Below are 72,089 nucleotides of genomic sequence, written 5' to 3'. Positions count from 1 at the left end.
GGCAGGCTGCATCAACCACAAGGGCTTCCATTTGCTGAATGTGCAGCTGGTGTGCGACTACCAGAAACGCATCCTGCAGGTGTGCACAGTTTCCAGGGAGTGTGCACGATGCCTGCATCCTCAGTCGGTCACAGAGTCCTGGAGTCTTCCAGGGTCCACAGAAGCTGCAGGGATGGCTCCTCGGGAACAAGGGCTACCCTCAGAGGCCGTGGTTGATGACACCCATGTAGTGGCCTCAGGCTGCAGCAGAGCGACGGTATAGCGAGACTCGTGCTGCAGCTCGCACTTTGGTGGAGCAGACCATCAGGATGCTGAAGGTGAGGTTCCGGTGCCTGGACTGGTCTGGTGGAGCCCTGCACTACAGTCCAAAGAGGGTGTCACGCAACATCATTGTCTGCCGCGCCCTTTACAACCTGGCACTCCAACGGGGAGACGAGCTGGCTGATGATGAGATGGAGGAGCTGCACATCTCCTCCAATGAGGAGGAGACTGGGGATGAGGGTGAGCAGGTCCTCTGATGACGAAAAGGCCCTCGCACTAGTTAGACGAGGCAGTTGCGCTCGGGAGGCCCTTGTAGCTGCTAGATTTGTGGAGGATGATGATGACATGCAGTGAGGTGAGCCCGTAGATCCTCACATCGCACTTGTGAACATTTGACTCCAATCTGGCATGAAAACTCTCTCTGAGACTGCTCCTGTCACGGCGATGCAGTGGAGGTCCTAATAGTCGCTCAATTGCAGTGAGCACACTCCAAAATCTTCTCTCAGCCTCTGAGAATGTCTGACTCCTGTTTGGCCGAGGGCAGCTCACTTGTGCTCTGTGGCCAGGGTAATATCATAGAGAAGCAGCCAAGAGACTTAAGAAACATCTGATGCTTTGTTGCCTTCAGCACCTGAGCCCTTCAGGAGCTGGAGCACAGCATCAGTGTTCATAGATGCTGAAGAGATGGGGAACAGCCCCTCCTTAAAGGTGCTGAGAGCATATCGAGAGAATGAGAGAACTCTGTGTTGCCTGCCCATTACACTCTGAGACTGAGACACCTGCTTTTATTTTGTGTAGAAAGATTACACATCTGAGTGACACAAACTCATCAGAACAAGGACCTATAGGCAGGGAGACATTCTTGTGAGTTTATTGAAAATAGTGAACAGTATGTACAAATGACTAACACCCATGCCCAGGCTGTGCAACTAATTCTCAACTTTCCTAACCCTGCCGCTATGTCTTGGTGCTCCCCAGACATCCACAGAGGTGGAGGCAGCCTGCTGACTGCCTTGTCTGTGATGACTTTGGCGGGTGTCCTCTGGAGGCTCAAGACTTGGAGGACTCTGGACTGCTTTTGAGGTCCTGTTGTGTGGCAGTGGCACCCTTCTCGGCCTGTGAAGCTGGAGTTGCGAAGGTCACAGGAAGAGGGGATTCGGATGGGCCGCTTACTTCTGGAGTCTCCTGGGTGGATGGACCCGGAGTGTGCACCTGCTGATCCTCCTCCCTATGGGTGCCCAAGGGCCCCTGGCTGACATCTTGAGGAGAAAGGGTAGCTGGAGTGAGTCCGAGCTGCCCCACACCCTTCTCGTGTACACATTGTTGCAGGCCAACTATGGCGTCAGTGATGGAGTTAAGCCCATGCAGCAATGCAAGAGCGATGTCCTGGATTAAAGTCTCCATGGCAGCCGCCATTCTACCAGTGTTGACCTGGTGCATTGGCATGCTGGCACTATCACCTCAACCACTATCCTCCATCATGCCTTGCAATCTGAGGAGTGCAGCGAACATCCCTTCCTGATGTTCCCGAGTTTGCCTTTGCAGCTCCAGCGACTGTGACACGACCAAGTCCAGAGGCTTCTCATCTGACTTGGGCTCAGCAAATTTCTAGCCTCCAGAGCCCTCTGAATGCCGAGGACCTGGAAAGTCCTGCTGCCGCCTGCTATGGATCAGACAGTGCGATGTGCTCACCAGATTGTGATCCTGTGTCTATTCTAAAGCTCGGTCCCACCGAGGTGTGTGTCTTTGCGCAGGTGAAGGGTGTGGGTGAGCGCTGTGATGGAACTTTGAGGAGGGTGTTTCAGACTCCCCTTTAGAGGTTTCTTTGTGGCTTGATTGGAGGCCCTGGGTGATGGACTCTGTCGGCTGTTTGGCAGATATGCCTGTGAAAGCAAGGGGAGATAATTAGTGCATGGCAGTGGTCTGTGAAACAGGACACATCGCTCACGGCACGGTTGTTAGATGGATGTTGCACTGCTGGATCCTCAGTTGGTAGAGCAGCGCCGACCTCACCGTCAACACAGGACCGGTCCAGATCCTCACCGGCCAGCTGGATGGCCCTGTTTTCAAAGTCCGCGAGGACCTTGATTTCAGGCATTGCATCACCGGTCCGCGATCTCGCTCTCCTTGTTGGGTGCCAGCTCGTCCTGCATGAATAGAGATGGAGAAAGTGTAAGCAGGATGCCTGCCAGGCCAGATGATAAATGTGCTTGGACTGTGTGGGTGGTGAGTGGTCCCATGGATGAGCTGAGGACAGTGAAGGTGTGAGAGAGAGAATGAATGGTGATGCCCCTTGAATTGGCAGTGAGTGAGGGCCCTGTGGATATGTGCTAGTTTTGAGCGTGTGAGTTGAGAGTGATGAAAGAGTGGCTTACCCTGGCGGAACTGAGATTATTCATCCTCTTGAGGCACTGGTTGGCTGTCCTCTTCTGAATGGTGTTGGCGCTGACCATTGCTGCCACCGCCTCCCAAGCCGGATTGGTCACATTGCTGCCCATCCTGCGGCCAGAGCAGGGGTACAGGCCCGGCGGGTCTCCTTGGCATCCAGCAGTTCCTTGAGGAACTAGGCGTTAAACTGGGGGGGTTGGGGGTGGGGGGGTGCTGCAGTCTTTTTTTCCTTTGCTGGCCATGTCTCCTGGGCAGCAGTGGCAAACTGGTAGCGATGAATGGCATGCTGGCGGCTGCCTTTTAAACCTGGTGGCCGGCGTGATGAAAGGGCAAATGAGACCCCGCCCACCATACCCCGGCGTGTTTCCCGGGAGTGCATAAATAATGAGACAGGTTTGGGATGATATGGTCTGTAAACCCACCATCGCCATCGGCGGGTAGGATGCCATTTTGCCCACACGCTGCCGCACTTAGTGCAAAGTTGGGAAAATTCTGCCCAAAGAGTGGGTTTGGCACTAATCTCCAGTATGCACTTGATAGAGCACTTTTTTATGTCCATTGCCATCAAGCAGCTTTCTAACTATGCTGACATTCTCTTTTATAGCATTTGCTGAGTTTTCTTTAACACACGTCTTGTGAGATACCTTTTCAAATGTTTCTGAAAATCCAGATAAACCATGTTTACTGGCATCCCCTTTATCTATTCAATTGGTCACTTATTCAAAAAAGCTGTTAGTCAAACAGGACTTGCCTTTCACAAGTTAGAGCTGGCTGTCCTTGATTAACTCAAGCATTTTTAAATTTTGACTAATTTTTACCTTGAATCATTGATTTTTATAGATTTGAAGAGTTTCTAAACAAATGAATTTATACTAACTGGTCTATAATTGTCTACCTTATCTTGTCTCCATAAGACATAGGAGCAGAAATTAGGCCATTTGGCCCATCGAGTCTGCTCCACCATTCAATCATGGCTGATAAGTTTTTCAACCCCATTCTCCCACCTTCTCCCCGTAACCTTTGATCCCCTTACCAATCAAGAACCTATCTATCTCGATCTTAAATACACTCAATTACCTGGCCTCCACATCCTTCTGTGGCAATGAATTCCATAGATTCACCACTCTCTGGCTAAAGAAGTTTTTCATCATCTCTATTCTAAAAGGTCTTCCCTTTACTCTGAGTCTGTGCCCTCGGATCCTAGTCTCTCCCACTAATGGAAACATCTTCCCCACATCCACTCTATCCAGGCCTTTCAGTATTCTGTAAGTTTCAATCAGATCCCCCCTCATCCTTCTAAACTCCGAGTATAGACCCAGAGTCCTCAAACGTTCCTCATATATTAAGCCTTTCATTCCTGGGATCATTCTCGTGAACCTCCCCTGGACCCTCTCCAGGGGCAGCACATCCATCCTGAGATACGGGGCCCAAAATTGCTCACAATATTCTAAATGTGGTCTAACCAGAGCCTTACAAAGCCTCAGCAGCACATCCCTGCTTTTATATTCTAGTCCTCTTGAAATAAATGCCAACATTGCATTTGCCTTCCTAACTACAGACTCAACCTGCATGTTAACCTTAAGAGAATCTTGGACTAGGACTCCCAAGTCCCTTTGCACTCCAGATTTCTGAATTCTCTCCCCATTTATAAAATAGTCTATGCCTCTTCTTCCTACCAAAGTGCATGACCTCACCCTTCCCCACGTTGTATTCCATCTGCCACTTCTTTGCCCATTCTCCTAACCTCTCTAAATCCTTCTGCAGCCTCCCCGCCTCCTCAATACTGCCTGTCCCTCCACCTATCTTTATATCTTCTGCAAACTTAGCCAGAATGCCCTCAGTTCCTTCACCTAGATCATTAATGTATAAAGTGAAAAGTTGTGGCCCCAACACTGACCCTTGCGGAACTCCACTAGTCACCGGCCACCATCCTGAGAAGGACCCCCTTATCCCCACTCTCTGTCTCTTGCTAGACAACCAGTCTTCTATCCATGCTAGTACTTTGCCTCTAACACCATGGGCTCTTATCTTACTGAGCAGCCTCCTGTGCGGCACATTGTCAAAGGCCTTCTGGAAGTCCAAGTAGATAACATCCATTAGCTCTCCTTTGTTTAACCTGCTCGTTACTTCCTCAAAGAATTCTAACAGATTTGTCAGGCATCACCTCCCCTTGATGAAACCATGCTGACTTTGCCCTATTTTACTATGCACTTCCAAGTATTCTGAAATCTCATTCTTAATAATGGACTCTCAAATCTTACCAACGACCGAGGTCAGGCTAATCGGCCGGTAATTTCCCATCTTTTGCCTCACTCCCTTCTTAAACAGGGGGGTTACATTAGCGATTTTCTAGTCCTCTGGGACCCTCCCTGACTCTAATGATTCCTGAAAGGTCACCACTAACACCTCCATTATCTCTTCAGCTATCTCCTTCAGAACTCTGGGGTGTAATCCATCTGGTCCAGGTGATTTATCCACCTTCAGACCTTTCAGTTTTCCTAGCACCTTCTCCTTGGTAACGGCCACCATATTCACCTCTGCCCCCGGACTCTCTTGAACTTTGGGGATGTAACTCGTGTCTTCCACCGTGACGACTGCCGCAAGGTACCTATTCAGTTCCTCTGCTATTTCTTCCCCACTACTATTTCTCCAGCGTCATTTTCCAGCGGCCCAATGTCCACTTTTGCCTCTTACCCTTTATATATCTAAAAAAACTCTTGCAATCTTCTTTTATATTATTGGCTAGTTTACCCTCATTTTTAATCTTCTCCCCCCTTATTTCTTTTTTAGTTGTCCTCTGTTGGTCTTTGTAGGCTTCCCAATCCCCTGGCTTCCCTCTGCTCTTTGTCGCATTGTATGCTTTCTCTTTAGCTTTTATGCTGTCCCTGACTTCCCTTGTCAGCCATGGTTGCCTTGTCCTCCCTTTAGTAAGCTTCTTCTTCCTAGGGATGAATTTTTGCTATGTCTCCCAAATTACTCCCAGAAACTCCTGCCATTGCTGTTCCACTGTCTTTCCTGCTAGGCTCATCCCCCAGTCAATTCTGGCCAGCTCCTCCCTCATGCCTCTGTAGTTGCCTTTATTCAACTGTAATACCATTACATCTGATTCCAGTTTTTTCCTCTCAAATTGCAGGGTAAATTCTATCATATTATGGTCACTTCCTCCTAAGGGTTCCTTCACCTTAAGCTCTCTTATCAAATCTGGCTCATTACACATCACTAAATCTAGAATTGCCTGTTCCCTAGTGGGCTCCACCCAAGCTGCTCCAAAAAGCCATCTCGTAGACATTCCACAAATTCCTTTTCTTGGGATCCACTACCAACCTGATTTTCCCAGTCTATCTGCATATTGAAATCCCCCATGATCACGGTAACCTTGCCTTTCTTACACACCTTTTCTATCTCCTGGTGTATCTTGTGCCCCACATCCTGACTACTGTTCGGAGGCCTGTACATAACTCCCATTATGGTTTTTTTTTTACCTTTACGGTTCCTCAACTCTACTCACACAGATTCTACATCATCTGACCCTACATCATTTCTTTCTATCGATTTAATTTCATTTCTTACTAACAAAGCAACCCCACCCACTCTGCCAACCTGCCTGTCTTTTCGAAAGGATGTATATCCTTGGATATTTAGCTCCCAGTCCTGATCCCCTGTCTCCGTGATGCCCACCACATCATACCAGCCAGTTTCAATCTGCTCCATAAGCTCATTTACTTTATTTCGTGTCCGCGTGCATTCAGATACAAAACCTTCAGTCCTGTATTTCCCATCCCCCTTCTAATTATCGTCCCTTTATCTGAAGTGCTTGAAGTTAGATTCCTAGACCTTTCCAAACACTCTGTCCTATTTTGTGTTCTGGGGACTTTAATAGCCTCTCCTGGGCTCTCCTTTCTTTTCAGTTTTTTCATAATTTTCCATGAAGTTGAATCCACCCCCCACATGCTAACCTGCTGCTTTGTTTCCCATCAGTCATACTTCTCGCAGTTTTACCTTTCCCTTCCCCCCACTTTCTAGTTTAAAGTCCTGTTGACCACCTTATTTCCCTCCTGAATGTGTTGTATTGGTGACTGACCAGTCTCACTGTGCTATTTGAGATTGGAAAACATGTGGTGGGAGCTACTTCTACCTCCTCTCTGACTTCCTTCAATAGTCCAGGATGCACGTCAACACGGCTTGGTGACGTATTGATCTTGAGATTCAGTTGCAGAAACTCCTTTTCTCCCTAACAGCACTGTGGGTGTACCTATACCAGGTGCACAGCAGCAGGTCAAGAAGGCAGTTCGCCACCACTTTCTTGAGGGCAATTAAGGATGGGCAACAAATACTGGCCTTGCCAGCAATGCTGACACGCTAAAAAATAATTTTTAAAAATCTCTATCAATTTAAATATAAGGCAGGGGATCACATTCTATCGTGGTACAGGCCCTTGGTGAGATTGCATTTAGAGTATAGCATCCAGTTTATGGTGAATGATTATAATGGCTTTGGAGAATATTCAGAGAAATGTCACAAGAATGATTCAAAGCTTAAAGAACATTAGTTACCCTGGATTTACTGAGCTAGGCCTATTTACTTAAGAATAGTGTAGATTTAGAGGTTATCAGATAGAGGTTTATAAAACATGGGCTGGATTGTTTATGCATTGATGCTATTTTACAGATTAGGAAGGACCAATGGCCATGCAGTGAAGTTACCTGGACAGGAATAGTATGTATAGTATTACTGCATCCTGTCTTAAAGGAAAATTATTATTTGATTTAATTTCCTGATGTGGATGTTCATTTTTTTAAAAATCCTTTACCCATTTCTCCTTTTTGTCTTGACGTTTTGGCACATTTTTGGTATTGGTTATAAACTAAACATCCTGAAATACACATTTCCAATTCACTTGTGATATGTTACGATAGGCAATACACATTTAAAGGGTGACCTTTGGCAGCAGTAAAAGTATTTCTATACCAATTTATCACTTTTTGTGTATAAGTGTTAAATTTTTTGAGGCAGGACTCAAGTATTTGTGAGTCTTCCCTTGTGAAGTTCAACATATTTTAAAAAATATAATATAAATTAGTCCATTTGCTGGCTATTTTCCAAGCGGGTAGTTGGGGTGGGGGGATGTGCGCAGGGGTTGTTAGGAAGTGTCTAATAATGATGCTCTAAGCATCAGAAATGAGATGCAGGTGTGGTGGGCCATTTTTTGTTCCTTGAAATTGAAAATTACTCTCCGTACTGTCATAATTGACACAGTAGCTGCACTATCACAGAAAGCAAACAGTCAGCGAAACAACAACTAATTGCACCTGTTTTCAAAAGTGACCTCATCTCTGCTGGAGATCTTTCCTCCTGCCTCCAATTTCAGACCTTCAATCTTGCACAACTGCTTCTAACTCCTTCCTGAGACCCACACACAGGACTGCCCTGATAGACCCATCATTGCAACCCGTTCTTCCCCACAAAACAGATTTTTTCCAATTATACTTTACTTCCCCTTTTCCCAGTCTTTTCCCATCTATATTCACCACTTGATTGACACCCTCCTCCACTTTCCCATTTCCTAGCCCTAAACTTCTCTCTTTCACCATGGACATCCAATCCCTCTACGCTTCTACCGCCCACCCCCCAGCAAACCAGGACAGACTGAGGGTTCTCCACCTTTTCCTTGAATGTAATCCCAACCAGTCCCATCCACCTCCCTCTTCTCTCTGGCTGAACTTTCTCTGACATTGAACAAGTTCTCCTTTGACTCCATTCTCTTCCTCTGAACAAAAGGTGTTGCTATGCGAACCCATATGACTCCAAGCTATTCCTGCCTTTTTGTGGTGTATGTGGAACATTCTTGTTTCAGTCATTCTCTGATCACCTTTCTTGCCTTTTTTTTCTGTTAGATTGATGACCTAATGAGTGTCATTTGCTGCTTTTGTTCTGAACTGGAAAATTTCATCAGCTTTGCTTCCTATTTCCACTTTTGCATCATGTTCATGTGGTCTATCTCCAACTCTTTCCTCCTTTGACCTTTCTGTTTTCATTTCTAGGAATTGACTATTGTCCAATGTCTAAAAGCCCACTGATTCCCACATCTGCTTTGATTACATTTCCCCCCACTTCACTTCCTCTAAGGACACGTCATAACATTCAAGGCTATGGGCCAAGTGCTGGTAAATGGGATTAAGTAGGTAGGTCAGGTGTTTCTCACATGTCGGTGCAGACTCGATGGGCCAAAGGGCCTGTTCTGCACTGTGTGATTATGTGACACTTCTATTCTCCCTGTTTTTCCATATCTGTTCCATCTGATGGTGCCACCTTCTGTACTCCACTGTGGTGGACAGGGACTTGTATATCCTGTGCTCCTGCTCTCGGAGCTCCCCTTTGTCCCAGACCACAATGAGATTCCTCTTGTTCTCTTACCTTCCACCCCACCTCTCAGCTTCCATATTCAATGGATCATCTGCTATCTGTTGTGGATGGGAGAGAGAGAGGCAAACTGCACTGGTTTCTTCTCACCACTTGTCCGCAAGCAGAAGATGTTTTGGATTATTTTTGAAGGTTGCATTGGCATGCTTTCCCAAACCCTCGGTTCATATGATCCAATTTACTAATAACCTGCAGCAAATTTGTGATATAATTAACTCAGAAGATTATTTTATTTCACATTCAAAACCGGGAGGGAGGAGTGTTCGCAAATTTCCACTATACTCTACGCGTGCACATACATACCCATGTGCACCCGTATGTTTTACAACTACAGATATTAACAGTAGAAGGACCACCAACGTGAATGTTGGTTCACATGATTTCCAGGGTCAGAGTCCAATGAAGGATTTTTTCATGTAGGCGTTTGAATTCAGCTGGCTGAAGATAGCAGTTGAAGTGGCAGATGAAATAGATACGCAGACTGGGTGGGTTCTGCAGATAATGGTAGAAACTCTTCCAGCAGAGATGGGCTTGGATGAGCTGAGAGATGGTGTCCAACTGCGTGCTCAGCTGGGCAGCCTGAGTCCTTTCTAGTTGATAAAACCGCAGTCTAAGGATTTCTCAGTTTTCAAAGACGTATAGCAATTTGAAAATGGTCACTAGTCATGTGACCTTCTTTCACCACAATGACCTCCAAGAGGGATGTTTATCCAGTGTCTGGAATTGATTTTGATTTCAGGGCTGATAATGTCCCAATCGCTAGTTGAAAGAGTTAAGATCCATATTGAGGGTCTGGTGTTGGGAAGCCTTTATCTAGGCAGACCCATTCAGTCCGCTAGCAAGGTGAGGTCATCAGATGCAAATGATGTCCCTTTGGTTACTTTTTGCAATGGAACTGGACATTCCCAAGTGTGAGATGAGTCTGTTGGCAGCTCTGCAGTTTTATTGTGAGTCTTCTTGTTTTTGTGATTACAAGGGGTCTGTACAATAAGGTGTGAGATACCACCAGCTGAGAAAATAATTTTTTTGTTCTTGTAACTCTTTGGCCATGTGACTTGTAGCAGCCATCTTTTTGGCTCAGCAGGAAATCCATTTTTTAAATAAATAATAGTGATAAAGTTATGGATTTATTTTCATTTCCCAGGGACCCAACAAATCATTTCCACCACTTACAACGTGGTGCCACTACCATACACAACTTCCTTTTCCCTTTCAGCATTCCAAAGAACTGCTCCCTCTATGACACCCTGGACCACACCTCAAGCATTTCTCCACTTTCTATAACACCTTTCTCTGCAAGTGCAGGAGATCAAACACCTACCTTTTAAAATATTCCCTTCTCTCTGTTCAGGGCCCCATGTACGCTTTCCAGATTAAGCCTTCTTTCAATTTAGTGTATTGTGTTCACTGCTCATAATGGTGTCTCCTCTACATTGGGGAGACCAAATGCAGGTTGGGTGATTACTTAGTGGAATGCCATTTAATTTATCCTGTTTCCAATCCTAACACAGACCTTCCCTTGTGTTCTTTCCTCCCCTCCCCACAACCCCTTCCCCCTAAAACTCTGTACTTGTTTATAATCTGTTCCATCTCTAACTTTTCCCAGTTCAGATGACTGAACGTAAGAAATAGAAACAGGATTAGACCATTTGGTCCCTCAAGCCTGCGCTGCCATTCGATAAAATCATGGCTGATGTGCTTGTCTATTCCCGATAACCTTAGATTCTTGTTAGGCAAGGGAATCAATCTACCTCCGCCTTAGAAATATTCAATGACCCTGCATCTGCTGCCTTCTGAGAGTTCCAAAGTTGCACAACCCTCTGAGAAAAAAATTTCTCCTCATCTATCCTAAAAGGGTGACCCCCAATTTTAAAACAGCGCCCCCTAGTTCTGAACTCACCCACAAGAGGAAATATCCTTTCCACGTCCACTTTGTCAAGGATGTTCAGGATCTGGAATACTTCAATCAAATCATCCCTCACTTCTAAACTCCGTTGGAAACAAGCCCAGTCTGTCCAACCTTTTCTCTTAAGACAACCCACTCATTCCAGGTATCAACCTCGTAAACCTTCTCTGAACCGCCTCCAACGCATGGTCATAGACGTGAAACATTTAGTTCTGTTTCTCTCCACAGATGCCACCTGGCCTGCTGAGTATTTCAAGCTATTGTACGGTAAGGAGTAGGTTGTGAGCAATGTGGATACAACAATAGCATTACAGTTGTCAGACTATGACAGCACTAAATGATTGAAAATATTTTCTTGTCATCATATGGAATACAGAACTTTTGCCATCAGAATGCATGGAAAGCTCTAAACAAATGAACTTCATTACAGTTCAAGGTCAGTGCTGTAAAGCTGCTGAGAACATTTCTCATTCATTACTCAGCATTGTTTGTTTTGATACATGCATTGGGGAGACTTGGAGAATAAAATTACTGGTTGACACAGCAACAGTGCTATTTTTGTTTCAGCATGTATGGGAATTTGTATGCTCCATTGCTGTGCTATTTTTAAATAGGCTTGACACAACTCGTGCTACATATGTTTATAAGTTTAAGCAAATAAAGAAGAATGCCACTTATTATGCTTCTCCAATAGCTTGGTGGTTGAATGCATCATATAAAAATCATGAATTTAATGTCCCATTTGTGTTCACAGTAATCAGTGCAATACATTTCTCAATAAACTTGTACTAATAATGGTCCAAGTTTGAACATCATTGTGTCAGTGCTGCAAGTGCTTACGTTAGTGTCAGCACAAAATTGCGGCATAACATAATAATAGAGTCATCCTGTTCAGGGCTGAAATCGAACTCTGAGGTTGATTAATTTGGCCTTGAAGCCCTCTAAATTCTGCAATTATATTTCTGCTTCAGTTTTAATTTGCATATTCTGCACGACATGTATGATATTCTGTATCACTGCCTTGGGCAAAGGTTTATGTAATTCTTCTTAGAAAAAAGCTGTTAATCAGTTTAACAAATGGATTTAATTTCCTTTATCACCCCACATCTCAACTGTTTGTCAGAAAGTATGTTTATAAACTAGCGTAACACTTTATATTGTGAGCAAAAGAAATGATGTGGCTCCAGCTTTTAAGTGCTCAAGTATTTCATAGGAGAAAGCATAATCACTGAGCAAATTTGCCAGGGAGATGATTGTATGCACTTACACCTTATTAGGAGTGTTTTCAGCTAATGGCTCTGCTGCATTGCCCTAAAGTTAAGAACTCAGTGACTGGATCTTAGCACAGTGATATTTACTGCCTATATTATTTGCCTATATCTAGTGACCTGCATATTAAAATACAGCAGCTTCTAATGTGGTGAGTAGTGCTGAATGTATAAATTTCCACGAAAAAGTTGAAGTATGACTAGGAATATACACTTTCCTTTCTAACCTTATTGATCTATGGAAACTACGCTTGAAGGCGGTGCTGCATGCAGCATGTGACATGATAGACAGCAAGTTGGTTTTGGAATGCAGTAACTGGTGTGTAGAGCAAAAGGAGTTTTGATTCCAGCCGAAATTTCAACCTGTTCTTTATTTCTAGCATTTTCTATTTTTTATTTCAGCAAGTTAAATATGATTGTTTAAAATGCTCCCATACATCATCAAGAGATTTTTTTTCTTTTATAACTGATCAGGCCCCAAAGAGCCTATTGTCTCTTGGGACCAATGAAATGATTCTTTCTCGTGGACCAAAAAGGAATAGCCACAAGGGAAATACCAGACAGGATCAAGTACTTGTATTTTCTACCTTCTCCTCCGATCCTAATGTGCTTGGTTCTTGAGCTGTCAGCATTTATTACTTTTAACCTGACATGCCTGGCACTCAAAACAAACTGACCCGGCTCAGAAGTGCCTGTGAAAAATCAGCTAACAACGGACACGTTTTATAAAAGAAGATCATATAAACAAATATACTGTCACCACTTTATGTAAGATGCAATTTTATAAAAACAAGTAGATACAAAGGAGAATCGAACAAGACCATAATCTTCCAGTGTTGTAAAGAGGGTTATTTATACACTTAGATGAACGTACAAACGTACAAAATAGGAACAGATGTATGCTGTTCAGCCCCCTCGAGCCTGCTCTGCCCTTCAATAGGACCATGGCTGTCCTGCTTGTTCCAAATTCCACATTCCCATCTACCCCTGAGGACCTTTGATTCCCTTGCCAAATGAGAATCTATCTACCTCCGCCTCAAATATTCAATGACCTCGCCTCCTCCGCCTTCTGAGGCAGGGATTTCCATAGTCGCACAATCCTCTGAGAGAAAAAATTTCTCCACATCTCTGTCCTGAAAGGGTGACCCCTGACTTAAAACAATGCCCCCTAGTCCTGGAATCACCCACAAAAGCAAACATCCTTTCCACATCCATCTTGTCAAAGCCATTCAGGATCTTTTATACTTCAATCAAGTGACTCTTCAATCTTCTAAACTCCAGTAGAAACAAGCCCAGTCTGTCAAACCTTTGCTCGCAAGACAGCCAGCTCATTCCAGGTATCAATCTAGTAAACCTCTGAGCCACCTCCAATGCAATTACGTCCTTCCTTGAACAAGGAGACCAAAACTGCACAGTATTCAAGGTGAGGTCTCACCAATGCCCTGTTTAACTGAAGCATAACATCCTTACTTTTATGTTTAATTCCTCTCCTAATAAAGGATAGGTGTTCTTCAGTTGTTCCTTGTTTCCATGTTCAACTGCTAGTTAGAGGCTGTCTGGGGTTGGACATTTTGTGGAGAACACCTCATATATGATGCTATCAAATTCCAATGGCTACATGATTGCTGTCCTCGGCCCATTACTGTAAATCGTTATGTGGAATGCTGAGATATCACATGGGAGAAGTTCTATACAAATTTCCAACTAATAGGTAGCTTAACATGCATTTTTCCCGGGTGCAAAATAGTACAATAATGGCAGTCAGTAATATTACTCATTTTTACTGAATTTGTGAAGTTCTTGGGAGGGAACAGTAAGATTCAGCAAGGAGCATTCAGGATCAGAACTGCACATGCAGTTAAAACATGGACTCCTTACTTTCCTCGAATGGTAGCATTAAGCAGAAAAAATGCACAATTCAATTTTCAAAACATTACAGCCCTCCTTCGTAAATGAGAGAGCATGTTTCAGTCATTTATTTTCGAAAGTGTAAACAATACAGTAAACTTGAGCATAACTAGAACATTCAACTTCACCTGTAATACTATTACATATTCTAACTTTTCTATTAATTTAACAATGCACTCAGTTATGTACAATAAGGTACCCTATTTGTTCAACTGAAAATAGTTCACTTCATAACATCACTTAAATATGGTGGATATCTCTCACGAATAGGATATTGTCTGACATCATGTGTGGTCTCAATTAACTCATGTTCTTCACCTGAGATGCCGATGTCTGATTCAATGATTGCGAATGGTTTTTTCAGTGCTTTGAAGAATGATGTGTTTTTTTGTGATGATTTGCAATCCACGCTGAGCAGCGTGGTCACAGTGAATGGCTGGATGTCATAGGGTGTTGTTTGCTTCTGGACATGATTATGTTTCATAAGCACTTTATCTCCTGGCTTCAGTGGTTCACTGTTTTGCCCCGCATTTATTTTCATTTGACCCTTCTGTTCTTCATTACTTTCCTGTACATGTTGGTCTTTAGTTCTGCTGGTAGCTGATGAAGAATGTGTGCACATTGGATGTGCAAAGACGAATGCAGCTGGAGGCTTTCCAGGAATTGTTGTGTAATTGCAAAGAAAGTGACACAATTCTTGCTTCCATGACTTGCTTTCAGCTGTAGCTGTACATATATATTTTTTCAATTATGTATAAATCTCTCGACTTCTCCATTAGCTCTTGGCCAATGGATTGGGATTTTTCAATGAGTGAAATCCAGGTAGTTCACCAATTAATTGATCTCATCGTTGTTGAAAAAGGGTTCATTGTCTCTTGTTACCATTTGAGGGACTCCAAAGCGAGATGCTGGTCAAGCTTTGTGATGACTGCTTTGGTTAAGGCAGATGTAACTATTTCTACAACTGGGAATCTGCTGTAGACATCTGTGACAAAAAGCAGGTATTTGCCAGTGGGCAAATCTGCAAAATCAATACTAACTTCAATCCATTAGCCTGGAGGTAGTTCAGTTCAGATACCTTGAGTGGATTATGAAGATTTGACATTGTGGTTACTTGACATGGCAAACACTCATTCTGTAATCTACAATGCTGTCAATTCCTTGGAACCATTCCTTTTCCCAAAGGAGTAATTCAGTTTTGACAATTGTCTGGTGACTTCACGTGCTGTATATACAGCATATTCTCTCAATAATTGTGGAATGACAATTCAAGCTGAAATGTGGTTGTAATGGTGAGCTCATTTCAAACATTGTGAAGACCTTTGTAGAGTGCAAGAGATTTTGTTTGTAGACACTTCCTTGGTCACATCTTTCCAGTTTCTTGATTCCACAGGCATCATACATAGTTTTGTTACTGCATTGATGTCAGCTAATTTTAGCACCACGTTTAGGCTTATGTCGTTACGATGTTGTTTGGCAATCTTTTCTTCATGACTAGTTGGACTGACTTGGTAACAAACGTCATGAAAGATATTTGAAACAAAAACAGAAAATACTGGAAAAACTCAGGTCTAACAGCATCTGTGGAGAAAGAAACGGAATTAACGTTTTGAGTCCTACAGATGCTGCTAGACCTGCTGATTTTTCTCTTTTTGTTTCAGGTTTTCAGCATCTGCAGTATTTTGCTTTTATGAAAGATATTTGGTTAGGTTGAGCTTGTGTGGCTGATACTCAACAGGGGACTTGTGCTCTTGTGGTTTGAGTATCCAGTGCTCTACTCAAGTAGGTGGTTTGCTATGTGACTTATTGAACGATCTATGACTTGTTATTACTTCAAACTTGATTCCATACAGGTGGAGATCAAAGTTTAGGATACTCCAAGTGATTGAGAGTGCTTCTCCCTGTTTGTGTATATAACTTTTGCTCTACAGGCATTAATGATCTGCTTGCCCTTACAATGATTGATGGGCTACCTGCTTTTCCTTTCTGCACCTAAGCCAACCAAGCCTGCATCCATGACTAGCTGGGTGGCTTTCTTAAGGTCAAAATAGGCACCTGTGCAACTTGCTGACAACCATTGTTTGATGTGGTGCGCAGCCTGTTTGTGAGACCACTCCCGCTAGGTGGTTTCTTTTGTCAGATTGTGTCAGGGGAAAAATAACGTAGCCAGGCCAAGAATGAAGTGACCACAGGACATATGAGTCCTAGCAGACTCTGGACTTCCTGCACGTTTGTAGGATCTGCAGTGTTTCCAATGGCTTCAAATTTCCATGGATCAGGCGATACTCCTTCACTGCTGAACACATAAGCGGAGAATTCAATTTCTACTTTCACTGAACAAGCACTTGTCTTTGCTCATCACTAAGATGTTGAAGGCATGCATGTAGCCATGTCTCGAGTTTACTTTCAGTGTGAATATCATCGGTGATATTCAATGTGCTTTCGAGTCCTTGAAGTCCAGACTGAATCATGTTCTAACATACCTCAGCTGCTGAGTTGACTCCAAAGTTGAGCCTCCTTTATCAAAAAAGTCTAAAGTGAGTGGAGACCACAGTAAGATACCTCAATTCTCCTGTGAGCTCACTTTTACGGTAGCCTCCATTGAGGTCAAGTTTAGAAAAGTGTTTAACACCATTCACTTTCTCTAAGATGTCAACGATTATTGTGTCAACTGTCTTTCTCATTGTATGGTTTGGTTTGGTGACTGGATACCAATGCAGGTTTTAATCTGGCTCTCACTCTTGGGTTTCTTGATGACTTGTATGGGTGAGACCCAAGAGGTAGGCTTTACCCCAACTTTCTCAATAATGTCAAGGTCAAGTAAGTGATAAAGTTTCTCCTTTGTCTGCTTTCTGACATGAAATGGCATTTACATGCAGCTTGCATGTAACACCTTTCAGTTTGCCAATACCAGTAAAATGGTCGCATACAATTCAAGAATGTTGTTGGTATGTGTGGGAATTGTGTCTGTGACTGCAATTACTCACAGATCAGTTGCTGTGTGGAGGCTGAGAAATGTGTCAGATTCAACAGGTATGACATAGAATATAGCATTCTTTCCGGTGTATTTTAATGAGGCTGGCATTTCAAAGGTCCCAAGGACTTTCAGTGGTTTGTCACTGTTGTCAGCGAAAATGTTCATATTCCCTGGTTTGCAGAGAACGAGGCTGTCCTGCAGTTTGGTAAACGTTTGGGGTCTCAGGACATTGACAGATGCTCCTGTATCGATGAGAGCGTCCATGTGTGAGCAGTCAGTGGTCACTGTCGCATGGAGCTGGTTGCTGTGTCTGAAAGAGAGCACAAAAGTATATTCACAGTGACCCACATCTACACTGATTATGTCCCCTTGCCCTTTAGCTGTGGTACTTGTACATGGCACATTTCGAGCGGCATAGGCATTAATAGTTGAGCTCGCTGATGAGTGACAAATACGAGCAAAGCAGTTGGGTTTTCCACAAGCTTTACACAGCAATGCCAATAGCAGGACATTGTCCGGTGTGGATGAGCACTGCCACCGTGGAAATATTCTTTGGACAAGTTGAAACTTTGCTTTTGAGACTTGTTGTTGATTGAAGGTGAATCCCTGGCCATGAGCGAAGAACAGTGTTCACAGGAGTTGAATTTGGTGTGTGATAGTTATTGTTGGCAATTTCAACTTCATTGGATATGGTCTCTGAAAGCAATAGTGATCTTACTAATTCCAGCAGCTCTGACAGCTTTCTGTCTTTCTTGAGTGCTTTTAGGCATAGTTGACTAGAGGGACCACCTTCAATTATTTGTGTATTGATTTCCCGTTCAACATGTTCAACATCACTGAAGCCACATTTGGTTGCTAGTTGCCTCAATTTCATGCAACATTAGTCAATTGTCTCATTTGCTTCTTGCTCAGTGTGTCAGAAGACAATTGTTTCTTATATTGTATTTTTCTTGGAGGTGAAATAGGTTGCTAGTGCATTTTTGGCTGAGTCGTAGTTGTCTCAAAAATATCTTCCAATGCCTCACCTCCATAGTGGAGAAGTAAGGCCTTTTTTCTTTTGTCATCTGTCATTGCAAAACCTGCCATTGCGACTTGGAAATGTCACAGCCACTTTTGTCAATATGGGAATACAAATGATAACACTGAATGCACATCAAAATGCGGTAGTTTTGAGCATCGAGAACATCATCTTGATTAGCAGTGCAGCAATAGTGAGTGATCAAGATTCAGGAATCCCATTCTTTTCAAAGAAAAACCTCACTGCAATGATCTGAGATTATTTATTTTTGGTTTAGGTGGTTATTTTGCTGAGATTGGTGTGTGTGTGTACGTTGCTAATCTCAAGCGGGAGCGACTCGTGTGTCCAACACATCCTCAATGTATTCTCTAAATCTCCAACTAAAATGCTGTCTGCAGAAAGTAGACAAACAAAATCAGAGCTGCATATGTTGTCAAATAATAGATTCCTTTATTCTCTTTTAGGCTCCCTCTGCTGGTATATGTGTATGACAGCCTTAAGTGAACAAAATGTGCAATGCAATTTTCAATACACTACAGAATTCTTAAAATATGTACGTCAATATACTTTATGAAACTATTGTACATTCTGGTTATGTGGTACTTGCAGTAGGTTTCTTGATGTGGCTACTTGCCCTAGGAGCAATGTAAATCTGATTTATGGCAGCTTGCTTCCTCTTCATTCTAGGGGTATTCAGGTCAATTTTTGGTGTCTCCAAAATGCTTCAACAAGAAGCCTTCTGACTGCTATTTCTTTTGTTCTAGCTGGACACACAATATCACTACATCAGGGGGAGATAAAGGCATAGTGGTAATGTCAGTGGACCAGTAACCCAGTTAGCTGGTGGAATTTAAATTCAATTAATAAAATCTATAATTGAAAGCTAATCTGAGTAACGGTGACCATGAAACTGTTATAAAAACCCATCTGATTCACTAATGCCCTTTTAGAGAAGGAAATCTGCCATCCTTACCTGGTATAGACTACGTGTGACTCCAGACCCACAGCAATGTGGCTGACTCTTACATGCAAGGACAATTAGGGATGGGTAACAAATGCTGGCCTTGTCAGTGATGCCCACATCCCATGAAAGAATAAATAAAAAAAAAGTGTTCTATTTAGCTTATATTGCACATGTTTGCTGTGCGGAGGGCCACACTGCCACAGCGTGGGATGCACCTCCTTGGAGCGGGAGTTGCACTTATCACGGAAACACCACCTCTTGAGTAAGTATTGTAAGGAAGCATTGAACAAGGCCTTCTGACAATGTAAGATTGTTAAAAGTCCTGGCCTATCAGAGAATGCCTCTATGTGCAACACGATCAGGATGTGAATTGAAAGATGCCATCCTTGTCACAACCACTCCACCAGCCATCTGGTTTGGAAACATGAAATTAGAAGCACCTAAGTGATGAGTGATTTCGGCCCTCTTGCACTTTGTAGCAGATTGTACTTCCAGGCTTTATATCTGGGCAGCCTCTCAGCAAAACCTACCTGGATCTCCCCCTCAACCTGGCAACCGCTGCCTATTAATTATGTATTCCTGAGACTATCTCAGAGCTAGAGATAGCCCATTGTTGCTGAAATCCTCTCAGCCTATAGAGAGAACCGTGACTTCCTGAAGTTCCCTATAGATCTACCGGCCCTTTTCCCAATCATCACTTTGCCAAGCTCCCAGAAGCCACATCTCCGGTGGATTTGAATCATGGTGCCAGAAAGGGATTACTTGATCAGGATATCTCCTCTAACAGGACCAGATTTTATGTTTCCACTTTCATCACTTCAGCATGATCAGTACTGTCAACTCCAGATGAGTAACTACCTCCAGGGCCCTGCAATACTTTGTGGATGTCAGCATGAGCTAAGGGTTCTCCTTGGAAATCCTCTTCGATTTCCAACAGCCTTCTGTGGAAGCATCTCCACTCTGTGCAACATACATACCTGTAAGGCCAGAGAGGGGGCAGAATGCCTCAGGAAAACCCGGAAACTTAAGAAGGAAGATTGTTGGGGAATAGGAAACTGGGAGAGTTATAAAGGTGGATTGTCAATTCTCCCACCCAGAGCAAAATAGTTAATTTTTTTAATAACATTTCAGATGGTACAATTCAACCAAAAATACCTCCCCTTTAAAGCATTTAACCCAATTATGATGTTTCAAAGGTTTAATTTTCACGGGTAAGCTGTTCCAGTGCTGATGGCCATACAAGGGGTGAAATTTTACTGTCCCTCCCACCAGTGGGATCTTCTGGTCCCAACAAAATCAATAGAGTTTTGCATGGCTCACTGCATTTCCAGCCCCACCCCCACTGTGACAGGGCCATAAAATTCCACCTGAATGTGTCTGTTTTTTCCCTCAAGTGTGTTCCCTATGTGAAACATTGCTCCCATTTAAAAGGGAGGCTTGGCATCAATATTTTTCAAAAGCCAACGTTGTGCAAAGAATTGTGATTAGTAATCTTTGTGCTTTCTTCTCAATTGTGTGGGAACATTTTTCTTTCAGTGTATGAGTAGGTGAAATCAATGGTGGGGTTGGCTTGGAGAAGCTGGTGAATTGTTTAGAATTAGCAAAGGCAATTATTGTCAGACTTAGCTCTCTTTTACTGAATTTAACAACGTGCAGTGGAACATTAATGACTCCCAACTGGTTCTTTTGTTGATGCTACCAGCATTCCAGATTTAACAGAAAGATATAGGTAGAAAATAAGAGGGATTTCATCTAAAACAAAGCTTTACTAATGAACACATTTGCACTTAAATAGTACCTTTTGCAACCTCATGGCATCCCAAAACACTTCATAAACAATCAAATACTTTTCAAGGTGTTGTCATTGTTGTTATAGAGGGAATTGAAAATTTGTGCACAGTAAGATCCCACAAACAGCCTTGTGCTAAATGACCAAAAAACCTGTTTGGTTTTCCTTAGTGGTGTTGGATGAGAGAAAATCCAACCTGGCCAATTACCGCCCCATCAGACTACTCTCGATCATCAGTAAAGTGAAGGAAGGGGTCATCAACAGTGCTATCAAGCAGCACATGCTTAGCAATAACCTGCTCACTGGCGCTCAGTTTGGGTTCCATCGGGGACACTCAGATCCTGACCTTATTGCAGCCTTAGTTCAAACATGGACACAATAGCTGAACTCCAGAGGTGAGGTGAGAGTAACTGTCCTTGACATCAAGACCACATTTGACCAAGTGTGGCATCAAGGAGCCCTAGAAAACCCGAGTCAATGGGAATTAGGAGAAAACTCTCGGCTGTTTGGAGTCATACATAGCACAAAGGAAGATGGTGGTGGTTGTTGGAGGTGACAGGACATCACTGCAGGAGTTCCTCAGGATAGTATCCTCGGCCCAACCATCTTCAGCTGTTTCATCAATGACCTTCCTTTCATCATAAGGTCAGAAGTGGGGATGGAAATGTTCACCATTCACGACTGTTCAGATACTGAAGCAGTCTATGCCCAAATACAGAAAGATCTGGACAACATCCCAGCTTGTGTTGACAGGTGGCAAGTCATATTTACACCATACACCATACAAGTGCCAGGCAATGACCATCTCCAACAAGAGAGAATCCAACCATTGCCCCTTGAAATTCAACGGTATTACTCTCACTGAATCCTCCACTATCAACATCCTGGGGGTTGCCGTTGACCAGAAACTGAATTGGACTAGCCATATAAATACTGTGGCTACAAGAGCAGGCCAGAAACTAGGAGTCCTGTGATGTGTAACTCACTTCCTGACTCCCCAAAGCCTGGCCACCATCTACAAGGCACAAGTCAGGAGTGTGATGGAATACTCTCCACTTGCCAGGATGAGTGCAGCTCTAAAACCACTTAAGAAGCTTATCTCCATCCAGGACAAAGCTTCCCACTTGATTGGCTCCCCATCCACAAACATTCACTCCCCCCACCACCAACGCACAGTAACAGCAGCAGTGTGTACCATCTACAAAATACACTACAGAAACTCACCAAGGCTCCTTAGATAGCATCTTCCAAATCCATGACCATTACCATCTAGAAGGACAAGGGCTGCAGGTACGTGGGAACACCACCACCTGGAGGTTCCCCTCCAAGTCACTCACCATCCTGACCTGGAAATATATCACTATTCCTTCACTGTCACTGGGTCAAAATCCTGGAACTCCACACACACCCCCCCCCCACCCCCCCACCTCCAAACCCCCTCCCTCCCAACCGCAACAGCACTGCGGGTGTAAGTAGACCACATGGACTGCAGCAGTTCAAGAAGGCAGCTCACCACTACCTTCTCAAGGAAAATTAGGGATAGGCAACAAATCCCAGCGAAGCCCACATCCCTTGAATGAATTTTAAAATGTTTCTTAGAGCAATACGTTCTGGAACCAACCAGGGTACAGGCTATTTCAGATGTGATAAGGTGTAATGAGAGAGGATTAATTTATGATTCCATTGTTAAGGATCCTCTAGGTAAGTGATTATAGCATGATAGAATTTCACATTTGGTTTGAGGGTGAGCAATTTGGGTTTGACACTCATGTCTTAAATTAAGGCAATTACAAGGGTATGAAGACAGAGTTGGCTAAAGTGGAACGAAAAATAAGTTAAAATGTAAGATGTTAGAGAGGCAGGTACAGACATTTATGGACATATTTCATAACTCAATGGAATACATCCTTATTGAAAGAAAGCTGTTACAAGAAGTACACATCATCTATGGCTAAGGAAGTTAAGGATGGTATCACATGGAAATGAAAGTTCTACAATGCTGCAAAGAATAGTGGTAGCCCAGAAGATTGGGCACATTTTAGAAACCAGCAAATGGTGACTAAAAAAATAACAGAGGGAGAAATTGGAGTATGAGGAAAAACTAGCAAGAAATATAAAAACAGACAGTAAAAGCTTCTACAAGTGTATAAAAAGAACATAGGGAGTAGCTAAAGTAAGCATTGGTCCCTTGGAGAGTGAGGCTAGGCAATTATTAATGGGAAACAAGGAAACAGTAGAGACTTTGAACAAGTATTTTTTTTTACCTGTCTTTACACTTTACAAAATATCAGAAGAAAAATATAAAATCCAGATGCAAAAGGGACGGAGGAAGTTAAAATAATCACAATCACTAGAGAAAAAGTATTAGGAAAACTAATGGGACTAAGGGCTGACAGATTTGTTTCCCTTTTTGCTCAATAGTTAAGAGTATACTAGTGGAGGCTGGATCATTGGTGAGACTACACCTGGTCTGCTCTGTACAGTTTTGGTCTCCTTAGTTAAGGAGGAATACATTTGCATTGGAAGCAACTCAGAAATTTTTACTAGGCTGATTCCCAGGACAAAAGGTTCGTTGTACGAGCAGGTTGGGCCTATACTTTTTGGAGTTTTGAAGAAGCATAATATTCTTGAGGGGGCTTGATAAGGTAGATGCTGGGAGGCTGTTTCCACTTGTGGAGGAATATAGAACTAGAGGGCACAGGCTAAATTGAGGACTCTCCCGTTTAATACAGAGATGAGAAGGAATTTCTTCTGTGAGGGTCTATTCTATTCTATTCTGTGAAATTCTATTCCATAGAGAGCAGTGGAAGCTGGATCATTGAAGATATAGTCAAGGCTGAGTTAGATAGATTTTTGATCGGCAAGGGAGTTGAGGGTTATGGAGGCTGTGCAGGCAGGAAAGTGGAGTTAAGGCCAGAATCCGATCAGCCATGACCTTATTGAATGGTGGAGCAGGCTTGATGGGGTGAACGGCCTAATCATCCTCTTATGATCTTATGAAATCTAAATCCATAGCAAACACCACTACTGCAGAATTCTTCTACTGTTAATTGGGAAGGAACAAAAAATGGACTTCACTATGACTTGCGATGGAATTCAACCCAAGAATCACTGAAGATTGCCAATCATGTTTAGGGGTAAAGCCAAATTGTTATATTTGCAATATCCGCTGCTGCAATTTAGCTACGATTTTAATCATAATGGCCATTTAGAAGGTACAAAAGTTTGCTTTCAACTGGAATGACAAGGAAATTATGAAATTTATATATACTCTAAAGTAATATTTCAAAGGTGTTCCAAAAATGATACGGCATTTTTACAGCAAAACATTGAGAGTTTTGAGGAGTTTTAAAAAGACGATGCAAAAATCAGGTTTATTTATTAATGATTAATTTGCAATAATCTAGCACAAATATTTGTGGCAAGCATTGATATTTAGTGATTATTGTATCAATTGGGATTTAAAGAATATATATTTCTCTTAATACCATCAATATCTGTTATTGCTGCTGTTAGTGTGATTAAACACCTTCACACTGCAAGTAGCAAGATTTAACTGCATTAATTTTTTTTATTCATTCATGGGATGTGGGTGTTGCTGGCTAGGCCAACATTTATTGCCCATCCCTAATTGCCCTTGAGAAGGTGGTAGTGAGCTGCTTTCTTGAACTGCTGCAGTCCATGTGGTGTACTTACATCCGCAGTGCTGTTAGGGAGGGAGTTCCAGGATCTTGACCCAGCGACAGTGAAGTAACAGCAATGTATTTCCAAGTCGGAATGGTGAGTGGCTTGGAGAGGAACATCCAGGTCATGGTGTTCCCATGTGTCTGCTGCCCTTGTCCTTCTGGATGGTAGTGGTCGTGGGTTTGGAAGGTGGTGTCCAAGGAGGTTTGGTGAGTTCCTACAGTGTATCCCTAATCCTAAAGTTATACTGTTGATAATGTATAGATTGTATGATGGGTAAGTTGAAACAGGAGAATAACAACAACTTGCATTCATACAGCACCTTTAACATAATAAGATGTTCCAAGGCACTTCACAGATGGGTTATCAAATGAAGTTTGACCTAGTCACAGAAGACAATATTAATACACAGGACAAGGATTTTGCCAAAGAGGTAGATTTTGAAGAGCAGAGGGGTAGAGAGGCAGTGAGCTTCAGGGAAAGAATTTGGAGCTTGGGCCCAGGCAACTGAAGGCATGGTCACAGTGAAGTGATTAAAAACAGGGAATGTGCAAGAGATCAGAATTGGAGGAGTGCAGAGATCTCATAGTTGTTGGGCTGGAGGAGATTATGGAGATAGAGAGGGCAAGGCATGGAGAATTTGAACAATGAGAATTTTTGATCAATGAGTTGGGTCAGAAACTATTGTAGTTTAGAAGACAATAGGGGTGATGGTTGAGGAAGACTTAGCTACTGGTGAATACAGCAGAAGAAAGTCAATAATGGATGAATTACAAGCTTCAAATTGAGGGTCGAGGCTGATATTTCCTTCAAGGTTACAGTACAAAAGTGGAGTGAAGCATGTTTCTGACTGGTTTACATTGAAACATTGCTCTGAGCAAATTTCCTTGATTGCTGCATTTTTGAGTTACAACTGTGGGAACCTAACTTGGCTCAGTGACGATTTTTGGAATATTATTTCTCCTTACTCAGACCTAAACTATGTTTTCTATATCTTTGTTTTCTATGGCATCTTAATTTGTTACCTTTAAAAACCTTCCACATTTGCCTTTTCTTAAACATGCTGTTCTTAATTGACACACTTGTAGCCTCTGCTCAATATCAGATGGCTCCTGGAAGCATGATTTGGGATGTCTCCTTTCAGGTTGTTATGATCAGGTGAGGAGAGTTCGTCTGGCTCCCCTCTTTTCCCCTCCCTTGTTTGACCACAGTAGATTTCTCTTAAAAGGATATGTTTGACAATTCAGTGAGTGTTTGACTCTTTACGTGCTGTGACTGTAGAAGATACAGACAGGTTTCCTTAAGTTTTTTGAAAAGAAAAGAATAATATTTTTTGTACTTAACACGGGTTCTAGATAAAATAATAAAAGTGCTCCAATTTTCATGTGCATGCATGCACTCAAGGGTTCTCACACACGTACGCAAGTAAGTTTAAAAAATGGGAGAATAGATGGAGCGGATTTTAAAAATCGAATAAAGGTTAGTGATATACGGATCTTTGTAGGTTGATAACTTTGTTTCAGGCTGGGCTTGATGGTCCCTTAGGCTTCAGCATCGAGAAGGTTTAAAGATGTTGACAGATGATTTATAGCTGTCCTCTTTGAGGCAACAGCTGTTGGGTTGGTTCTTAAAACATTGCTTGTGGCGTATGGATGGTCATACAGCAGGTAGCTAGGGCTTCAGAATGGACAGACAGTCAGAGGGAGAGAGAAAGAAAGTGTGCCCCATTGAGGGTTGTTATGATGTGGCAGGTGATGAGTGCCAGATGGACCAAATCCACAAGGGAAACTTGGCCACACTATCACAATGGTTTTGCAATTTGTATTTATTACGAGAAGATTTAGACCCTGAATTCAGAAGTAACAAGTCCGCTAACACCCTTTAGAGATTTTTTAAAATTAAATTAAAACATTTATTAACAAAAGAAAAGATTTCAAGCGCATACATAAGATTATAGTCTCAAAATTCCTAACTAACCTGACTCCCAACTACATAGCCCTTTTAAGACAACAGTCCAAAATAGACTTTTACTTTAACTAGCAAGCCAACATGTTTACACCCACTCACCAGTGGAATTCCAAAGGCTTTTCTCCATCTTTAGTTACTGAACACAGCAGACTTTTGCAAATATAGTTGGAGGCTTCCCCGAGGCTGTTTTACACACTCCTTTTAGTTCTTATATGGCCCTCCAACATAGCCTTTCATGCCTCTTTATATATGTTTCTTTCTCTTTAAACTGTAAATTCAATAGTTCCATATGTCTTTGGAACTTTACTTTTCCCATAATATAAAGATCGTTCATGTTCCCAATATGGTCAGTACCTTTTGGGAAAAATAAGCATCATAACCTTGACCCATTCATTTTGTTAGTTGTAAATATCCTACCATTCCTTTGAAACCCAAACAGCTCCTTCACTTATCTAAAAATGACAATTTTCTTCACACCCTATATGCTAAGATTTATCCATCTTTACTCGTTAGCATTTGAAATACCTTTTACCCCTAAATTCTTTTGATAATTTCAAATTTGCAGCCTATCTGACTTTAATTTAATTAAATTACACAGAACCATCTTCACTCATGCCCATAAAACCTACTTTACAATAAACCTCAATAATATTATGAAACTTCTTATATTTTTGAGACAGGGTCTTAATTCTTTGGGTCTCTTCTGCTTTTGTTTTTGTGGCTGGGAGGAAAGCAGTTGTTTGAACTCAAAAGAGAGTTACTTGGCCTGTCACATGATCCCTTCTCACCTCCTGACCAGTTATCCAACATGGCCATAGCAAGTTGATTCCAGGTCCATGGTTTAGACATGATTATATTATGGCTGGATGAGTTCCTTTCTCAACCAGGGTCCATTGTCTAAAGTGATTACATCTGATGCTTGTCCCTACCCAGTTGAATCCATTGGTGATTGTCTTGATGATTTGTAAGTGGGTCAGGAGATGGTTCATTCATACTCTTTCAAGGCGATTGTCTCTGACTGGGTTTTCTACACAAACTACTCTAGTTTACTGGATTTGGAATTTTTGAGGTACATGCTAATGTCCAGCCATTTTAGAAGCTGTTGTTTTAAGTTATTGGAATGCTGTTTCAGCCTTTTAAAACGCAACCAGAGGTCTTCAGTCCAATAAATACATAAAGCCATGCCACCGGAAATGACTTAGTAACAGGTGAAAACTGGAAGGAGGCATTGAGACTGGTCCACCCAGTTATGGCAGAAAGAAAGGCTCAATTCTGCAGCATACATACCTCAAGCAGCACAAATCTAGAAAATTCAGCTTGACCTAAACACGACTGTTAGCAGAACGCAGTGTACATTCTGTTCCTGCCCCATCCTTCAGCCCATCTAAATAAAGATGTTGGAGTTTACTCGAGCAATGCCATGTCTAACTATCTGCTTCGCCCAAGCCTATACATACTTGGCATCTAACAAGGTGAGTAAAAAATTGCTACCAATTGGTGAGTTCACCAGGATCTCCCTCCTGACCCCAGAAGGTGCATTCCCCAGTGAAGAACAATCTAACACTCCTACATCAAACCTGCTGTAAGAAAACTCAAAGCATCTGCTAAGATTGAAGCTGGTGAAACACCAGCTATGGAGCCAACTTCCTGAAAGCTGGCTTCTCATTCCCCAAGTTCCGAGAACCAAATCAGCTTCAGGCTGAAGAGACAGGCCTCACAGAGCAAAATTCTGACAAAGCTCTATTGCAGCACCTCATTCTCTCCCCTTCCTCCACCACCACGGCCGATGCCCACTCCCCCCACCCCTCAACCCCAAAGTCCCCCAGCCGAGAAAGCCTAAGCAGTCCCTCTGAGCACTTCATCCTAATATATAGAGCTGTAAAACTATAACTGATTCTCACTGCATTGTGAAAAATATACAGTGGGGTATATTGTGTAAGAAGCGATGTTCAGAGCGTGTATAAACATTTTGCATAAAATAAAATTGAGTTCAATGAACTGCACAGGCCTACAGTAATCTGAACAGAAACATTGAAGACAAACTGCCTGGTTTATTTTCTAATCTATGCTTACCATCTTGAGATGAGGATTAAAATGTTGTAAACCTGTCTGCCTATTTGTAATTCCACAAAAGAAAAAGATCACATCTGTCCACATGGGTTTTAAAATGTCAGCATTACAAAGCCAATAATAGTTGTCAGCTTGGAGATTATTTCAGATACAGTCGTACCAAAGCAAGTCTCATAGCTATACCAGCAGTATTTTTCTTCAAGTAAGTGGTTCTATGAATATACTGGCCACTGGAAAGGCTATATGACGGATATGCGTTACTGAGTTATGCATTAGCCAGTGTGTAACTCTGTAATCCACTCTGATTCTCCATTAAACTTTTGTGCACATATCCAGACCAAATTAGAAGAGACAGGTCTAATTGTGACATATGCATTCCAGGCTATTTGGGAACACAGATAAATTAAGTGATGTGTCACATTTCAGTGCTGGAGACTACTCCACCCCTCCCTCTCACCTCCCCTGCCTCCTTGATGGTATCCCAGCTGCCACTGAAATGATGGGAAATGTCCAAACTGCCTGTTTTACATATAGGTTAGCTTTTGACAAAAAATGTAGCATTATCACATTATATACTGGTATGAAGCCTAGATGTCCATCCTTTGATCAAGTTGTCCTGATCAGCATGTAGCATATAATCAGTTGGGTATGTTTCCAAAGTATGTTTTGTTAACACAAGATAAAAGTCTGAACTCTTTAGGCCTTGAACTGGTCCATATCCACTTTTGATTAAATAATTCGTCCATAATGCTGCATGTACAAATAGAATACATGTTTAGGGCACAGGATAAGAAAACCCAAGAATGAGAGGACACAATTTGGCTCATTGAATCTTGCTGTCACATTATATACTGGTATATAGCACTGTCACCAACCTGTCTATGTCCTTTTGAAGTTCCATACTGTCGTCCTCACAATTTTCAATGCTTCCAAGTTTCGTATCATCCGCAAGCTTTCAAATTGTCCCCAGCACACCAAGATCTGGATCATTAATATATATCAGGAAAAGCAAGGTTCCCTTTACAGACCCCTGGGAAACTCCACTACAAGCCTTCCTCCAGTCCGAAAAATATTCATTGACCATTACCCTCTGTTTCCTATTACTCAGCCAATTTTATATTCATGTTGCTACTGTCCCTCTTATTTCATGAGCTATAGCTTTTCTCAAGTCTGCTGTGTGGCACTATATCGAATGCCTTTTGAAAGTCCATGTACACCACATCAACAACGTTACCCTCATCAACTTTCTCTCTTACCTCTTCAAAAAAACCTCCAACAAGTTTGTTAAACATAATTTCCCCTTTAGAAATCCACACTGGCTCTTCCTAATCAACCTTCTATGTGACTTTCCATTCTATCCAGAATAATTATTTCTAGAAGCTTCCCCACCAATGAAGTTAAATTGACTGGCCTGTAATTGATGGGCTTATCCTTAAACCTTTTTTGAATAATGGTGTAATGTTTGCAATTCTCCAGTCCTTTGGCACCTGACCTGAGTCTAGTGAAGACTGAAAGATTATGGCCAGTGCCCCTGCAACTTCCTTCAAAATCCTTGGGATACATCTTACCCAGTGTCTGTGCCTTGTCAACTTTAAATACCAACAGTTTATCCAAAACTTCCTCCTTATCAATTTTGAACCCTCCTATTGAGAGTTTCCTCCTCTGTTACTGTGGACTTGGTAGCATCTGCTTCATTGGTAAAGACGGATGCAAATTATTTATTTAACACCTCAGCCATGCCGCCTGCCTTCAAGTGTAAATCCCCTTTTTGGTCCCTAATCAGCCCTACTCCTCCTCTTACCACCCTCTTACTAATTATGTGCCGATAGAAGACTTTGGGATTTCCCTTTATGTTGGCTGCCAGTCTTTTCTCATAAACCCTCTATACTTCTGTTATTTGCTTTGTCACCTCTCCTCTGAACCTTCTTGTATTCAGCTTGGTTCCCAATTGCATTTTATACCTGACACCTGTCATAAGCACACTTTTTCTTCTTTATCAATTTCTATCTCCTTTTTCATCCAGGGAGCTCTGGATTTGTTTGCCCGACCTTTCCCTTTAAAGGGAATATACCTTGACTGTGCCCGAACCATTTCTTCTTTGAAGGCAGCCCATTCTTCAGCTGAAGTTTTTCCCGCCAACCTTTGGTTCCAGCCAATCCGGCCCAGTTCCGTTCTTGTCCCATTGAAATCTGTTCTCCCCTAGTTAATTGTTCTTACTCTGGATTGCACATTGTCCTTTTCTACCGTCATCCTAAACCTCACAATACAATGATCACTGTCTCCTTAATGTGGGACTTGTGTGCAAATTGGCTACTGCGTTTTCTACATTCCAACTGTGACTACATTTTAAAACTACTTAATTGGCTGTAAGGCATTTTGGGACATCCTGATGCCCTAAACAGTGCTGTATAAATGCAAGCTGTTTATCTTGATCTGTCTTGCAGTTATTAAAATCACCCAGTAATTTTGTCTTACACCTATCTCTCAAAAATATGTAACCTTGTAGAACAATATAATATCACATCATAATACTTAAATTGTGGTTGGTTAAACACAATTAAAATTTTTTTAATATACATGCATTCTCCATTACAATCAATTGTAAGTGTACAAATGGAATGTATATGTAAAAAATGTCAAGTAGAATATATAAAGATCATAAAGTAGCAAAAGATAGAATCTCTTTCTGCCTTTAAAAACCACCATTAACAAGTTATCATAAAACTTCCTGAGGTGCTTCACAGGCCACTTTAAGACAAAATATGGCATCAAGGCACATAAGGAGATATTAGGGAAGATGGCCAAAAGGCTTGGTGAAAGAGGTATCATTTAAGGAGTGTATTAAAGGAGGAAAGCACAGATGAAAGACAGAGAGGTATAGGGAAGGAATTCCAGAACTTGGGATCTAGACAACTGAAGATGCAGCTGTCAAGGATGGAGTGATTAAAACTGGGCATGCTCAAGAGGCCAGATTTAGATGAGTGCAGATATCACAGGGTTTTGGGACTGGAGGAGATTGCAGAGATAGAGACAATCAAAATCATGGAGACAGTTGAAAACAAGGATGATAATTTTAAGATCAAGATTTTGCTTGAACGGGAACCAAAGTAGGTCAGTGAACACTGGCGATAGGCCAGTAGAACTTGGTGTGAGTTAAGACATGGGCAATAAAGTTTGGATGACCTCAAGTTTACAGAGTGTAGAATGTGGGAGATCAGCCAGGAGTGCATTGGAATAGTCAAGCTTAGATGTAACAAAGGCATGAATGAGGGTTTCAACAGTAGATGAGCTGGGACACAGGCGAAACTGGGCAACATTATGGAAGTGGAAATAGACAGTCTTAGTTGCAAATTCATTCCATGGCCAAAAATGGCACTAAGGTGTGAAAAGACTGGTTTAGTCTCAGATTGGTGCCAGGGAGAGGGATGTAGTTGTTAGCTAGGGAACAGAATTTGGAGCCAGGAAGGAAAATGATAACTTCATTCTTCCCAATATTTAATTGGAGGAAACATTTGCTCATGCCATACTGGATGCCATATAAACAGCCTGATAACCTAGCAATAGTGGAGTTGTCGAGAGAGGTGGGTTGAGGTTTCTTCTTAAGGGCGTGCCTTTCTGACGAAGTTTTCAGTCACTTACCCACTTTAGCTTCCCCCATTCCTCCTTTCCTCCATCAATAAATTTTTACGTTGAAGTTGCTATGCAAATGCAAGTTTTGCTTTCCTCCTGAAAGTGTATCTGGATGGCTGAAGACCTGTGTTGCCTTTTCTCACTTTTAAATATAATCTTCAAAGAGTAATAATAGTTTCAAACACAACCACAGCACAATATATTGTCTAAAAGCCGCATACTATTGATCAATGGGCTTCATAGTCTTAATTACATTGTAGGAATTCTGTGGTATGTGGTCTCCCCTATGAACTCTTGTGTAGGAAGAAAGACTATAATGCAGGGATTATTATTCACTGTGTTATTTTTTCAAGGCAGCCATTAGCGCACCAAAAATAAAATAAAAGCCTACTTTTCTAATGCATTGTGTGTATTGCTCAGCAGAAAATTTATTTTGTATAAAAAACAATTTCAGATCTGACTTATGACATGTGATAAAATCCAAGAGAGTAAAGTCAAAGGGTGGCACAAGATTTCATAAGTAGAATTGTTAAATCAATTTCAACCATGCTGTGTGAATTGCTTTTCCAAAGAAAGAGTCAAACATATGGTTCCTTTGGTGACCTTTAGAAACTGCACTTATTTGATAGCACCTATATTGACTAATATAAATAAATGAACATTGATCTTCCTCATTTTATGTATAAATGTAAGTTATTTAGAAAATCATTGCTAATACTGTAAGAGACCTTTGTGACAGTCATGAAACAGAAACAGGAAAAATTCAGCAGGTTTAACAGCATTTGTGGAGAAAAAAAACAGAGTTGACGTTTCGAGTCCTTATGACTCTTCCTCAGAGCATATCTGTTTTCAAGGTGGTATTTGTTGAGAGATGATTGTTGATCCAGAGGTTTACAGCACAAAGGTGTTGAGGGTGGCTGAGTTGCTACTATTTGTAGAGTTAATCTATGGACAATTCTTGGATGGAAACATTAAGTTTATTTACAAAGTGCTCAGCAGCAACTATACACATTGTAGCTTTCAACTCCAATTCTATCTCTACACACTGACTGCTGAGGTAGCCTGTGCTAATCTCCTATTGGTTACTACAGATCATGTGATCTTCCTTAAGTATTATTCTTAAAGGTACACTACACCATGAATAAAACCATAATTACTGCATTCCTCTCCATTTAACTTGGCTATAGATATATTTACAAGTACATGTTTTTCAAGGCAACATAATATTTACACTGGGTAAGGAATTTACAAGTTCAGTCTTTCAGGTGGTTTCCTGATACGTGTGGGACGTTGTAGCTCCACAACTTCATATGCTTTATCAGGAACCTCCTTTTCAGAATCTCCTGAACATCAGGTGCTTCGGTGGGCATTTGCAGTTCTGTATCCTCAACTCTTACAGGAACATCAGATACATCTGTCCTGGATTGAGTATTCTCAACAGGAAGCGCAGACTCAGTCATGATCACTGGTGGAACTAAATCTTGATGATTTGTCTCTGTCTTCCATAAATGGTCTACATGTTTCCAGATGATTCGGTCTTCCACCTCCACATGGTAAGATAGAGATCCAGTCACCACACTTATTTCACCCGGTAACCACTTTGGACCTTCTCCAAAGTTCTTCACGTATACCGTATCTCCCACGGTAAATTTTCTTTCACGGCTATGCAAGTTGTGTCTAGTTTTCTTGCTTCCCTGACTCCTTTCCACCTTCTCCTCTAAATTCGGCATTATTAAGTTCAATCTCATCCTGAGATGGTGTTTCAACAATAACTCCGCAGGTATGACACCTGTTGTTGTGTGAGGGGATGTCTTGTAATGAAAAAGAAAGCGTGCTAGCTTGGTTGCCAAGGAATCGCCAGTTAGCTTTTTCATGTCTGCCTTGAAAGTTTGAACTGCCCTTTTGGCCAGTCCATTTGAGGACGGGTATTACAGTGCAGTTTTTACATGAGTGATACCGTTGAGGCTGATAAACGGTTGAAACGCAGCACTCGTAAATGCCATGCCATTATCGGAAGTGACTACTCCTGGTATTCCGTGAATGGCAAAACTTTGACGTAGTTTCTCAATTGTAGTGGCCAACGTTGGTGACTTCACCTCATATATGTCCAACCATTTTGAATGGGCATTGACAATGAGCAGAAACATAGTTCCCAGGAAAGATCCAACGTAGTCAATGTGTAACTGCACCCAGGATCTATCTGGCCACCCCCATGGGTGTAATGAAGCTGTCACTGGCAACTTTTGCAGTTGTTGACATTGCACACAGTGCTTTACTGAACTCTCTATATTTTGCCATCCATAGATAGCTGCATGCTATGGTCTTCATGTGGGAAATTCCTGGATATGCACTTTTAGTTCAATTAAAAGTGGCTCCCTTCCCTCTGGAAGAACTATCGCTTGTGCTCCCCACGATAAGATGCTATCCTGGCTGGTTATTTCATGTTTTCTGCTGAAGTACAGTTTTTCATTTAGTCAGATACAGGCTCCTGTGACCAACCACGTAGCACTTGTTCTTGTACTTGAAGTAGGACTGGATCCCGACTTGTCCAGTCTCTGACCTGTCGAGCGCATACCGGTGAGTAATTGAAGAAATTTAACAGTAAAACAAGTTCCTGTGGAACTGGGACATGCTCGTCATTTTCTTGTAAAGGCAAGTGACTAAATGCATCGGCGTTTGCGATTTGATTGCCAGGCCTATGTACAGAAGGGTATTCGTATGCTACCAGAATTAAAGCCCTATTAGTATTTCAATATCTTCTTTCTATGTACCTTCTTCTTTCCAGCGCAAGCTTTAATCTCAGCCTTCTTTTTGACTTCAATATTGGCCAAACTTCTCTCAGGTGCAAGCTCAACTTGCCTGAGCTCAGTGGTTGAGTCCCCCAAAATTTCATTATCTGTCTGCTTCTTGGAAAATTCTGCGACTTTTGCTTCCAAAGTGTCTTTGGCTTCATTTAGCTGATTCTTCAGCTCTTCCATCTCTTTTTTGTATTTGTTTGCTGCCTCCTGGAAAATTGAGCATTGTTGTATCTTCTCTGCCAACTCATTCTTCAGTTTATTCAGAGAAGTGCTGAGTTCTTTTTGTTTCTCTTCATACATTTCCAGGGGTACAAATTTTGACCCGAGGGAATCTTTAGTGTGTGAAGGTCTTTCAACAGATTTTTTTTTTCCTTCGGAGTGTGCTCACCCCATCTCAAATTCTGTCATCGAGCAGGGTCTCTTCGAGTTTCTTCTGCTGTTCTTCCAGGTTTTGGCTTAAGATAGCCTGCATTTCTTCAGGTTGTTGAGTTCTTACACACTCCTTTTTCAAAACAGGAACGTTTCCAGGTTCCTTTTGGAATCTCAGTGGTCACTTAAGTTTGATTTCCCTTAGCCAATTTCACCCTAGAAGACTTAGTCCTCTGCCTCTCAATACCAACACTGGTAGCTTTGTCGATTGGCTTCCATAAGGGACAGTTACTCTTTTGCCTTTTACTTGAATGTCTTCACCGATGTATGTCTTGAGTTTGGCAGCTGTTTCTCCTAAACTTAATTGATGCTCACCATTATTCAGATATCTGAAACTATGTTCCCCAATTACTGTAGTGGAAGCTCCCGTGTCCATTTCCATTCTAACAGGTTTGCCATTTACTTTCACCGTGACAAATATTGGTCCTGTCTTTCCAACTTTCAGATTAAACAATTGAATTTGTTGTTTCAGGCTCTTCTACATTGTAAATTTCATTGGGATTCTTCTTTTGTTTACAAGCCTGCTTGACTCTTTCCTTACACTGTCTCATTATATGTCCATTTCTGTGGCAATAATAGCATTCGATTTTTTTAATTGCCAATCACTAAAAGACTGCTTGTTTCCACCTTTTTAAAAAGTATTCTTTGACTTTGCTGCTAAGTTATTTTTCTTTATCCTTCAGCTAGCGGGGGCTGTTTCCCGCTTCTCGGCAGAGTCTTGAATTTTCACACCCTTTTCGGCTGGAGTTTCCCGCCCGATGTTCAGGGCAGCACCATTTTGTGCACCCTGTATGGCTTCTGAATCTCTTACTGCGCTTTCCATGGCCGGTGCTATCTCTAGCACCTTCATGAAATCCAAATTCACTTCGGACAATAATCTTTTCTGAATAGTACCCTCATTCACATCACACACTAAATGATCTCTGAGCATGTCATTTAGAGATGTACCAAACTCTCAATGTACCATTAGCTGCCTCAAATTTTCCACGTAGCATGCAATTGTCTCACATACTGTTCACTATTGTCAATACACTCCTAAGAATGTCTCCCTGCCTCTAGCTCCTTGTTCTGATGAGCAGTGTTCTTGTCACTTAGATTTGAAACCTTTCTGCACAAGATAAAGGCAGGTGTCTCAGTCCAGGGCCTCTTCTCTGTGCTCTGTGTGGCCTTCAGACTACAGTGATGGTCCAGCCTCACACTCCCTGGAAACATTACTGATGCCTGCACCTTGGCAGTGCTGGCCATTGCTGCCAGAATGTAGTGGACAGGTGCCACAGAGTTCTCTCATTCTCTCTGTGTGCTCTCAGCACCTTTAAGGTGGGGCTGGCCCCCATCACACCAGCATGTGTGACCACTGATGCTGTGCACCAGCTCCTTGAAGGGCTGAGGTGCTGAAGGCAGACACAGTATCAGATGTGTCTGAAGTTTCACGGCTGAGTCTCTAAGATGGCCCTGATCATGGAGCACAAGCGAGTTGCCCTCGGCCAGACAGGAGTTAGACATTCTCAGAGGGTTGAAGATTTATGGAGTGTCCTCACTGCATGTTGTCATCATCCTCCTGCAATCGAGCAACTATGACAGAAGCATTCTCACAGAGTGTATTGGTGCTGCTATAAGCCAGACTAGAGTCAAACGTTCACAACTGCAATGTGACGATCTATGGAGACATCTCACTGCATGTTGTCATCATCCACCGCAAATCTGGCAGCTATGAGGGCCTCCTGAGCATGCCTGCCTTGTCTAGCCAGTGTGAAAGCCTCATCCCCGTCATCGTCACCACCAAGGACCCCCTCACCCTCATCCTCGTCGGCACCTCCTCATCTGAGCAGACTTCCAGCTCCTCCATCTCCTCAGCCAATTCCTCTCCCTGTTGCAGCGTCAGGTTGTAAAGGGTGCAGCAGATGACGATGCGTGACACCCTCTGTGGACTGTATTGCAGGGCTCCATCAGACTGATCCAGGCACCGGAACCGCATCTTCAGCATCCTGAGGATCTGCTGCACCAAGTTGTGAGCTGCTGCTTGAGCCTCATTATACCGTTGCTCTGCTGCAGTCTGAGGCTGCTGCACGGGTGTCATCAATCACAGCCTCTGCGGGTAGCCCTTGTCCCCAAGGAGCCAACCCTGCAACCTCTGTGGACCTGGAAGACTGCAGGGGTCTGCGAGCGACTCAAGATGTAGGCATTGTGCACACTCCCTGGAAACCATGTGCACACCTGCAGGATGCATACCTGGTGGTCGCATACCAGCTCTAAGTTAAGTGAGTGGAAGCCCTTGCGGTTGATGAAGTCCAACGAGTTATAATGATGGAGACCTGAGTGCCACATGAGTGCAGTCAATTGCACCCTGCACCTGTGGGAATCCTGAGATCAGAGTGAATTCAATGGTTCTTGCATCCTGGATGTCCCGGTCCCAGGCGAAATGCGCAAAGTTGTGTGCCATGGAGGATATGGCATCAGTGAGCTCATGCATGCATTTGTGGGTGGTGGATTGTGAAATCCCATAGAGGTCACCTGTGGAGCCCTGAAAGGAGCCACCGGCATAGAAATTGAGCACCTTTGTCACTTTCACAGCCACTGACGGTGGATGCCCTCCATGTGCCATTGGCGCCAAGTCCTGCAGTAAGTGACAGATGTGAACCACCAGGTTCCTAGACATGCGCATTAATCGGCGACACTGGTTCTCAGTCGTCTGCAGGAATGGCAGGCGGTGCCTACAGACTCTGGGTGTCACTAGGTGCCCACCAGCCACAGCTCACTGTTGCTCTTGGACAGCGTGTGTGGGAGGCCCTGCTGGCCCTTCTTCAAGAGGCTGGTGCTCCTGCTTTTGCACAGACAGGAGCCTCATTCACTTTCTCCTCTGTCTTCTACAGTCTCTGCAGGCCATCAGGCATACAGCTAGGTCACTAGGATCCATGATCCTGATGTAGTCCTTCTGTAGCATGAAAGAGAGAAAGACATGGTTATCATGGCTGTACTTAGCACCTTTTCTGACCCTGTGTGAGCGCCCCTTAATGCTTCCCGGAGAGTGCTGGCCACCCCTTGGATGGCCGAAGATGAGCGCGCTGCATGTCTGCCCTGTCAGCCTGCGACATGGGGGACACTGGTCCAAACCAGGATGCTGAGTTTGTAAGGGGCTGTGAGCGCCTTCAGCAGTGACTGCTACATGGCCAGCGTTGGCGAGGAGATTGTACAATGTGTGCAGGCCAACTGCTCCATGGTGCAGTAAAGTGGCGGTGGACTCAAAGTCTGTGCCAGGAGGGTGGGGGTGGGGTGCGGGTAAAGTATGGAGCGCTTGGTGGCCCTTTGGTGCCTCCACACCGCTTGCAAGGGTGGGCAGTCTAGGAGCCTGACCCCAATCATATCATTGTGGCTGTGTCTGATCTGTCCTGGCTGCAGAGGCATGGTCAGTTTATACAGGTGTCCCTACAGTGTGGCCACTTCCCTCGCTTACCCTGCTCCCCACCTCGAATCCCTGTCTGCAGGATGCAGCACTTGACACCCCAGCCACCGACAATGCTTGCCTCCAAGGCTGGCTAGCACTTGCCCCTGGACACCGCCCCTCCACCCCACCCCCTTATAGCAGTCGCCTCCGGGGCCAGGCATCAGTTGCCCCCGCCCCCTTCCCCGATGCCCCTGAGGCTTGTAAACAGTTGAGCTGTGGAGAGCACTGTTGCTCACTCACTTCAGTTCCCCCAAATTGAAGGCCACCAAGTGCATGTCGCCTGCGTGCTGGTGTGAAACACATCAGTGATCTTTCCTGCTGACTTGGAAGTGATATTTCCTGTTTAGCACTTCTTCAGATATACAGCTTCTTGATAGTTTACAGAGTTGCCAGGAACCAGCTACCTCCCCACCGAGCAAAAGAATTGGAGGGAGAATCATCCTCATGCCACTCTTGCATACCTCCAAGCAACCAGCTGGGAACAGTGTTTGAGGTGGCGAGAAGCAGCCCTCAGCCATAGTGCATGGCTTTGGATGTCCAAAGGGACCTAGGCAGAGGGGGCTAGCTCTGCCACATGGGTCTTCATGATTTCAACCAGGATGTTGTCAATGGCCATGTCTTTCACTATCACATGCAGTCAGCTACTTTTTAATGTCATGCACAATGAACTAAATTGGCTGGATACTAATATTCTAATAGTAGGAATCTCAGAAGGAGGGTCATCCACATGATACATTTGGCTGAAGAAACATTCAAATGCTTCAGTTTCACCTCCTGTCATCAAGTGCTGGTCTTCGCCTTGTTAAAGAAGTCACCTCCTTCCTACCGATTGCCTATTTCCAACTACATGTGGCAGGGTGAGGGAGTTTTGCTCTTATCCATTGATTTTTAGGAGAACATTGCTGTTCCTGGCACACCTTTTCACATTCCCATTGAACCATGATAGGTCTCTCAGTTTGACTGCAGTTGAGGAGTAGGGCTGAGTTGGGGCATGAGAATACAGATTATGATGGTATACAACTCTTCTGCAGCTACACCTCAGAATACCTTAATCTGAGCTGCTGGATTTGTACTTAGCCTACCCCTCTTAGCTTGTTGTCGTGCAACATTATACAATGTAGAATGTCATCATCGTACAGCTTCAGTTTGCACAAATCCCCTCCTACCGATTTTATCGTGCACAGATGTGTCTACAATAGTTAAGTTGATGAGGATAAAGTCAAGTAAGTTACCCCAATGCATTGGTTTATTTACCACCTGATATGGATCCAGTGTCACAGCTACATCCTTCCAGGCCATGCCAGCTCGGTAGTGGTACCACTGAGCCACTTTGGAAGTGAATATTGAAGCTCTGCCATCCAGAATAGATTTTGTGCCTTTGCTTCCCCGAGTGCCTCTTTTAAGTGATGTCCAACAGAAAGGAGTACAGAACAAACAATAATTTGCACTTATATAGAACTTTCAATTTGGAGAAATATAATTTACAGCAGTTGAGAGAAGTGCCTGCCCTAGCTGTAAAGTTAGTTACTGTTAACACTGTAGGATTGTCACAACCAGAGAGAATTTAGTCAGATGCATCTTCAAGCCTACTCATTTTCTTTTCTTCAATTTTCCCTGCCATTTCCTAATCCTCCAGATTTTCACCATGACGGAAAAGGGTCTGACTGGCAGCCCTACAGGGAAGAGGTGGATGCTGCTGATGTAAGTAGGAGATCTTGAAAGTGCCTCAATGGAGGCATCCTCTGAAGAGTTATAAATAGATGTTACCATTGCTGCCAGGCTGTCATTGTGAAGAGGGAAGCCCACTGCAGCATGGCATGCAGCTCCCACTTTTACCCTCTGGCACCCACAGCTCTGGGGGGAAGGGAGTTCAAAGGAAGACCCACTAGTCCTGGCCTGCCACTGCAAGGCTGTCTCCAGTCAAGCTTTGGTCTCAGTGTGGGGCCCATCCGCGATCTGGAAGATCCCAATTTGACCCGATGTGGGGACTTAATTGAACCGCTGCCAGGTGGTTAGTTGGTGCCAGTCAGACACCGCCACTTGCAAGGTGAAGTGAGATTCTCTCATTTTCCTTCTGCTCCTGCCTCCAAACCCATCTCTGCAGGGCGAGGAAAATTCTTGGATCTTCCCTGTGGATTCTGTTCAAAACATTTTCTTTAGCCGATTCCATTTCTACTCATTTGAAAATTGGCAGTGTTTATGATGTTGTCAAAGCTGGGAAATTACTTTTTAGTTTGGCAATGCTGGGAAGTAACTCACTTCAGCCAAGTTTCCCTGCATTGTTTCACGTGCCAGTACATTTGAAATATTCCAGCCAATCCAAACAATAACATGCCAAAGTCGACTTACGACCTTAGAACCAACAATAATCACCAATGCAAGTGCCAAATACTGGCACAGTACTTTAATAAGTAGATTCAATTCCAGAATTTCTAACAAAATACAGTCACCATGGAAGTCAGCAGTGACAGTAAATCTAACTAACTTGGAACTGCAAAAGTAATGACTAAAAGCGAAAGGATCTGAAGCTGTAGGGCACAGTCATACTAAAATTGTGACGTATGTGCAAAGTGGTTCTGCTTTCACAAGGATGCTGCAGCTATACTGTGAATGTAGCTTCATTCCTGAGTCAGGGCCCAGCTTTGGTGAAACAGAATGAGACTCCCTGAAGGAGATAGTTTTGCTGCATTTCACTTCCTAGTCAGTTTGGGCCTTGACAACTAATTTGCAGTTCACAAGGCTGTTGTTGGCAGAAGCTGAAACTAGTTTGCATTCATGCTTAACTTGTAGTATATGTGAACTACTAGATTCCTGCCTTCAGAGTTGTGCTGTCAAATCAGGAGCATTTTTGCTCTATTCTTGCTGATTTTTTGTATGCAGAAAACAGTCCAAGAATAAGCGTTTATACACTTTTCTGGAAATGTTCTCACTCATTCACAAGCATGCAAGGAAAAAAATAATCTAAAGTAACATTGAGAGCAACAATTTGATTTATACAGCACCCTTAAAATATCTCAATTTGCAGCACTGAAATGTAATAAAAAACACCGGATCCCAAGCCAGAGAGAACCCAAGACAGAAGAATTGATGAAAAACTTGGAGGATCTTAAAAGAAGAGAGGTTTAAGGAGGGAATTTCGGAGAATGAGGCCTAGGAAGCAGATGGAATGACTGCCAATGATCGGACAAACAGAGGGCAGGAGATCACATGAGGCAAGAGTCTGAAAAAATTTGAGGTAAAAGGGCTTACTGAACTGGAGGAGATTCCAGAGTTGGGAGGGTGAGGCTATGGAGGGATTTAAACACGTGGATGACCATTTTAAATTTGAGATATTGGGGACTTGAAGCCAATTTATATTAGTGAGGACAGCAGAGATGGGTAAGCTAAATGTAACACAGACTATGGAAGTGGTGTTTTGGACAAGATGAAGTTTAGAGAGGGTGAAGAATGAGCGACTGACCTAGAAGAATATTGCAATGATCAAATCTGGAGATGTGAGAAGTATTTCCCGCACTGCCCCATTTCGTACACCAAGGCCTATAGGTTGCTTTATGCAGCAGTCTTAAGTTTTCAGAATTTAAGCAAAAATGTATATAAAGCATTTATTGGTGTCATTGCCCAGGCTTTACTGGGATTACATTGAATTTCTTGAGTCTCCATTTAAAATGGACGTTAATTTGAAGGCACGTTCTGTCATTTTAGAAATTACACCCTTAAACATAAGTGATTTTATGAACTTCGATCCTTCTTTCCAGGAATGTCTCCTTCACTCTTCCACCAGTTTATAGAGCCACTTTTTTCCAGGCACTTTTTGATACAACTGCAACATCTGCAATGTTTGTCTATTCACCTCTTCCCAGAACACTGTGTAGGGCCCCAAACACTCCTTATATCTGAGCACTGCAATTTATGTGTACATCCCACAATATAACAGACTGTATTTTGTCCTCAAAGTATGCCATTCTCTACTGTGAGGAGGCTAAATTTCTATTGCTTTGCTGAATACCTTGGTGCTGTCTACCCTTGCCATTTTCTTTCATATCTAATGACTTCTGATGAATTTTTTCTAAGAAAAGGATTGGGAATTCAGTGGTGCTTAGTTTCTCCCCAAATTATGGCCACAGCCTGATAAGTTTACAATGCTGCAGCTTATTCCCAAGCCCAGGAATTTCAAGGATGCAAACTCCAACCACACACTGGATTTTGCTTCATTGCAACTATTAGCCCCTCTTCACCAATTGGAACAATGTTTTGTTCAAGAACTTGAAAGCAACAGAGTACCATTAGGGCATTAGATCCTGAAGTTGCAGCAGTTTAATTTTGAATCTTCATGCTGCTATGTACATTAAAAACATGCAATATTTTTTTTAAAGTTTAAAAGTTGCATTGTTTCCGATCATTTATTTTGCACATGATACAAAAATACGACTAAATTTGTGAGCAATTTGGAATGAATCAAATCATAAATTACTTGAGGTGTTCAAATAACAGCAATTACAGGCAAAAACCAAATGGGGTATATGTGGCATAAAATCTAGTGATTAAGCAACAGCATTATAGTCATTTCCTGCTGTCTTTGTAAAATGAAAGCAATGGTTTTGACAGTTATAAGTAGAGTTTAAGTGACATTGAAGGCTGAAGGAGATGATTGTAATGTCATCCCAGCAGAATGTGTGTACAAATGATTCTTGGGAAGATGCAGTGATTTTTTTTTTGCTATTCTAAAACAGAATTACAAAGGATTTAACATAATACTGCATCAAAAGCTGTGCTTTACAGGTATATTTCAGTCGTGAGAAAGTGCCCAGAGCACTGTGTGTTGTACGTCTGCGCACATGTGAAATAAATCCAGTATAACATTGCATGACTTCCCAGAAACATTAACCTATCCTCTTATAGATGGTGCAGGTTACCAGAATTTGTTGGTGTTGTTCCAATATTATGGGAACAATATCCCATGCTTACATCAAATGAATGTTCATTTAATATAATTCTTCACAGTGGATCTAGGCAATTTGTTCTTTCTTCTGGAATAGTTCATCCTTTAGGTATGTTTTCAATACAAGTTGTTCCTATTTCTTACCATGAATGAAAGAAAGCAGCGGTCATAAAGACAAAAGAATGAAATGGTGTTCACCTGAAGTGCTCTTTCATTGAATCATAGAATAATGCAGAATAGAAAGAGACCATTTGGCCCATCATATTTTTGCCAGTTCTTTAAAGCAGCAATCCAATTAGCCCCACTACCCTGCTCTTTTCCCATAGCCCTATCAGTGTACCCTTCAGGTAGTCATCCAACTCCCTTTTGAAAGTTACAATTGAATTTATTTCCACTAACTTTCAGGCAGTGCATTTCCTGATAACAACTTGGTTTGTTTAAAAAATGTCTTCCTGGCACTCATGACTCTTTAGCCAACCGCTTTAAATCTGTGTCTTCTGGTTACCCATCCTCCCGCCACTGGAAACAATTTCTCCCTCACTTATTTTATCAAAACCATTCAAGATTTTGAGCACCTCTATCAAATTTCTTCTTAACTTTGTCTACTCTAAGGAGAGCAATCCCAGCTTCTCTAGCCTGTCCACGTAACTGAAGTCCCTCATCGCTGTTACCGTCCTAATAAATCTCTTCTGTGCCTTCTTGAAAGGCCTTGGCATTCTTCCTAAAGTACCCTGCTCAATACCCCAGCTGAGGCCCAACTGGTGTTTTCTAAAGGTTTAGCATTGCTTCCTTGCTTTTGTACTCTATGTATCTATTAATAAAGCCAAGGATCCCATATGATTTTTTTAACAACCTTCTCAACTTGTCTTGCAACTCCCATACGCCCCCAGTCTCTTTGTAGCTCCACCTCCTTAAAACTTCTTAAAATGTTAACACATTTAGTTCAAATTGCTTCTTCTCATTCTTCCCACCAAAACTGTACCACTTTAAACTTCCCTGCGTTAAATTTCATCCACCACAAATCTGCCCATTTCTCCAGCCTGCCTGTTGCTATCTTCCTCATTCTTTACTCCATTTCTGAGTTTTATGTTATTGGTAAACTTCGAAATTATGCTCTTTATGTCCAAGTCCATGTCAATAATCTATGAAAATCTGGTTATCCTAATAATAACCTCTGGAGAACATCAATAACTTCCCTCCAAGTCTCAAAACAACAACACTCTCTGCTGTGTCTTTTAACTAAGCTCCCCGGGTCACTCCCATGGTGCTCTGCACCCTGCCAATTCTGCTGTCATCACATTGGTCCAAATTTATCCAAGAAAATTCTTCATGTGGCAAAAGGGCCAAGCCTGTGCTTACGAATAAGTTAAATAATTATTTACTTATGGTAACATGTCTTGTAACTAGTAGACCAACTAACGGCACATTTTATGTGTGCATAGGTATTTTGTCTATCTCTGTTGGCCTGATAAATGTGAAGATACATTGCCATATGAGTGTTTGGTTGCTCCTTAATCTGATTTGGTTGTAACAGTGATCACTGTTGATGTGGCTTGAAGCATGTTTCCTTTGTGGGCATGTCACAGCACTTTAGTGATGGATTAATCATTGAGGCAAGATAAATGATGGAACAAGTCCTTCTCACTTTCCTGGACAACTAGCTTCACCAGACAGACTGGGACCACATACAGAGTAAAAAGTACTGACACTAACATATGGCAGCAGACCACTCCCATTGAAAATGAAAGAGGACATCAATGTACCTGGCAGGATACCTGAAAATTGTGCTTTCATTCCCGGAACCTTTATTTGAAACTTGCCCAGACCAATAGAATTAGGGTTCACGCTTTGCAGACTGCAAACAAGAAAACCTTAGCATACTTCTCAGAAGTGTCTTTATATATCATGGATGAAGCTGTTTTTGTTCTACTGGATTGCAGTGACAGTATCGCTGCCTCACAACAGAGCCAAGCACAGTCAGCTGCAGCTCCAAACTAAGATTGTTGGATTTGGTTTCGTTGCTGGCTAGGACCATTCTCTTTTTTAACAAAGGTCAGCCTTAGCAAACCTGGCAGATTTTCTTTGGTTTTATTGCCAGGGGTATTGAGTGTGTATGGATTACAAAACTGGCAGCTCTTCATAAGTACTTAATTGGCTGTTAAGCACTTTAGGACATCCCGTGGTAGTGAAAGATGTCATATAAATGCAAGTTTTAAATTTTTTTTCTTTGTATTGGGAGTCAGTATCGCTAGCATGGCAGTACAGCGGCATAATGACAACTTTAATTTGATAGCGTCTGCTCCTATGTAGACAAACGGAACAATTTGCGACAGGAATAAACAGCAATCAGCTGAATGGCAAGTAGGTCTTTTCTTTGAAATGTTTCTGAAGACTTGATAAAATGCCAAGGAAGTGCAAGTCTTTTCTTTAGGTATCTCATCATGAAGGCAATGCCATATGGAGACTAAGATAATAGTAAGATGTAGGAGGCGAATGAGAATTGCAGAATTGAATTTATTTTCATCACAGAAAAGATAGTTAGGAGAGCACACAATAAAATTCTAAAAAGTATAACAAGTTTTTTAATTAAAGCCTTTGTAGTAATACAATAGGACATGGCTATTATTCCAATAGATCTGATGTGGTTCATGTGTTGCAGGATATTCTCCATTTATAAGGATAGTCTTACAGATATGGGGCAGCAACCATTTCTATGTTATATTTATTTACTCACTCATAAAATGTGGCGTCACTGGCAAGGCTAGCACTTATTGCCCATCTTTAATTTCTCTGGAGAAGGTGGTGATGGTAAACTGATATCTTGCAGTCCATATGCTGAAGGTCCTCCCACAATGCTGTTTGGAAGGGAGTTCCAAGATTTTAACCCAGTAAAAATGAAGGAATGGCACAATATTTTCACATCAGGGTGGTTTGTAACTTTGAGGCGTACTTAGAGGTGGTAGGGTTCCCAAATCTCCAGCTGCCTTTGGACTGCTAGTTGGCTGTGATGATGGGTTTTCATGCCGTATCGTCCCAAACCCACCGCATTACATATGAATTCGGGAAACACACCATTTCCGAGGGTGGGTGGGCTCTCATTTGCCTGCCATGCCATCACCTCACTGCTTCATCATGCAGAGCACCACAGGACTGCAGCAAAGGAGACATAGCCTTGACTGGCAAGAAGACTGTAGCCCTCGAGCACCTTTTGGACTCTGTGGAGGCCCACTGTGATGTCCTCTTCCCCTGCTCTGGCCACAAGAGGGGCAGCTACATTACCACTCTGGTGTGTAGGTGATGGCAGCGGTGATCAGTGCCATTGTTGCACAAAAGAGGTTGGTCATCCAGTGCAGATAGAGGATGAATGATTTCATCTGTGCAGCCAGGGTATGGCAACCATCTCACCATTCTAAACTCTCTCACTCAAGCCTATTACACATTCACTGGCATCTCACTCTCTGCCAGCTCAAGGGGCCTCACTACCCATTCTCACACACAAACCCTCACATGTTCATCTGGCCTCATCTCTGGAGACTGCCTCCTCAGCCCTCACCAACTTGAGGCCACTTGCACAGATCAACATGTGCTCCCCCACACACACCCTGGGATACCCTCCTTCCCCATTACAGCTGTCATCTGCAGCATCTTCCCTTGCCTGAGGCCACATCTCCCCCTTCCGTAAACAAGACCTTGCCCTGCAGCCATTGAAAAGCCTCCCACATAAGGCTGATCTGGTAGGTAGAGACCTACCTGTGAGCTCCTCTAAAAGCGATGTGGTGCTGTTTGTGAAACCTGGCACTGATGACTGCAAGTGCTGACTGAAGCAAGATAGGCAAACAAACCTTGAAGTCCCGAGTGAATTGAAGCCCACCAAGTACACGCCTTATAGATGCTGTTGTGAAACACGTTGGCGTGTTTTCCCATGGTGTGGGTGGATGATCCAGCGGAGGGGGATGAGTCTGGCGGGCTGGCCTTATAATGATATGCAGACGTATTACAATGAGGTTCTTGATGAGCGATGGTGGCGAATGCAGCCCGCTCTAGGTGGGAGGAGTGGACAATCGCAAACTGGTTTCATGACGTTGCAAACTCGATTTTTGGCCTTCTCGCCATATTGTCCGTTGATGCCACCGAACGGGCTGGACATCGACGGGCGCAGAAAATCCCGGCCATTAGAACTAAAAGCTGACAAGTCCACAGGTGCTGATGGACTTCATCCAAGGGCCTTAAAAGAAATGGCTGCTGAGATAGTAGATGCATTGTTTTTAATTTTCCAACATATCCTTAGATTCTGGAAAGGTCCCAACAGTTTGGAAAATAGTGAGGTAACCCTCTGTTCAAGAAAGTAGGGAACAGAAATCCCCAGGAAACCACAGCCCAGTTAGCTTAACATCTGTCATGGGGAATATGCTCCAATCTATTATTGATGAGGTTATCACTGGGCACTTAGAAAATCTCAGTGCAATCAGGCACAGTCGGGTTTTGTGAAAGAGAAGTTGTGTTTGACAAATTCATTAGAGTTCTTTGAGGAAGTAACCAGTAACGGGGATAAAGGGGAACATGTGGATGTTTTTTTAAGTTCTTTCATGGAATGTGAGCATCATTGGTTACGCTGTCATTTATTGCCCATCCCTAATTGCCTTTCTTCAAAGGGCACTTACGTGTCAATCAAATTGCTGTGGGTCTGGAGTCACATGTAGGTCAGATCAGGTGATGTCAGCAGATTTCCTTCCCCAAAGGACGTTAGAAAGCCAGATGGGTTCTTTCAACAATCAGCAATGGTTTTGTGGTCATTAGACTTTTAATTCCAGATTTTTATTGAATTCAAATTTCACCAAAGTCCCCAGAGCATTACCCTGGGTCTTTGGATTATTAGTCCAGTGACAATACCACTATGCCACCATGTGGTGTATTTAGATTGCCAGAAGACATTTGACAAAGTGCTACATCAAAGGTTACTACACAAATTAACAGTTCATGGTGTAGGGGGTAACAACCAGCATGGATAGAGGGCTGGTTAGCTAACAGGAAATGGAGAGTACGCATAAATGGGTCATTTTCTGGTTGGCAAGATGTAATGAGTGGAGTGCCACAGGGATCATTGCTGGGCCTTAACTATTTATAATCTATATCAATGAGTTGGATGAAGGAACAAAATATATTGTTAAATTGCTGATGAGACAAAGATAGATAGGAAAGTAAATTGTAAAGAAGGCATAAGGGGTCTGCAAAGGGATATAGATAGGTTAAGTGAGTGGGAAGAAATTTGGCAGATAGAATATACTGTGGGAAAATGCAGCATATTATCTAAATGGAGAGAGATTACAGAACTCTGGGTGTCCTGGTACATGAATCACAGAAAGTTAGTTGGCAGGTACAGCAAGTGATTAGGGAGACAAATGGAATGTTATACTTTATTGCAAGGGGAATGGAATATAAAAGTAGGGATGTTTTGCTATAGTTGTACAGGGCATTGGTGAGATCACATCTGTAATAATGTGTACAGTTTTGGTCTCCATATTTAAGAAAGGACACAATTGCATTAGAAGCAGTTCTGAAAAGGTTCACTTGATTGATACCTGGGATTGGGTTGGGGAGGTGCATCGTGTTATTTTATGAGGGAAGATTGGGCAGGTTAAGCCTGTATCCATTGGAGTTTAGAAGAATGTGAGGTGATCTTACTGAAAAATATAAGACCCAAGGGACTTGACAGAGTGGATGCTGAAAGGATGCTGCTCCTTGTGGGAAAGGCCAGAACTAGGGGGTGCAGTTTAAAAATAAAGGGTCTCCTATTTAAGACAGTGATGAGGAGAATTTTTTTCTCTGAGGGTCGTAAGTCTTTAGAACTCTTTTCTCTAGAGAGAGGTAGATGCAAGGTCATTGAATATTTTTAAGACAGGTATAGATAGATTCTTGACTAACAAGGGAATTAAAGGCTATTGGGGTTAGGCAGGATGGTGGCGTTGAGACCACAATCTGGTAAGCTGTGATCTTATGAAATGGCAGAGCAGCCTCGAGGACCGAGTGGCTTACTACTTCTCTTAAGTCATGTGTTACGTATGTTGGTGTGTAACCAACTTGCATCAGTGATAGAGGGTGTGAATACTTAAAGTGGTGGATGGGTGATAATCAAGTGGGTTGCTTTGTTCTGGATGGTGTCAAGTTTCTTCTGTGTTGTTGGATCTATTTTAACTTCTGCTTTACCTTATATTAGTCTATTACATTGACAAGGTTGTTGCTTGCAGGCCAATATTATATAGCACAAAAGGAGGTCATTTGGCTCATCAAATTTGGACTATCCATTTTGAAGAACAATTGGTTAGTCACACCCAATATTATTTGCCAATGACCTGCATTTTTCTCCTTCAAGTATTTACCTAATTCCATTTTGAAATCAAGTATTGAACCTATTTCCACCATCCTACCGGACAGTTCCTTCCAAATACTAAATACTCTGCCTAAGAAAGTTTTTTCTTATGGAACCTCTGGCTCCTTTGCCAGTCACCATAAATCTCTGCCCTCTAATTATTGACCCTTCAGCCATTGGAAAGCTTCATGCTTTTTAATTCTGTATTTTCATGATTTTAAACACCTCTATCAAATCTTCTCTTAGCCTTCTCTGCCCGAAAGAGAGCAACCCCAGCTTCTCCAGTCAATCCATGTAACTGTAATCCCTCAACCCTGGAACCATTCTAACAAATCTCTCCTGTATCCAATTAGGAATGATAATAAATGCCAGTGAAACCCACATCAGTTGAATTAATTTAAAAAAAAGCCAGATGAGGCTGCTGTTAGCCTTAATTATGTTAATTAAATCTTCAATTATATTCTGCTCCTGTTCCCTGTTCATATTGCATACACCTTGAGCAGTGTTGCAAGAAGTCTTTGCTTTCAGCTGTTAACAGGGGAAAGCCATCACAGTGAGATCAGGATCACATTACTGAACCTGCTTGTCTACAATTCTGTAAATGAAGCTGCTTTTTTCCAGGTTCTTTACACTGTAATCAAATGTCAGAATTTGTACAGATATTCCTTTCACCTTGACGAAATTTTAATTAGTCCCAGATACAATGGTGGGACCAATAATGAGGTAATGCTGAAGCATAATACTGATGATAATACTGAAGCAGTCCCTGTCCAAATGCAGCAAGACCTGGACAATATCCAGGCTTGGGATGACAAGTGGCAAGTGACATTTGCGCCACACAAATGCCAGGCATTGTCCATATCCGACAAGAGAAAATCTAACATCACCACTTGATGTTCAATGGCATTGCCTTCGCTGAATTCCCCACTATCAACATCCTGGGGGTTACATTGACCAGAAACCGAACTGGACTAGTTATATAAATACTGTGGCTGTAAGAGCAGGCCAGAGGCTAGGAATCCTGTGACGAGTAACTCACCTCCTGACTTCCCAAAGCCTGTCCACCATCTACAAGGCACAAGTCAGGAGTGTGATGGAATACTCCCCACTTGCCTGGATGAGTGCAGTTCCAACAACACTCAAGAAGTTTGACAACATCCAGGACAAAGCAGCCTGCTTGATTGGCATCACATCCACAAACATTCACTCCCTCCACCACTGACACATAGTAGCAGCAGTGTGTACCATCTGCAAGATGCATTGCAGGAATTCACCAAGGCTCCTTAAACAGCACCTCCCAAACCCATGGGAACACCACCACCTGGAAGCTCCCCTGCAAGTTACTTACCATCCTGACTTGGAAATATATCACCGTTCCTTCACTGTTGCTGGGTCAAAATGCTGGAACTCCCTTCCTAACAGCACTGTGGGTGTACCTACGCCACCTGGACTGTAGCGGCTCAAGAAGCAGCTCACCACCATCTTCTCGAGGGCAATTAGGGATGGGCAGTAAGTGCTGGCTCAGCCAGCGAAGCCCATATCCTGTGAATGAATAAAAAAAAGTGGTTTGGGAACCCTTAGGAATGTGGTGCGTGCTTTACTGTGGCCCTTTTAACTGAGCCACGGCATTAACACCCTGCTTCCAGGTTTCCCAACCAATTAAAGAGTGCAGGCTTGATAACGACATGAAGTGCTCTGCATTTAATAGGACCCTGGCAAGGGCCAGAATGGCTGTAGGAAAATTCACTTGTCCTGACTGGAGGAAGTGCAGCCAACAAGCACTCTATGAATTCCCTCCATTCTCCTGAAGACCTCTTGCAGCACTGTTCTGACCGACACGCCTTACAGCTTCTCTCATGCCTCAATCTTCAGGCAGATAGACAAACAGCAAAAATTGACACACACACTCATTTATATGCCCATCTCTCTGTCAGCTTCAAAAACTTTTGTCATTTCATCCTACTGTCATTGCAGAAGAGAACTCTCAGCTCCAGGAAGAGGCTGAGGCCTGCAGGCACAGCCACCCTGATATCGCTGTGGAGAACACCTCATTGGAGTTCAGCAGAGTGGTATGGGCACTGGTAGTAGGTGATGGAGAGCAAAGCCACAGCAGATTTTGATATGTTGTTGCTATTTGGCATGTTTTAATCATTCTTTTGTGATTGTAATCATGACTGACTGAAATACCAAGATCTGCACTATGTTGATGTTGAAACTTTTCCACATGCCTGTTCTAATTAATGTCTTTCAACTCCCACAGGTCTCAGGTGAGGGAGCAATGGAGCATGAAGAGGCTGAGGAATCCTCAAAGAAAGGCGCATACTCTGAGGGAGCATTCAAGTGTATCCCTAACCACTGCAGAAACACGTGCCCTGGTGTGGACAGGAATAGAAACAGTTAGATGTCACCTGGTGTCACAATGACGGAAAAACTGTGACGGAGTGAGAGCGACCTACAACTTCAGTTAACCACAGACATATTGAACTGTTTAAAGAAGACCTGTTTTTTTTAAAAACATACAGGTAAATTCATTGACCAAAGATGGATACCAGCAATCACCTGATGTCTGACACTATAAAGTTGACTACTTCTCTGGAAAGTCTATATAAATTGCATTGCAGACCTGTCACATGGAATTTCACACCTGTGGGGTTGGGGCAGGGGCTGGGTGGTAACCAAGTCTATTTCAAACAAAGACTCTTGAAAGGAAGGTGTTAAGGATGCAAAATGCTGGGGTTCGATCAGATAGTCATCAGACATTTAAAACCCCCTATGGAGGACAAAATAACCCCAGCTCCTGTTGATTTATATCTTTAAAAAAAATGTCAAAAGGTTTCTGAGATGAAAGAATAAAAAAAACTGGATTACTACAACAATGGATGCAAGACATGCCAATTGAATTCCTTTCCAGTAATATACAGAAATGACTTTAAAACTGGCTCTGCCAAGCGGAGAAAAAGGGGACAAGCAAGAAGACAGAAACATGACAGTCATCTAAGAACTCTGCTGAAAAAGAGTAGGAAAGATAGATCGATCTCCCTCTCTCTTTCTCTCTCTCTCTCTCGAAGCAAAAAGTGTCTCTTCAACAGTGTGCAGACCTGAACAAAGGCAACTCCAGAATTCTACTGGAAACCACCTAGTTTCAACGGCCATAACGTTTCACATTCTACACCTCACTGACAAGAAAAGGACTTACTCATATCTTCTTTTAACTTTTATTTGGACTCTAATTTTCTGATATGTGTGTGTGCTGCTGTGTCTTTTATTATTTTTTCACAGGTTTTAGTAACTAATAAACTAACTCTTTGACTCAAGAAAACTTGGTTTGATTGGCTCCTTGTTTAAAAGTAGATAGATTTGGACTGGAAAAGGTATCAATGGGGGAAAGAAATGTAAAAAAACAAACCTTTGTAACCAACTGAGGGGGTTGAATAAAAGGGGAGCCAGCTCACTCCTCCTCACCAGGTCGTAGCAATGGTGAGACAAACATCACATCTGATCAGGAGTAGGTGTAGGATTCAGGGAGAACAGTGGAGATTCCCCATCAGAGGGAGCAGAACATTCCAAGTTCTGCTCAGCTGGGCACAAGAGGAAGGAGGGAATTTCTGGAACAGCACTGGGAAAAGTCTGTAGCGCTGTTAGTACTTCCTGAGGCCATGCTCATCCTTGCAGAGAGCTTGGAGGAGTCAATCTCAAATTTGAGTGTCGTAATGTCTGAGTTATTTGCTCTGATGTTCACCTTCATGGAGAGAATGACCATCAATTGCGACAGGCCACCAAGTACATGCCTGTCATCAGCAATGACATGCACATTCTATCTGGCACTGGATGGAAAAAAGCCTAATCATGACCACTTCACGCCTTACAGATATGCATCCATTGCTCTCCAGCGCACTGCTAGCAGAGGAGCATAGGTGGGCACGTGGAAGTGGGGACTATTCCCAAGGCACTTTCACTTCTTATGCCTTCTCCACTCACCTCGGATGTTGTGGCACAGTGGTAATGTCACTGGACTAGTAATTCAGTTAATTCTCTGAAACATGAGTTCAAATCCCTCCCACGGAATCTGGTTGAATTTAAATTCAACTAATAAAATCAGGAATATAAAGCTAGTCTCAGTAATGGTGACCACTTCAGCTATCATTGATTGTTATAAAAAGCCATTGGTTCACTAATGCTCTTCAGGGAAGGAAATCTGCCCTCCTTACCTGAGCCTGTCCTACATATGACTCCAGACTCACAGCAACATGGTTGACTCTTAATTGCCCTCTGAAATGGCCTAGCAAGCTATTCTGTGCAAGGGCAACAAATGCTGGTCTCGCCAGTGATGCCCTCATCCCATGAAAGAATAAAGAAAAGACAGAGGCCCACACATTGCCTCCTACCCTAATGTCCAAGTCTGCACAAGTGTAGGTGGGGCAGTCTTTGATGAATCTTGGACAGGCTCCAAAACAGAGGGAATATCTTCCATGAGCATCTCATGTGTCAGAGCAGGGGAGTGAGCAGCCTGCCTCTAGCTCTGCCAAAGCTACAATGGTAGCACTACTTAAGAGCAATAGAAAGCCAAAGAGGAAGACTTCTTAGTTGCACAAGGGGGTTCACTTGGGTGTTTGTAGTTATGTCAGTGTTATTTCATTTGTGAAATAGTGAATGAGGAAAGGTTTTATATGTGGTGCCGTCTTCCAATTCTTCAATAGACAAAAGGCTTCATCAAAATGGTATGCCCAGGGTAGAGTGCAAACTGTGTGCTTGGAATGCAGTGGTTTTATCAATGTGGAAATGCTTTGTGCTGGGGCTGTGGATGGTGGACCAGAATATTCAGTGCCATATGGCTTTGTGCTTTATGTTATTTGAACTGTGCCTCTGAGGCCATCACAGGCTTCTCTGGCAGCCAGATGTGTAGCTGTAGCCATCCAGCCCAGATGCTCCTTTTTCCTCAGTTCCTGCTCATCCTTGTCCTCCACGTTGCAGGAAGATGCCGAGCAGCTTACACCTTCATCCTCCTGCAGCTCCATTCCTCTCTGCAATGCCATGCTGGACAAGGCACAGAAGACCACCACCATTCTCGATACCTTTCCTTGTGCAAACTGTAGAGCCTGCCCCCAGATCTGTCAAGGCATCTGAATCTCATTTTCAGCAATCCAACAACTTGCTCAGTGATCAATCTTGTGATGATGTGGCTGCTGTTGTGCCTCTCTTCAGCATCATTGGCAGGGCTGCTGACACTGGTGTCATCAGCCAGGTCTTCAGAAGGTAGCCCTTGTCTTCAAGGAGCCACCTACTCAATCTGCTTGGAGGTGCCAACACCTACTGTAGACTTAACTAGTGCGTAGGAGTCATGGCAGTTTCCAGGAAACCTTGCACATGAGTGGATCTTTTTATTCTTTCAAGGGATGTATGCTTCGCTGGCAAGACCAGTATTTGTTGCTCATTCCTAATTGCTCTTGAGAAGCAAACTTATAATGAGAAACTTTTAAAGTTTTAAACTTTTAAACTAATTGATACATTTATAATGATCGCAAACAACCTGCACATGGAGGGAGTGAAATCCCTTTCAATTGATGAAAACTCTAGGATTTTCTGATGGCTCCTTGATAGCCACATGTGTACAGCCTATGACCCCCGAACTGTGGAAAACCAGCCACTGCAACAGAAACAAATGTCTGATTGGCCTCATTGGTGTCAACATATTGCATATATTGAGCGGCCTTGGCAAACATGGCATTTGTGAACTGGGAAATTGGTTTGAGGGCTGCAGATTGTGAGATCCTGCAGATGTCCCCAGCTGATGCCTGAAAGGAGGGGCTGAAGGTGAAGAAATGCAGGGCTATGGTGCCCTTGATCATCACTGGCACTGTTGCTCCATTACATCAAGGAAGCTAATCCTCTGTAGACCCTGTTTGAGTGGTTTGAGCTTTGGCTCTGTGTCCCTCCCCTCTATCCTGTGGATTGGTATGTAGCCATGGGGAAGACAGCTGCTGTACAGCATAGCACTGATTGATTGCCATTGAAACTTGTTTGAATATGAGTAAGTTTATTAGGTGTCTATATTCAACATAGGGAAGTATGGTCACCCTAGCTGTAGCTGTTGTTGCTGCTCCTGCTATAGCTGGTGTTGGTGTTGCTGCTCCTGTTCCTCTTCAGTGGGTAATATAATAGTTGCATAAGCTGCTCCCATTCTGCAGTGAAGGCTGAGAACAGTTAAATAAGTTAAGTAAGGTGCAAGGTAAGCAAAATGACTTCCATAAAGTTGCCCCTATCCTTTAAATGAGGGAAATCATGTTCTCAAGACAAGGGCTGTGAGTACAAGCCTTCCCCATAGGCATGGCTACAGTTGTTCTGTTTGACTATTTAAAGATGTAAAACAGATGACTATCCAACTGCTGCTCATTTCCCACTGTTGAGAACAGTTATAACCAACCCAAGTTTTGAATTCAACATTGAAGGCTATAAAAGGAAAAATGGTAATAGCCCTAACACTGAGCTGCTAACCGAGCACAGACTGAAAATTAAAGAAATTTAACTAAGATTATTGCATAACATTAGTTGATCCACTGTGGTACTTATGGGTGAAGGTTAAAATAAATGAATCATGTTTTGTTTCTCCTAGTCTTTCATTCTCTAATTCTTTCTTCCATTCTTTCATTGCTTCTGATTGCTTTCTCTCCCTCCTTCTGTAAAAAAAAAGTTCCCTTTTAAAGAAATCTATATGAACTTGCTGTGATCCAGTTACCATGGCAACAGTTGAAAGTATTGCTGGAAGAATTTTTCTGGCAAATGTGTGTGCATATCCAGAAATATTAATTTACCTGATCTGTGTGATGAATAGATGTTAGCACATTGCAAACCATGAAAAGTCTGTCTGTGTGTGTCTGTGTGTGTGTATATATATATAATCTATTTATGAGATGAGGTTGTTCATTTTAAATTTCATTACTGCCTGCTGAGTGAGAATCACCCAGCAATCTGGTTTCTCGTTCTTAATGTTTTCTACAGGACAGAGATGATACATATCACTGTCAGGAATGCAAAATGTCACTTCAAAAGTATTATTCCCATGTAAATGTATTTTGATAGCGAAACCATTTAGCACAGACTGCTTGTTTTATACTCAAATCAGTCCATTTAAAATGCTGGGAAATGCAAAATAGTGGGCAGGGGTCACACACCTGGGAGGTGTTCTGGAAATCATCACTTTAATTTGATAAGTTTGATTGACCTACAGCAGTGATCTTTCCTGTATCTTAAAGATAGAAAGGTGTGTATTGCAAAATGAGCAGTGTTCATCGAGGTTGAGGTTCGGCGAAGGTTAGACTAAACCTAATGTACGACACCCAGGTTTAGTTTTACTCAAAGTTAGTGAAAAGTCCATGTCCTTTGTGAGTTTTGCATATACAATGTGGTGCAAATGCAATGTTCTGGAAATAGTGAAAGCTGTTGCATCAATTTTCTACCACAACCTAATCAATATTATTAAACCTGATTTGTAGTTTAGAGCCTGAGTTTCGTGGCCTGATGGTATTTATTCTTCTGCTATCATAGAACTAGGAAGACACAAGGGGCTTGTATTAATTTAATGACTATTACATTAACAAGGGCACCTGCACATCCCTTAGGCAATACTATATTACTGAATATTGTGCATGTTAAATCACATTACAGTTTCTAGGGAGGCTTGTTTATCTGAGCTATCTTTGACACCAAGCATGAAAGAAATATATGAACAAAGAGTGAACATGTAACAATTTTATTTTGAGATATTTTCCCTGTTATTCACACTGGGAAGTTTAGTACCAACTGACTATTGGCGGAGCTGTTGGGGGTCTTGTATTTTTAGGCATGGACCAAGATATATAGTCACTCTATTTTGAGAGTTCATTTATTTAAGCTACTAGAATTTTCCCCACCCCTTGTCACTTGCAAGAATACTGTGATTTTGTATCAAGATATTAAAAGTATTTCAAGTGACTATGAAACAAATAAGTTTTTTTTCCTTCCATGAAACTACCTCAAAGATTGATCGGGTATCCATGACACCACACATATGATGTAACATGCTGCTGTGATGTTGAAATGGATGAGGAGCAGTGGAAAATAAGAATACTAATTCCTAGTAAACTATATCCTATAATACAGCTTTTTGAAATCAGACTCTTTTTCAAAATGAGAATATCTGATATTTGTAACCACCTAATTAGCTTTATAGTTGTTGAAAACCTCCCTGGGAAATGAGTAAAACTCAGGATATGACCTTATATTTCATACTCACTGATTTAGCAACTTACTCAGTGACATTCCAAATATTTAATATTTTTAATGGGTGGTCCATACTAATCACTTTTACCACTTAAAAACTGTAAAAAAAAAAAACCCTTGCATTTATATAGTGTTTTTCACAATCTCAGGGTCCCCCAAAATGCTTTACAGCCAATTAAGTACTTTTGAAGTGTAGTACTGCTGTAATGTAGGAAATGGGCTCATCAAGGTCCCACAAACACTACTATGATGATGATCAGACAATCTGTTTTTATGATCTTAGTTAAAAAAAATTATAAATAAGAATTGTGATTACCTACTGTATTTTATGTCTTGGGTAAATAAGCTCATTGGCCAACTGAACTCTGACTGCATACCTTTCTTTGTTCTCCTCAAATGTTGCTTGCAATCAATAACAGGGAGAGACTGATGTAAGGATAAACAGTGGTGGTTTATTGAGAATTAGGGCAGAGCACCAGTTCATACATGCTCACTCAGAAACCTCCAGAACTAGACCTACAGCTCCCAGTTGGCTGCGCTGTATACTGATTTGTCAGTACTGTCATATGATCAGTACACTTGCATTCTCTTAAAGGGATAGGGTACCTCACTCTACCAAACTGTAGGTATATACAATAATATTTTAGTGCTATTTTCAGCTAAATAAATAACCTTTGGATATAATAAGGTATAGTTGCATCTACTTATTTAAATTTCATGGGTCTGGGAGTAGGAAAGAGTTACTTTTAAGCACTTTCTTCATTGCTGGAGAAATGCTAAATCTGGATACTTGGATCTGCCAGTAGCTGCAGCTTCCTTATGCAAATTAATGCAAACATGGATTGAAACTTTATATGTGACTTCCATGATGCACTCCAAGCGGAGTATAAAAACAACAAATCTTGGACATTTCTAAAGTAGAGCCAACTCTTCCACCTTCGTGTTGCCAAACTTCACTCCAACAGAAAGTATCTAAATTGATTCATTTAAAGATCCCACATTTGATTAAATTGGAGTGAATCAAAGAAGGAGGTTTCCAGGATCTACTGAATGAAATTGCTGCCTCCCTTATACAAATGGCTAATAATTAAATAAAACAGAATGGACAGTGATTCTTCTTCATGATAAATTTGATTAATACCTCAGTATTTCCTTGAATATTTTTATCGAAGAATGATGCTCAGAAGCTACACTTGCATGCTGCAGAGTATGTACTGCTTGAATCTATGAAGCCTCATGTGCACCTTCTGCTCTTTTCTCTCTGCAGGTACCAGGTGCAACCATCCCTTAAGATGTGATTTGTCTTTAAGCTGCTGTGATTGAGTTTGTAATGTTGCGTTGTCTATTAGAGGTGATAGCAGGGTTTTAACTTAAAAGCCTGCAAATCGATGCTAAAAAAAATCTATTATCAGCAGAAAATGAAATGTCTTGTGATTGATGTGGCCTTTGTGGTTATTTTATGGTTGTTCACGTTTTGTGCTACAGACACCTACTGATACACTTGTGATTTAGAGCAATTGATTTATGGATTTACTGTTTAGTTTAGAGATGATTGTTCAAACAAGGTACAGTTTTTTTCATTTACTAAAAAAGTTATAAATACTGGAATTTAAGGAAGCCATTCTGTGGAAACCTGGGCCAGAATTTTGATGTTGGCTTGCAGGGGTGGGCCCCGCATGCTGACGTGTAAAATGACGCATGGTGACGTCGGGTGAGCTGCGATGCTGTCCGATGCGTGCCCGCCATTAATTAACAGGCCACTTAAGGCCCTTGAGGCACCAACTGATGCCGATTTTTCGGGGCCTGTGCGATCTTCAGGTTGTCACATGGGCACAATAGGCAAGCGGGTAGGAGACATTTGTATAAACCTCATCTGTGGGTGGAATAAGAGGGGTGAGTGGGGTTGCAAGAGTTATTTGTCAGACATTTAATGCTTAAACTTACTGCTACTTGCCTGTGTGAGAAGAAATACTTCAAAACACTTCACAGCTGCTTGGACAGGAATAACAAGCTTAAGGTCAGGACTCTGGAGTAAACATCAATTTTGGGACCTTGTTGGTTTCAGGAAGCCTTCCCTTACCCTGGGAATGGGAGTTGTGCTCTCCACTGGAGGGACCAGGGTCCTCTGAGGAGGAAGGGAGGTCCAGAAGGAGGAGGAGGCCAGGAGTCCACATTCGGCCTTCAGGGGAAGCCACCTTTGGGAGAACAGGCGCAGGCACAAGGGGCACAGGGCCAATAGGTAGTCCAAGGTGGAAGGGGCCGCAGATGATGCCACTATCCTGCTGCCAGGGTTTACAGGCGGTGAAGCAGCTACCTCAATATGTCTGAGGTGCAATGCTGAAGGAGGCTCCGTTTCTCAAGGGAGACAGTGACCTCCATCTGTCAGACGTTACGGGGAGAAGGTGGGAGAATGGGGTTGAGAAACTTATCAGCCATGATTGAATGGCGGAGCAGACTCGATGGGCTGAATGGTCTAATTTCTGCTACTATGTCTTATGGTCTTATGGTCTTATATTAGGCCCTGAGATCTCCGCCAACTGTGCAGGTGGACACCCCATGCCAGTGACATTGAAGACTACAGCTGCCCTCAACTTCTACACCTCCGGTTGGTGGGTGGTCTTTGCGGAGTCTCCCAATCAGCTGTCCACACTTGCATCAAGCAGGTGACAGGTGCTCTGTTCAGCCGTGCATTGACTTTCATCCACTACCGCTGGGACCAGGCCAACCAAACAGAGTGAGTCAGAGGCTTTGCAGCGATTGCTAGCTTCCTCCGCATCCAGGGTGCAATAGACTGTACACATATGGCCATCAAGGCCCCAGCAGGTGAGCCCAGTGCCTTCTTCAACAGGAAGGGCTTCCACTCCATGAACGTGCAGTTAGTGTGTGACCACAGGATGCAGATTCTGCAAGTCTGTGCAAGATACCCAGGCAGCTTCCATGACGGTCACATTGTCAGATACTCCCAGGTGCCGGGGTTCTCCAGTGCTCCAGCGCGTCTGGATGGATGGCTGCTGGGTGATAAGGGCTATCCCCTCAGAAGGTGGTTCATGACACCTCTTTGTCACCCAAGAACAGAGGCTGAGCAGCGGTACAATAGGAGTCATGCCTCCACAAGGGCAGTGGCAGAGAGAGCCATAGGCCTTCTCAAGATGCACTTCCGATGCCTGGACTGTTCAGGGGCGCACTCCATTACCCCCCAGATCGTGTGTCGCTGATAGTGGTTGCATGCTGCATTCTCCACAATCTGGCGCTGGAAAGGGGGGATGCAATGGAGGAAGAAGATGTAGATGCAGATGCTCCAGCTGCACACAACGATTCCAGTAGTGAATTCGGGGATGAGCACAGGAGAATGCTGAGGGGATAGACACTGACCTGGGCATCCTCCAGGGAGGCAGGGACACCTGGGAGTCTTTAGTCCAATGAATCTTCAGCTAGCCTACCAAATAAGAACCACCACCACTTGTCAGGGCTGCAGGTTCCATACTTGATACCTGAGAGCAACATCTGCCTGGTTAGGAACATTAGCTAAGTGCCTTGTTAATAAAGCTCAATGACAAACACGTCACCCATAACATCATGGGTTCCCGTCCAACTGCAGAAGTAAGGAATCACCCTGATCCATGTAAACCTTTAATGAATTAACGAAATAAAGCAGAAAAGAAACTGTTCAGCATCACACCAACTTGTCATCAACTCATAGCGGGGCAACATAAAACCACCAGTGAGTAGCCGTGGTGTGCCTACGGTGCCTTAAGTTTACCTTTCCAGGTGCTAAGTCTGGGTGCATCCCCTCCTTGCTGGCACTAGTATTTGAGACAGCCTGCTCACTGTGTTGTCTTGTTGGCCTCGATGACCTTGGTGGGCATCCTCTGGTTTGTGGAACCTTTGATATCCCCGCCTGGGAGGGTGTGGCCAGTGGCATAGTTGGCATCTCCCCAGTTGCCACAGCCTCATCGGATCCCACAGTCACTGACAGAGGGATGGAGGAGCTGCTGCCCTCATCCAGAGCGCGCTGAGAGGAGTCAGCACCGACATGAGGTCGCTTCCGACCTCCCTGCTCACCATTGATGGATGGGCACTAAGCTGGGCTTCTTGGTGCCCAATCCATCTCCCACACTGGCATTGACCAGCTGAGGTCATTGCCGGTCTGAGCGCAACTCTAGGAGGCCCTGATTGTTCTCCTGGAGGAGCCTCTCCATGAGAGTTGCCACTCTCTCCATGGAGGAAGCATGGCGCTCAGCCATGAGGCTCAGTGCATCAGTGACACTCCACGTGAACTCCAGCACAGAGACCATGCCACACATTGCCTCATGTATCTCCGCCAGATCTTCCCGCATACCCTGCTGGATTTCCAGCGCCTGCTGCCTCATGGATTACTCCAGAGGCCCATCATCAGCCATCGACTGAGCATGTGCCTGGTCCCTTGCAGTCCTCTGACTGCCGGCACCATGGGCACGCTCTGTCTCTGCCCGCACCTCAAGCGAGTGTGAAATTCCCTCACCGCTGTGCCCGGGGACACTAGCCGATGATCTAATTCCCACCAGGATGCTAGTATCTGCACTGGTGCCTGCCTGGCAGAGATGGTGTGACGCTGGTGATGCTATTTGTTCTGGGCCCTCAGGTGTTAGAAGTGGCCCCTCTGCCTCCTCCTCTCGGCCCTGCTCTGGTGATGCTGAAAGGAAGAACAAGGACATTTGATTAGTTCAAGTGGAGACAATGTCAATGTGCATGCCTGGCCCTTGGATCAGTATGCGCTCATCCTTCCATAAGCAATGGTCAACCCACGTTGGAAGCTTCAATCACTGACCTTTCAACAGTGGACTGGCTGCTGGGACACACATGGTGATCTCAGTGCATGGCACTCTTACTCCTCCAGGCACCCCAGCCTCTCTGCCAGCGGCGGACCTTGGCGAATGGCGTGACTCCAGCTCCATCGCCTCCTGCTTGTATCTGGTGATTATGGCCAACTGGGTCTGGCCTCCGCCGGTCCACATCCGCTCTGCAGCGTTGTGTGCAGCTTTCTCCTGAAAAGGATAGAGGAGCATTGATTAGCCCACCCTGTACCTGGATTCCTATCACCTCCCTGCCACCCCCACCTGAGTGGGACATTGCAGGTCTCCAGTGAATCGTGACCCTGCAGCTGCCGCACACCCACACCAAGAAGCCAGGGCTGACCCTGAACGCCCCCCCCCTGCCCACATACTGTCTCCATCATATTTGCCACCACAGGGTTTAACCTTGCAAATCAAGGATGCACAAGTACGTGGAACACCAAGGGCAGCAGATGGATCGGTGCCCTGCCACCTGGAATCTCCCTTCCCAGCATGTCAGCACCCTGACTTTGACATGTTTTGTAGTTCCAGCATTGTGCCTAGGTGCAGATCCTTGAGGTAGCCCTAAAACAGTACTCTGGGTGTCAGCTGGGGGTGCAGAACCCATCTCAGCACAACCCTCTCAGAGTGAACTAGGCATGGGCAATATCTGCTGGCCCACCCAGTGAGGGACATATGTTGTGAATGATTCAGTGCTGTAACTGCACTTAGAGTTGGGGCAGTGGGGGGAAAGCCCACCTGCTGTGCTAAGTTACCTTTGCCAACATGGTACTCACCCTTCCGGAGCGTAAGAGGTCATTGAAATGCTTGTGACACTGGACCCATGTGCGTTGCAGCATGGCGTGGGAGCTAACTATATCTGCCATCTCCTCCCGGGCATGTTTGATCAGGTGGGGGGGCCGCCTCTTCCTCCTGCCCCTACGAACAAGGACCTCCTGCTGCGCTGCCACCTCCTCCAGGAGGGCAGCTAGGCACTCGTCAGAAAAGCGAGGGACACAGTGCCCTGCTGACCTGCCCTCCTGCCTGGCTTGCTCACCAGCAGCCCTTCTGTTGCCATGATTCACAGCCTTTGCAAGGAGTGCTATTTAAATAGGCCGTTTTTATACCAAAAATAATAACTTGCCTTTTCTCCTTACAGATACTGTGAGACCTGCTGTGTATTTTTAAAATTTTATTGCAGTTTTTAAATTATTTATATCTATAGACCAAGCACATTGTTGATGTGTGCTCAGCATCCTGCAAAAGATGTTAAAACACAAATCTGCAGAAGCAGAGAAACCAGCCAAGGCAGACAGAACTGAATAGTTGTTTAACACTAGATATTCTGTGAATTGCTAAAGGCAATTCTATATTTAATGTTTAGCTTTCAACTCCCGAAGACAGATACAGGAAACAGAATGCCCTCCCCAGGAATTAGCCATGTCTGCAGCTGGGACTTTTGTTAATTCTGACAGTTATTCTACGCCGGGGCCAGATATCTGTCATTGAATGGAGGTACAAATCTGGTCGTGAAATGCTGAACTTAACTTTTTTTTTGCTGGAAAAAACCAAATTTCCTGTGCCTTTTCCTGACTGCACACTATTTTTGTGTATTGGTCCGCAGTCTTGACGGTAATAGAAGGTAAATAAAGGCAATACCAATGTTTCAACCATGTGAAGTCTAAAATTTCACCTATTTGAAGTAGCCTAGAAGTATTTGCATTTCACCACAGATCATAAACCTCCAGCCCCTTCATGCTGCAGTGACATTGTCACTTTGTGCTATATTGTGTACTTGATTCCTCACCACAAAAGATTTTCAGACTTTTTTGTCTTCAGCCAATCATTTTCAGATCTTTTTGTCTTCAGCCACTGTCATCCCTGGAAACTACATAAGTAAACACGACAGACTTCCGCAATGGGAATGAATGGTCCAGAACGACTGATATACAACCACATATACTGACGCACAGAAAGATTTCCATGTGTTTACATTGCAGTGTTTCCCAAAATTTCATACATTAACAGAATGAGGACTATGGTAACAGTTTTACAAATTTGTACATCTACTTGACTATTCCAAAACTGCGAACTGGTAAATAATATCAAAGAATGTAATTTAATCCAGTAACCGTTGCAGAAACACAATGGGTCTGAGCTTATTGTGGGTGGCAATCGGAGTCGGATTGCCACTCCGCTCCTACTTTCTTACTTAGAAATCTTCTTGATCCTGTCTCGCCCAGCCAACCAACTCAGGCCTGGGGAGAACCGTGCAGGGCAGCACGCTCCTGAGGCCTTCAGTCGAGGGCTGCAGAATTGGACAGAAGGAGGCCACACCCTTTTTTTTATGACACTTGCTGCTGTGAATCAGGTAAGTTTAAAGGTCCAGCCACTTTCAAGCCAGGGAAAAGGTAGGTTTGTCGGGTAAGTGGTTAAAATTTGGGTGGGGGGAGGGGAGTCAGGCAGTTGGAGATGTGTAGTCGGGTAACCGTTGGGGTGGGTTGGGCAATCGGTGGGGGGCCGGGGTGGGGGTTGGTGGATAGTGGGGAGTAGTTGGAGGTTGGAGGAGTCTCCTGGGGGTAGTCAGGGGTGTGGGGGGCACCCCCTGGGGATTCGGGGTGGTAGGGGGAGACCAGCGGGTGCTTGGTGTGGGACTGTACAATAGTTACCCAGAAGCTAGAAGTGGTTTTAATTCTAACTTTTTCTGGGTGACTATTGATGTAAGACAGTCGGAACCACCTGCAGTTTGTGATTTCAGATGGTTCCCAGTGCAGGGCAATTGTTCAAAGAAATTTTGCACTTCTGGGCAATTGTTGTGCCACCCTTAAATCCTTACCTGGGAACTTCTGGGGGGTGGTGGTGAGTGGGGGTGATTCCCTAGTACATCATTGGGGTACTTCACAGTTACACTGCCCTGGAGCTCTTAAGTTACCCAATAGCATAGGTGCGGGTGTATAGTATTATAGCATTACATCTCGACTCATAGTACACGTTATAATGTGCATTTCTTGTAGTACATTACCTACTAAAAAAGAGAAACTTCACAACATAACATTTCTCAGTTATCCATGTGCATATGCTTGTATAATTATAAGGCTTTATTCTTCCTTTTCCTACTGCTCCTACGCGCTGCTATTCCCTGTAGCTTCAGCAGAGGTAGAACCAGGCTGCTCCTCCTGACAGCTGAGATGCTGTCTGCTGATGATCTCAGGGTTTTAGAACCTCTAAGGGCCCTGTTGAAGACTGCTCCACCTGCCCCCTATGCCACTGGGTGACAAGGCAGTACGGGGACCACTAACGGACATTGTGATGGGAGAGGGGTGAGGAGAAGGGCCTGTGGGGGGTGAGAAGTGGAAGCACTTTGAGTGGAGTCCCCACTTTTATGTCCCCTTTCGCTATCATCCCTCTCATGGGCCAGGTGCACTTCACTGCTACTATTATGCTGGAGAGTGCTTTGATGCATGTCAGTGTGATGCTAAGCTTGACTAAGATGAAGATCTGCCATCCTATTCAAGGCAGCAGTCATTTTGGCATTCGTTGTGCACAACTGTGGTCAATGCGTGCATGGAGTCATTTGAATGACATGTTTTGATTTTTCCACAGAGTTTGCCATTCTATCCATGCAGGAAGACATTGGGCAGAACCTTCTGTTTGGTATGTGGGGGCAGGCCCCACACGCCGATGCGCAAAAAACGCGCGGTGAAGTCGGACGTCCTGATGTCACTGCACGTCACTCCGAGCTTCAGTTCGGTGGGCATGAACCAGAGTCGGATGCGCACTTGCCAAACTGTCAAAAGCCTGTTAAGGCCATTCATGACCTAATTAAAGTACTTGTCAGGGCAGCCTGTCCAACCTTATGGTTGTCGGGCAGGCAAAGAGTCCGGGCGGCCTTCGCATTTTTCATGGAACCTCATCCACGGGCGGGATGAGGTTTCATGAAGCGTTTATTAATTCAATAATGTGTTTCATGAAAATTCGTAAATATGTCCCAGCTTATGTGACCATGCCATATGAGGGGACATGTCTGAATAATTTTATTTATTCTATTTTTCAGTTTTTCATTCTGAACTTAATCTCCCTGAGGCAGCCGTGTGCCTCAGGGAGATTTCTACACTCTGTCGCGCACATGCCCGATTCTCCCTCCTCCCTCCGCCTGCATAGGTAGTGCTGAGCGCTTCCAGGTGTGTATCACGCTAGACGGGCCTTAATTGGCCCGTCCATGTAAAATGGCGGTGCGGAGCCGATTGCGGGCAGCGATCAGCCCGGCACCTGCTCCCGACTGGCCTGCCTGATGGAGAGAAAATTCTCCCCATTGTCACATTGCCCTGCAATATCGTACTTGAGGTGAACAGTACCATTCTCTTTGCAAGTGTGGTGAGTGCGCTTGGAAGGCCCGTCACTGCATTGCACATTCTCTGCTGCTCACTGATTATACTTTACATTGACAACCCCCTAGGCACACCATCTGTGTACAGCTGAGCAGTGCATTGGAGAGGGCTGGGCTCTTCAATGTTCCACAGCTGTTCCTGTCACCACTGTCTGTTCTTTGTCACTTGTGAAGTGTGAGTCACCAAGTGAAAACTCAATTTTCTCTCTAACAGTCGAAGTGCAAGTCTGAGCTGGTATATGGGTAAGTATGAGTCCTGTGATGGTGCAACCTCAGAATGAATTAGTTCCTCCGAGGATTCGTCATCTGTGAGGTCCATGGATTCCTGCATGATTCATGTATGATTGTACTGGAGGAGGAAAAATATATGAATTACCACGAGCAAGCTAAGTATATTTTAAGTTATTTTCATATTGCCCCATGGCAACATCATCTGAAAACATGTTAGCTTATATGTGTTAGCTGACAACACCCAGCTCTACCTTACCATCACCTGTCTCAAACTTTCCACTGTCTCTAAATTGTCAGACAGCTTGTCTGACCTCCATTACTGGATGAGCAAAGATTTCCTCCATTTCAATATTGGGAAGACAGAAACCATTGTCTTCAGAACCTGCTGCAAACTCAGTTCCCTAGCAACCAACTACATCACTCTCCCTGGCAACTGTCTGAGGCTGAACCAGCCTGCTTACGACCTTAGTACCATATTTGACCCTGCAATGATTTCCCAACTACTTGTGCACTATCACTAAGGCTGCCCATTTTCAGCTCTGCATCATCTCCTGACCCTGCCCTGCTTCAGCTCATCTGCTGCTGAAACTCTTACCTGTGCTTTTCTTTCGCTTCCAGACTTGGATATTCTGACGCACTGCTGGCCAACCTCCCACATTCTATTCTCTGTAAACCTGAAGCCATCCGAAACTCTGCTGGCCATGTTCTAACTCCTAAATCCCTTTCAGCCATCACTCCTGTGTTCGCTAACCTACACTAGCTCCCAGTTAAGCAACATCTCGATTTTAAAAGTGTCATCCTTGTTTTCAAATCCCTCCGTAGCCTTGCCTGCTCCCTATCTTTGTAATTTCCTCCATCCTCACAATCCAGAGAGAGATCTGCATTCTTCTAATTCTGGCCTCTTGTACATTCCCAATTATAATTGCGCCACCATTGATGGCCTTTCCTTCAGTATGCACTAGAATTCCCTCTCTGCCTTCCTACCTCACTTTCCTCTTTAGGCACTCCTTAAGAGCTATCTCTAACCAAGATTTTAGTCATCTACCCTAATATCTCCTTCTGTGGCTCAGTGTCCCTTTAGAACTTTAGAAGTGTTGTGAAGAGCAACATGATGGGGTGGACTAGACTTGATGTCAGAGTGAGGGGTGGCAGTGATGCACACAGCAGGATGTAGGTGAATGTGCAACTGTACTTACCTTTTCTCAACTGCTTAGGTCATTAAAGCCCTTTCTGCACTAAATCTAAGGGCATGGTACTGCTGCTCACCTCCTGGCCCACCACCAGCCACAACATCCTTGTCATGGCAAACATGTATTTTCCTCCCATTACAGGGGAGGAATATCTCTCCAGCTCCTTGTAGCCCCCATCAATATGTCAAGAGGAATGTCATTGAAGTGGGGCCCAACCTTTGTGCATTCTGAATCCATTGTCACACTTTGTCATCAATACTCAATACTCCGAATTCCTCTATGGATTGGCCCTTTGGAGTTGGAATTGTGTCATGCATGTGTTCGATGCATGTGGAACCTGGAAGTGACATGATAATGAGCTGGCTGAATTAAGATACCACTGACTAATGTGCTGAACTTAATCCTGGGTTGTAGCATCACACTTTTACCTGTAAATGATCAAGGTATTCCATAAAATATGAAAATACTCATGTGGTTGAGAGTATTGCAAAATCCATTTCAAAAGTCAGTCTGCACAGAAAGGTTAGTGTATAACTATTGCTTAAATATTCAGTCCCATCTAACCATTGTGAAGCATTTAATTACCTTTGTTAGAGCACTACTGTTTCACTAAATGTAAATGAGCATGCTCAAGAAAAGGCTTAGAACAATGCTAATTAAATAGCTGACAGATGTGAGTACTGAAAAAAGACCATTTGGAGCTAATATAATGTGAAGTTACCTAAAAAAAATCTAAAGTTCAACCCTTTCATCAGTGAACTGAAGAGATATTAAAATAAATGCATTGAAGATATAATTGTACTGTGCTGATCTTCATATCATTGTTGTTCTAATAAAAAAACTACTTGTCTCAAATTATTTCACATTTGTAATTAACCTATAAAGAAAGAATAGAAAGAATTTGGATTTGTACAACACTTTTCAAGACCTCTGGAATTTACAAAGCACTTTACAGTCAATTAAGTACTTTAGAAGTGTAGCGACTGTTGTAGGAAATGCAGCAGCCAATTCACTGCAGCAGCAAAGTCCCACAAACACTCATGAGTTAATAGCTGGTAATCTATTTTAGCTATGTTGGGTGAGAAATAGTACCATGGAACTTTTTACATCCACCAGACAAGACCACGGCTTGATATCTCATCCAAAAGACAGCACCTCCTGCAGTGCAGCACACTCTCAGTACTTCACTGAAGTCTCAGCCTGGATTATGGGCAGAGGTCACTGGAATGACCTTGAATGTACAACCTTCCAACTTCAAGGTTGAAGTGTTAGTGTAAGAAATGGCTGCCTGATGACCTTATAAAATTATAATACATTAATTGAATATTAAAGAAATAGTTCTCTCTCTCTTGCTTATTAAGAAAGATTCTATAAAAGCCTGCTAGGCTGGCACAGACCAGGACATTGTAGGCCTGTGATCAAGGACATGATTCTAGCACAGCCCTAAGCCTGATAAAGTGGACTCTCAAGCCCATATTTAAACCAACTGCCTGTGTAATGTTAATGTGATTTCCTAGCAAGAGTAAGCTATGGGATGACTTCATGGGTTAGCAGATAGAAATGCCTTGGGTATCTTTTCCTTGCTAATTGAACAATTGAATAAGTGATTGCCTTGAAACATCCACCAGGCCCCAGGAAATAAGGTACAAATAAATGGGCACCAGGGAAGGAAAAGACACTTGGACAGCAAAGAACTTTCCGGGATGGATACATGCCAGTCCTGGCCTAACATCCTGCGTTCTGAAGAAACTGAGGGGAGAAGAAAATGCCCCCACCATCTACTGAGATCAGCATCACTTTGCTTCCTCCATCCGTCTGTCCGATTTGGGATTGGTAAACCGGTAACTGTTATTGAGAGCCGTGTGACTTTATTGCCAATTTAGCTTATGTATGACATTTAAACAGTTGCTTCTTAAATAAACTGTATTTAAACTACTTGTGGCTTTGACCCCCTTCTTGCATAATCTGTGACTTCTGGATGGAATCCTATGTTACCACTGACTTGAAACTGTAAACCATGCTTGCTACTTATTGAAAAGAACCTAGCCAGGTGTTAAATTTGATGTTTTCCTGCTCGGCACACAGTACTCAGTGGAGATGCATGACAATTGAGCTAAGGCATCATTCAACCTGCCATTATACTTGAGGTCCTTCTCACGAGGAGAGTAACAGGTAGTAAAATATAAACTCTTCCATAGTCTGAATGGTTTGACCATGACTATTAGATGAAATTTCTTTTTCCCTCACATAGTTGCTAGCTATGATACACTAAAGGTTTGAAGTACATGTATTAGGATCTTTCTTCATAGTTCAGTAAAGTGCTGGCAGAATGCTTGAAAGGAACGTCTTTTATGATTATTATTGAACCTATAAACCTGATAAAAGAACTTGAAGCTTGCCCCTTGTGATACAAAATACACAGTGATTTTTTTTTTCTTGCTGCTGTTTCTATTGCAGCCTGGAAAAGGCAAACCCAAGAATTGTAGCAACGTTGAGTTATAAATTAAAATATAAGGCCTGGTGAAATCCAGTATGGTGCAGAAATTATCAGGTGAAATCTTGCCATCCATAATATAAATGATCTGGGGTTATTTTGGTAAAAAGTTGAAAGTAGAAGCCAAGAGGGTGCTTTGCTAATTAGACAGCCCTGTGTGAAAGTCTAGTTTTAGTATGTAATTTTGGGTTTAATTGCTGATTACCATAATTTGAATTTGCCTGGAGGAACTAACACACCAAGACTCTGTCGAGATTTATGCTGGAAATTCTCTGAGGATTTCACATAAAAAGAGTAAGTGCTGTTTTACACGCAAGTTTAACACACAAACACTGATGAGAAGCAATTTACATGGAACTGTATTTCTGGGCTCCCTGCACCCACTTCCAAGGAAAATGTGGCTGGCATGCTTCAGTATGGGACCAAGGAAGAGGGGGCACACAGGTGCTGGGAGGCACTGGAGATCCTGACAGAGGAGGTTCAGAGGATGAGGG

At 43.2% G+C, this 72,089-nt stretch overlaps 1 long non-coding RNA gene across 1 annotated transcript; it reads left to right on the top strand.

Moving 5' to 3' along the window:
- The first annotated feature begins 40,551 nt into the window (after positions 1 to 40,551).
- On the top strand, positions 40,552 to 56,830 carry LOC121293035. The gene is made up of 3 exons (XR_005946437.1): positions 40,552 to 40,621; positions 41,946 to 42,155; positions 52,487 to 56,830. It is a non-coding gene; the product is annotated as an uncharacterized LOC121293035 (long non-coding RNA).
- The last annotated feature ends 15,259 nt before the right edge of the window (positions 56,831 to 72,089 follow it).

The sequence above is a fragment of the Carcharodon carcharias genome, chromosome 21 (genome assembly GCF_017639515.1).
Source record: "Carcharodon carcharias isolate sCarCar2 chromosome 21, sCarCar2.pri, whole genome shotgun sequence".
NCBI lineage: Eukaryota > Metazoa > Chordata > Chondrichthyes > Lamniformes > Lamnidae > Carcharodon > Carcharodon carcharias.
Note: the sequence above shows the minus strand (reverse complement) of the source record. Positions and strands in the feature narration are given on the sequence as shown.